Below are 72089 nucleotides of genomic sequence, written 5' to 3' on the forward strand. Positions count from 1 at the left end.
ATTGGATTCTTATGTAAAGTTAGATTAACCCCTCTATGGATAAACTTAAATTATTAGTTTGAAAAGAAATAATCTTCTTAATTTCAGCTGTAAATCCTATATTGAACTGAAGTTAGATTTTAGGAACTCTAATTTAAGCCAACGAACGATTTTTAAAATCACAAGTTTTAATTTTTTCCGTTACCATGACGACCTTTTCTTCCTTTTTTAATGTATCACACCAGTGCATTTTTTTCTATTTTATTCAGTGTTTGTTTAATATTTTACGCAGAGTTATTTTTAAGATTGTTACAAATTAAAAGCCTAGCCAAAGAATATAGAAAGACCTAGCTATCATTTATAAATAGCATATAGCTGAAACGAATTGTGATTCTTGATTTTGATGAAACTACTATATGTTTCCAGTTACATATCCAAATCAAATAATACATGTTTTTTTTTTTTTTACTGAAATTTGCAAAAATGTAATGTTTTTTTTTTTTAAAAAAAAAATCGCTTTTATTTTCAGAAGTTATGATTCGAAAAAATTTCTTTAAAAAAAATAGTGCGTGGAGTCCCTCCGCGCGGAAGAAGTTAAACTTCGCAACCTGCGACGTTAATTGTAGAAGAATCAGCAGTCGTAGAAGGATCACTAGTTCTATTCAACGACTCTTTTTCCTGCTCCGCTCGCTTCCGTGCTCTGTAATCACGGTAATATTGTGCATTTTTCCCTCGTGGACCTCTTGAACCAGTGGAAGTGCTTGTGGTTGCCTCATCGTCTCGCCCTGGAAAATGTATTTGTATTAATAATGTATGTGAATGCGTCATAATGTAATTTCAAAAGAGAAAACCTAACAATCAATTGATATTCACAAGAGACGTACCTTGACATAACCTTAAATCCGTCGCATTGTCCATGGGATTGTTTTCACTCATTTTTTACAATTGTTATCCACTAAATTTGAAAATAAAAAATACTACCCTATTATGTGTATCAAAACAAACTCAAAAAATATTTATAGAAAAACAATACTTTTATTATTTTTATGCTAGTGAGAACCAAAACAATATGGAAATGAATGAGGGAAAACTGGATCCTACCACGTGATTTCCCGGCCAATAAAAATGTAGCGTTAAACGTTTAACGCAACCTTGTTGGAAGTCGCATAAGAAGTATAATTTCAAAAATATTTTCTTGAAAATTAAATGCTTTTATTTATATTTATTTGCTTATTATGAAGACGGATAAAATTTTCTATTGTTGTGTTGTGATGTATATTAATTAAACACTCTTTAGTTCAAAAGTTGCCTCAAGCACTAGTTTATTTTCGCTTGTGCTTGGAACATTTAAATTATTGCTCTAGTTCAGCCTTGGCATAAATAAGCAAATTCTTTTTTTTTTCCGCTTTCAAAATGTCCTTCTGGTAACTTGATTTGAACTCTGAAAATTTTAGTAACATGTTTGAGTTTATCTGGCGATTGTGGGAATGGCTGATAGGCCTTTTTTGGCAAACTGAAATGGAAGTTTCCGTAGTTGGTTTGCACAAAGCTGGCAAGACAACGTATGTGAACCTAATCTCCAAAATCGACTGCACTAATACCATTCCAACTGTGGGATTCAACATGAGAAAGATAAGGTGTGGTAATACCTCAATCAAAGTTTGGGATCTTGGTGGAGAGAGGAGATTTCGTGGAATGTGGGAAAGATACTGCCGTGGTGTGAATGCAATACTCTTCATGGTGGATGCAGCTGATGGCGAAAAAATTTTCGAAGCCAGGCATGAACTACACGAATTACTGCGAAAGCCTCAGCTGACTTGCGTTCCTATTTTGATCTTGGGCAACAAAACCGATTTGCCTCATGCTTTCAGTCAGGCTGAGCTTATAGACCATCTTAATTTAAAAAGCATCGAAAATCGAGAAGTTTCTTGTTTCATGGTATCTTGTAAATATCGTGAAAATATCGATATTACATTACAGTGGTTAATTGCCCATTCTAAGCGACCCAAATAGTTCTTATTTTTACTAGTGAGTGAACTAAGTTCGTTAAGTTTTAAATAAATATATGAATAAAGTAAAGCTTATGTGATTTGATTATTAATGAATTTGTGTTAAATTTTATAGTTCTAACACCAAGGCTTTGTAATTTCACCTCACTAAACTAGAATAAACGATTTAAACAACAAAAAAAATTTTACTTTGTTAAACATAACATTGTGGTGTTAGGGCGACTTTGGTGATTTGTTTCCCTTTAAATACCTGTTTTTAGTAGTAGTACTTTAAATGTCTTTACAATCCATAAATTATGCAATTATAATTATCAGAAATAGAGCCGTGATGGCTCAGGGGATTGAGCGTTCGCCTTCCAATGAGGTGAGCCGGGTTCAAATCCCAGCAATGGCCGATCGATACGAATTCCGCATCCGGCTTGCACCGACCACGGTGATGACATAAAAATATCCTCATTGGTAGACGTATTATGGGTTAGAGTCCCCTTGCCGTAAGGCTAACCTTGGGAGGTTTTCGTTGTTTTCCTCTCCGTGTAACGCAAATGCGAGTTAGTTCCTCGAAAAAGTGCATCACGAAGGCAAAATTTCTCCCAATACTTGATCCAGAAGTTCCCTTGTCTTCTGGATTGGTTTCAAAATTATAAGGCTATGGAGTTGAACATTAGAATATTACTTTGCATTGATTTTAAAATATGTAAAACCAAGAATGGTCGAGGAAAGTAACACACTTAGTGACAGTTTTTTAAACTTTTATGATTCTTAAATATTTTCTTTATTTTAGTTTTTAGCCCGTTAGTTAATTTTTTTTTTTTTGTCGAAAAGTATAAGTAATTAGTTCTGCCTGTTGCGATCAAGAAAAGATGAAATTTATATTGTCATTTCGCACTTAATGAAATTTGAAGACTCTAGCTAGTCGAAAAATGGTCGAAATTTCCATTGCGAGTTTTGCCCCTTAAAAACGAACACGGGAGGGATTTAAATATAACGTAGTAAAAAGGATGACAATTTTAATAGCATTCCTTAATTTCGTGTGTATGAAAATCATCAATATCATTGACGCGACAGCTTCGGATGGTCCTTCTCCAGAATATTTCTCCATGCTGCTCTTTGTCGCCAGATCTTGCCTCTTCAATACCATGGTTGCTTGGAAATCCACGTTCATGAGATCCAGCTGTTGAATAATTTTTGGACGTCCTCTAGCTCTACTACCAATTGGTTTATAACTGAAAATTTGATGTGTTTAGCTAGTTGTGGCAAATGTGCCTTTCAAATCTGTTCAATCGTATTCCCTAATTTCGTGTTCGCGTGTATAAAAATAATGGGATAAAATTGAATTAATCGCGATTGCTCAAAATCAAGGTATTAATAAGGTTTGGTAATTTTTCATGCGAATATGAATACAAATGTACGCAATTCTGCAAAAAGAAGTTTTAAAAATCTTTTTTGGAGAATTATCTATTACCCCAACAGAGCAAACAACTGTTTTTTAAAATGTTAGTTGACCAAAGAAATCGGAAACTTTCTACTTAAAAGCAGATAATTGATTTTAAACTCAATAATTTATTGAAACGCTAGCAAAAATTAGTCCAGCATTGGATTACCTTTCGGAGAAGGACAGTAAAAAATCACTTTTCTCAGTATCTGTATTAAAACTGCACCAGTTACCTTTATACCAGTAGTATCTGTTTCCAAAATTAATTAAGCAGCATTGGTGTTAAAAAAAGTATGACGATTTTCGACTTCTCTCCTAAATGAATTAGTATCTTTTCTTCATTAACTTAGCTTTTTAGTATGAAGCTTACTTTTTTTTATTTCAATTAGTACCTGTTACCATCTCCAAAACGAATAAATACAATTTCTACAGTTTTGTTTTTTAATACGTAGCTTAATTTTTATTTCAATTAGTACTTATAACCAATATTAATTAAGCATCATTGGCGTCAGAGTTAGCATTGTGAGTTTTTATTTTTCTCTGAAATGAATTAGTACCAACCTTATTTTATTGTTTCAATTAGAAAATTTTACCATCATCATTAGCGTCGTAATAAGAACAGTTATTTTTCGCGCTCCTCATAAATTAATTAATATTTCTCCATTAATTTTGCTTTTTCGTACATTAATTTTTTAGTACCTATTACCAAAATTAATCAAGCAACTACGTCAGTAATGGTATGGCAACTTACGTAATTAAATTAATCTTTGTTATTAATCCCTTGATTTTGCTTATCAGTGCACATGTTAATTTTTTTTATTTCAAAAACCATTGATTTTAAATTATTTACTTTTATAGAAACGCCTTTTTAAAGCATAACTGTAAACAAAATAAATGCGTGGTTTCGTATAAGTTTAGATATACTAATTTAATGACGCAGACCGCCTTTGTCACCTCTTTCATGGTTATCATTCAGTTTGAAGACTCTCCGTGTAGTAAATGGTGACTGATACACGTTAAATTTGTCGAGTCACAAAGTCCTCCATGTTCCCATAACAAATCAATACCTCTGGGGGTACTGATCCAGGAGTTCCCTTGTCTTCTGGAATGGTTCAAATTTAAAGGCTACGGAGTTGAACATTAGTAGCCGTAAACCCAAACATTGGGTCGGCTGTTCAATGACGGTTATAAAATTAAAAAAAATAAGGAATGCGCAATAAATGCCTTTTTTTTTAAATGAGAGCTATAAGCTAACGAACAACACTGATGTCAACTTTAAAATATTTGGAAAAAAAAACAGAATCGTCTGCAGTTTCGTTTATATCAATTGCTAGCTCTAAACCAACGAAAACATTCCATTTTTCAAACATCCTTCCCAAACGATATAATTGGATGCCTGAACGTGACATCATCGTAAGTGTTTCGTGGCATTTGTCGGTTCAGAAGCTAATCAAGGTCGACACATACGAGTAACGTCGCCTACAGGTATCCAATTAAATCTAATTTAAATTTCATTGTTAGGGATAATAACTTTACTTCTCTTATTTTATAACGGTCGTTGAACAACCGACCTAATTTTTTGGGTTTACGACTACTAATGTTCAACTACGTAGCCTTGTAATTTTGAACCCAATCTAGAAGACAAGGGAACTCCTGGATCAAGTATTCGAAGAAATTTGCCTTCGTGGAGGGCTTTTTTGATGGTGCTAACTCGCATTTGCGATACATGAAGAGGAAGACCACGAGAACCTCCCACGATTAGCCTGATAGCAAGGAGACTCTAACCCATGATCGCTGAGGATATTTCACGTCAGCACTGTGGTCGGTGTAATCCGGATGCCGAATTCGGTTCACCTCGAGAATAAAATTGCCACTTGTCATCCACTGTTCAAATTTTAGGACGCTAACATGAACAGTTGAGTTATAAGAGAGTGATACATTTATTCATTTTATTATCATAGGTAATTTACTACTGATGAAGGGAAATATCGATACTACTTATATTTNCTGGCTTGCACCGACCACAGTGCTGACGTGAAATATCCACAGTGCTAGACGGATCATGGGTTAGAGTCCCCTTGCCGTCAGACTCACCTTAGGTGATTTTCTTGGACTTCCCCTCCGTGTAACGGAAATGTGGGTTAGTTCCATCAAAAAGTCGTCCACGAAGGCAAATTTTCCCCCCAATACTTGATTAAGGAGTTCTCTTGTCTACTAAATTGGGTTCAAAATTACAAGGCTACGGAGTTGAACATTAGTAGTCGTAAACCCAAACATTGGGTCGGCGGTTCAACGACGGTTATAAAATTAAAATAATAAGGAATGCGCAATAAATGTCTTTTACAGGTATCCAATTAAATCTGATTTAAATCACATTGTTAGGGATAATAGCTTCACTTCTCTTATTTTATAACGGTCTTTGAACAACCGACCCGATTTTTTGAGTTTACGACTACTAATGTTCAACTACGTATCCTTGTAATTTTGAACCCAATCTGGAAGACAAGGGAGCTCCTGGATGAAGTATTGGGAGGAATTTGCCTTCGCGGAGGGCTTTATAGATGGAACTAACCCGCATTTGCGCCACATGGAGAGGAAGACCACGAAAACCTTCCACGGTTAGCCTGATAGCAAGGGGACTCTAACCCATGATCGCTGAGGATATTTCAAGTCAGCTCTGTGGTCTGTGTAAGCCGGATGCGGAATTCGGTTCACCTCGAGAATAAAATTGCCACTTGTCATCCACTGTTCAAATTTTAGGACGCTAACATGAACAGTTGAGTTATAAGAGAGTGATACATTTATTCATTTTATTATCATAGGTAATTTACTACTGATGAAAGGAAATATCGATACTACAGATATTTTCAGTTGTCATCAGCATGAAATTATTAAAAAGTTAATCTTTTCAATCCTGTTTATAACGATTAGAAGATTAATATTATGAAAGTTAAAGCTTAAAGAGGTATGTCTACTTTTCTATCATTTTGCAAAATATTAAATCGATTTTATTTATAACAAATTTTACATTTAACCCTGTGGCCAGTCGTAACGTGGATTTTGAATGCTATAAAATAAGTATATTGAAGTTCATAAGGATTCAGTTTTATCAATGGTTTTAAATAATTATATTGGTGATAAAACATATAATAAACAAAAGGCAATTAATGTAACAGGCAGTTGCTTGGATGAAGTTACTGAGACTATATTTTTTTACTATGACCATTTTTTGATAAATGGAGTTTTTAAACCATAAGTAAATTAACCAAAATTATGGTAAAATTACTGATTTCGTTCGAAACCCTCTAGTATATGTAAAAAAAAAAAAGTAGCAGTTTTCAGAAGTGTCTGATTTTTAATCGGTTTCGAAAACGAACAGTCGTCATAATACTGAAAATGTTAAATGACTCGCGTTGTTATCAAGGACTGAAAAAAAATTTTTATTAATGGAAGTATGGGATAAACGGTAAACTTTAAGTAAGCAACAGATTCGCATTGATTATAGCAAAGTAGAATGTAAATGAAAAAGGGAAAAAAAAAAGAATAAATGAGGGAGTGATGATAAATTGTGTCAACAAAATTATCTAACTAATATGAAAATAAGAGTAGGTAAAGTCAAGTGTTTTGGAAGCGAATAGTACTTGGGTGAAATATTCGAATCAAATTCACTTATGTGAAATTCGAAATAAAAAACAAAAATCTTAAATATTGTAAAATCACAATTGCGAAAAAATTATTTTTTAAACATAAATTAATTTCAAATTTTTTAAGTAATAAAGAAAATCGTAAGCCTTGTCAAACAATGTTGTAAATGTGGCAAAAATTAACGTAAGATGTAATTTATTTTAACTTTTTCTAAAAAAAAAAAGCAAAGTTGAGAAAAAGAAATACTGTATACAATATAGGGTTATAATGTATGGGATAGTGATGGGGGGAATAACTTAAAAATATAATGGAATGTCAAATTGAGAAAAATAAACGGTTTTTTTTTCATCTTTATTATAAGGCTTTAAAAGAAGCTCGTGAAATTTGTATTGTGCATGGAGAGGTTGCCATAGCTTAAAAAAAACTGATTATAATTTGCAGGCTGTGTTTAAAAAATGGAAATTTTGACCTAAAGACGCATACACCTCGTTTTAGCCTTCCATAAGTTCCATCATATTTTGCAGTGGCCCCCATCCCCCCCAAGCTCTTGGGCTCATTCATCCCCCCCCCAAAAAAAAATTTGCTAACTTCCCCCTTCCATGTTAGCTTTTTTTATTTATGTACTTAAAAAAAAACAAATTCTCTCGTCTAAATTCCCCTCCCCCAAACTATCCGTTTTATTTAGTGTAAAAATCCCCCCCAAGCTTTAAGTGGGCGCATCGTGCGCCCACCTTCCCCCCTGATGGGGCCCTTGATAATCTGCACAAAAATTCCAGTCAAAAGACAAGGGAGCTGGCAAGTAAAATAAAATGCTCTTACACTTGAACCTTACAAAAAAAAATTAAATAAAAAGCGGGAACTTAGTTTTAGTTTCCAACTTAAGTAAATCCAATTAGTCCTCGGATGCCAACCCAAACAGTGGTCGGCAAACTCAGTTCCAAAATCTCGTTTGCCCGCGTTTAATTCAAAAAGAAGCTGCTGTCCATTTGAAAAAATACCACATGCGAATCAAGAGCCAGTTTGCCGACCATTGGTCTAAAAGTATAAATTTTTAATGAAAAAAATTATTACCAAGAGATAAATTTTAATATAACAGGATGGAATTCTCGATATTAACAACTTGGGATGATAAGCCAATCGATCATGAAGCGACTATTATAAAATTGCATTCTGAAGATGATGTTGTGATTATGGAAATAAAAGCTCCATTTTATGATGATCCACCACCAAATCCCAGGGGGACTGATAAATCCTTTAACAAATTGTGGGATTATGAAGGTAAACTATGTCTTTATTGCACTTAATATTTCCGGAGTTCAATGCTATAATTTTTTATCAATATACTTTTGTGTATTTCAAACATGACTATCGATTTGAAAAATCAATTAAGGAAAAACGAAAGGAACCAAATGCTACGTTCTGCTTAGGAAACTAGTATTTATCCTCAAAGCTTTTATAATTAGTTACAGTAGTGTTGCCAAGTGAAAGTCCTAAAAGTAAGTTTTAAAATAATCACTGTTTTTAACATAAAGCACACTCTGAAGGTCAGAATTAACAAACTGTTTGTCAATAATGAGACATATCGACGGAGAGTAAGCTTACCACTAACCTGAACCACTTAACGATCTCTATAGATTACAGTATTGCTGATACAGAGTAACTTGAACTGTTAGGCTTAACTCTTAACACCCCGAGGTTAGGCTTAACTCTTAGTTCGAACGATCTAACCCTTAACGATCGGTTAATTTTCAAGAAAACGGTAATAAAAGTGCCTATTTTTTGGCTTTTGTATTTGTATTACGTATGTGATTAGTGCTGACATCTAGTTTAAAATAAACTGACTATCTACAATTACCATAAAAATATCCTGGTGCTGCCATCTGGTGTGTAAAATGAGACATAATTTTTTTCCGGGCAAACGAAATGAATTAGTTTTCTTCTTATTGGCGCGTTACTACTGAACACTCCATCCCGTCAATATCACGGGAGGGAGAAATAGAGGGCGAAACTTCACCTCGTCATTTTCACGGTCTATTGGCGATCGAAATGGGCTGCAGGTGGCGTAGAGCAGAACTCTTTTCCTATGGCAACACTTCACATGCTTTCCCCATTAGCGTGTGGAAAATCATAGAGGAAAGAAGTACGTTAGGTTCTCTCTTGATTTTCATATAGATTGAAATCTTTTAACTTGAAAAACTATATGGAACTGAAAACTACATTAAACATAGTTCTAAAGAAAATTATATGGAAATTTTAAAAAATATTCTTATTAAATAAAAAGGAAAAATATTAAGAAAAGGGAAAATACCGTAGTACATTCCTATACAACTGAAAAGAGGAGGAGAGGGAAGGGAGAAGGGCTAAAGGCATGAAACCGGTCTCTCCCCAGATGGCGTATTCGAGTGTTGCGATCGCGAATGGTCGTGATCGCGCTCATAAAAAATATTTTAAAAATGCCGAATCGTTTTCATTTACTATAAAAACAATAACCGGTTTTTAGGTAATTCTTATTAAATTTCTGTATAATTTTACTACTGTTAAAAAACATTAAGATTCGCTCTTATTTATTGTTAGAAGTAAATTTTGTTCAATAGTTCTAGAATTCTCGGCAACCTACGCTTCTCTTCACCGGTTCTCAACCACAATGGGCTTAAAGCATTGAATCTGTTATTCAGATACCTAGTAGAGATCAATTCAAGCTTTTTCAGTGTTTACCTCATAACAGATATAGTTTGTCTAATGTAAGAACTCCCCTAGCTACTCGTCTGGGCCCGTGGTGGTGATCATGGTAACGAGGTAAAACTATTTCACATAGGGGTGTGAGATCACTGTTTAGGACAGGTTTTGGCTCGGGTCGGCGAGCTAAAGGGAATATTTTTCTTCGGTCTATTGTGTTAGTTCTAGAGTGAAGAGAAGCTACTCTCCCTGAAATACGCTATTCTTGTTTCCAAAGCAGCAGAGACGATCTCAGACTTAGTGTCGAGGGGAGTTCTTACCGTAGACAAACTATATACGCCAAGCAAATATTTACAATTGTGAATGCTCTGACATGCAGTTTAAAATATTGTTTTTTAGTCAGTAGCACCATCTGTTGACACTGATTTCCAAACTTTTGATGAAAAGAGGTTTCTGATTTCTTAAGCAGAACTCAGCTAACCATACATTTTTGTCTCTTTCTGATTGATTTTTCAAATTGTAAGGGCATATTTAGGATACGCAGTAATTTAAAATGCATGTTTTTCTTTTTGTATAGTCGTTGAAGCATTTTTTCTTGGAAAAGCTGAAAAATACCTTGAGCTAGAGTTTTCTCCGTAAGTTATTAAACTTCGACTAATATAGTATTAACTAGGGATATATATAGTCTTAATTTATTGATGCAATGTATAATAAGTATATTCTGATTTACTTATATCCATAAATTGTGATTCCTTACAGGCATGGATTTTATTTTGTATTGCTGCTCGCAGGGAGAAAAAATGCAATTAAAGTAAGATAGGCTCATATTCATTCAAATTTCATTTATTGGCTAGTTTCATTCAGCATTGTTGTAAAAAACTATTTGATCTTCTTAAACCCAGAGTCCAATATAGTTTATTTTTCTCTTAAAAGATAATATTGTCTTTACAGATAATATTATCTTAAAAGATAATATTGTAAAAAAGATAATATATGTCTTTACAAAGCGATTGTCTACGTAAAAATATCAATGGATTTACTAATTTTTCCAAAATAGAGGCAAAAATGACTAATTTTGCAGTCAATTGTGCAAAAAATTAACGACATTTTCAATAAATCAATTCGCGCTTTTCTTTTTCTCGCACAGTTTTAACTTAACCATATTTTTATTGGCGTAATTTCCTCTAATCTTTTAATCACATAGCTGTCATATTTAATTTGGAAAACTGATCCATGCCGCAATCGAGCTTAAAAAGATCGCTATTTTATTATTTTTAATTCGTAGCTATTTTTTTTTTTAAGTTTATAGTAATATTTATTTAAATGACATATTATTCATGCAGGGCCAGATATATTTTATCTCTACAGTGTAATTGAAAATGAGCTCTACTATTCTGTTATATTATCCCCATGTGAAGCAATATATGTGGGAAGAAATCAAATAGATAATTATTGATCAAAAATTTCTGTAATTCTTGAGGAGAAATAATTATTCAGAAAAGAAAATTAAAAAATATTATGAAATGCTCATTAGTTTTAGAATATGCCAATTTTTTATTTATTTAACGCATTACAGTTTATAACTCTTAATTTTATCTTCTTAAGTTTATAACTCTTTGTTTGAATCCAGTAGATTCTACTTTATTACCACTAAAAATATTCAACAATATACAAAAAAAAAAAATCGTAATAATTAAAAAAGTCAAAAAATTTTGAATCGAATTAATTAATTTTGTTGATTAATTTTAAAGCTCTAGTTTCAGGAGGTTAAATTAAAATTGTTAGAAGGTGAATACTAGTTAAACTGTTTGGTTATAAGTTAACTCTTATTTACGATTAAGATTTAATCTTTCCTGTAACTATATTGTCTTGTACTACATTGTTCACTCAAGATCCCTTAAAATGCCGAAAAAATTCACTAAATTCTACAGAAAGAATTATCTAAGCTTAGTAAGGATTATAGTAAGGATATAAGTAAGGATTATATGTTAAATTTAGAAATACATCATAAAAATTCTGCCCCCAGCTAACTTCGCTTACCAACCCCCATGATTGTTTTACTATCATTTTTGTTTTGTATCATAAATTGATACATATTACTTTAAAAGATCCAAAAAATATTTTTATTGTTTATTAACAAAAATTAGGCTTAACTGATTTTGAAACCTTTTTTTCTTTTGCTTTTAAACCATTACGATTTCATCCACAAACTTGATTTTTAAATTCGTTATAAATTATTGGCAGATATAAAAATTTGTTAAATGTTTTTCTACTACAGAAATAATTTAGCAATTGTGCAAAAATTTAATTTATAATTTTTTACCATTTTGTATTCATTACTAGACGGCTCATCGCCAATCCCCGTAATTGATTCTCATTCATCATTGTTTTATCCCCCTCCCCTTTAAACGTTAATATTTTCCACATTTTGTTTTCAAAATAATACAATTATTGTAACTTTTTGTAAGAACATTTTGTTAATATGTTAATCGTAACGAAATAGACGGTTTACTAGATTCGAAAAATAATCTAAATAGTACGGATTGTGTGATTCAAATAGAAAACGACTTTTATCCCTCTTTATGAATTTTTTTATTTTTATAATCAATGTTAAGATTTATATCTGGCAACAACAATCTCTCTTTCTTTCTTTTTTTGCTACATTTGATTGAGATCTATTGGAGCACGCCTATAAAATTAAAGATCTCGTCAGGAAAATATAAATTCTCAACAATATATATTAAATAGTTAATATTCACAATAAAAAAACAGAAAAAATTACGAAAAAGCACTAAAATTTGCAATAACATTCGAACGAATGACCTAAAAATCACACATTTTGAAACACAATTCGCGTTAAGCTCACAAATAAAAATGGATCTTTCAGGTTTAACTAAGTGGTTGCATTACAGCGGACTACAGATCGACCAAAACATTATTTTTTCCTACAAGTTTAACAGTTGATAATTCTCTAACTAATAATCGAATCTATAAGTTTTTTTTCCATCGAATTTCTTACACATTTTTTTACGCATCATCGCAAATTTGAACTTTTTAAATCTTATAGTTTTGGCTTTGTAAAACAAAATGCATCTTTAAAAAAAAAGTGCGAAAAAAATTCGTGAAAAAGGCCTTGCAGAGCGGCTCGTACGGTATTTTTTACGTCCAGTTTAACAGTTACTAATTCTCGAATTAACTATGGAATATTAATATTTTTTATTCTATCGTTCTTCGTACATTATTCTACAATTCTTCGTAATTTCAAAGTCATAGTCACTTCGCAACGAAGCAAAATGAAACATCAAGTTGAACATCCAAACAGCGGCGCCGGCCCTTACTATTACGATTAAAAACGGTGTAAAGTGTTTTGATTATTAAATTTAAGGTAATTCAAAAAGTGTATCGATTTGACTTTATTTTGAGTGAATCGCTCAATCGTTAATAAAGAAGTTGAAACTTATTTCTAGTAATCAACTTTCAACTCCTCTGTTTCTTCTCTCAATTAATCCAGTATTGTTGTTTATTACACTCCCCTTCCTATACTATGATTTATCAGATTGCGATGGCTTGTTGGTTAAATATTAATTTGCGACCCCAAATGCGTATAATTATATGCTCTCGTTTTTTATTGGGATTACAAAAATACTTATTAAGGGAGGTGTTTATGGAACAACTTGCATAAGAATATATAACCCTGTATCAGCCAATTAGTTAGGCATTAATGTTTTTAAGTGTTGGTAATTCAGCTTATTTTTTAGAAAAACTCCTCCTACTTGTTTTTTTGTAAACTCTTTTTCAACAACTGTACAAGCTGGCAGCTTACAGTTGTTGCAATTATGCTAACTGAGATACAAGTAATCTGCTACACAAGCAATTATGCTAAATGAGTGTACAACTGCTTTTGCAATCCTGACATGTCAAGTTTTTCCTATTCAAATTGTANTTTAGTTTTGATTCAATTTAATTGTTCATCTTATAGTTTCAAATTAGTTTCGTTAAGTTTGGCAAATGTACTGAAAATACGTTCGCTGCAGCTTGTTTTAAGTTAGCCAGAAAACCTCGCTATCTTCCTATCATTGCCGGAGCACGGTCAGTTGCTACAAAAATGATATTAGTCAAGGGTAGAGCTTTTAATTCAGTCAATGGCGTTAACAAATAACAATTCTTGGTAAAATTTTTATTCCTTTGCAAATCTTACATAAGCTAAAAGTAAAAGCTTCGTTTCCTGCATAAGTGAACTAATCAAGCTGTATACAAAATTCAGATATTTTTAAGTACTCACATAAAGAATTTTCTACGCACTGAGATATTTTGTCAATCCTTCTTCGTACATTATTATTACTCCGTGGAATTCTTTTTACAATGATAATAGATGCTTTGTGCAACCCGGTGAATATTTTCTCACTTACAGCTAGTAAAATAAGTTCTTCAATAGTGTGAGACTAATCATGTAATAATAATAAATTCAATAGTGTGGGACTAATCATGTAATACATAGAAACATGCGAAACTATGAGAAACATGCAATCCAGCTTCACCACGTTTAGATGTTGTCCCTAGTTGTTGCAGCGACGATGTTTTCTGATATTTTTCTTTGACTGTTTGAAAAATAGTTAAATCTTTATCTTTTTTGTCACTATGGATTTTTTATCAACTGTCCGTTAAGCTTGGAATGTTTCATTGCATCACTTGTTATAGTTCTATTACATAGAAGACACATAGGTCAAGTACTATTTCCTGGTGAGGAAATAAACAATATTCAACACTGTATTTTCGGCGTTTTTTCTTCGACTCATTCATACTGTTATCTCTTAAAAAGGGAACAAAAGATATAAGAAAATTTGTAAATCAACTGTTTAATTTGTAACAAACCACTGTTAATAATTATACGCACCCACCTTTATTTATAGTTTACTTAGGACGTAAAAATCGCTACTATTTTATTTATCTTCATTTCCATAATAATAAAAACTAATCACAATTTTATTATTTTATATTAAACCTCACGCGGACCCCCTGACGTTGTTCATGGACCCCTAAATCAGTTTTCATTTTTCACGGACCCCCTGACGGACCCTTGAGGGTCCATATGAACCACTTTGGGAAACACTGGTCTAAAAGTATAAATTTTTTATAAAAGAAAATTATTACCAAAAGGTAAATTTTAATACAACAGGATGGAATTCTCGATATTAACAACCTGGGATGATAAACCAATCGATCATGAAGCGACTATAATTAAATTGCATTCTGAAGATGATGTTGTGATTATGGAAATAAAAGCTCCATTTTATGATGATCCACCACCAAATCCCAGGGGGACTGATAAATCCTTTAACAAATTGTGGGATTATGAAGGTAAACCATAAGTCTTTATTGCACTTAATATTTCCGGAGTTCAATGCTATAATTTTTTATCAATGTATATATTTTTGCGTTTTCCAAACATGACTAGTGATTTGAAAAATCAATTAAAGAAAAACGAAAGAAACCAAATGCTACGTTCTGCTTAGGAAACTAGTGTTTATCTTCAAAGTTTTAACTATTAGTTACAGTAGTGTTGCCAACCAGTGAAAGTCTTAAAAGAAAGTTTTAAAAAAACCACTGTTTTTATCATAAAGCACAGTCTGGAGGGCAGAATTAAAAAACTGTCTGTCAATCATGAGACATGTCGACAGAGGCACTGGTAAGCTTACCACTGACCTGAACCATTTAAAGATCTTTATAGATTACAGGATTGCTGATACGGAATAACTTGTAACTGTAGAAGAAAAGTCCGCCGGATGCGCGCTAACTCCCGCGTAGGTTATGCTTAGCTCGTACTTTTAACATTAAGGTCTATGGTAGTGATTGCGTTCATAAAAAATTATTTTAAAAATACCGAAACGTTTTCATTACAGAAACAATAACCGGTTTTAAGCTAATTTTCATTAAATTTCTGTATAATTTTGCTACTGTTAAAAGAAATTAAGATTCGCTCTTATTTATTGTTCGATTTAAATTTTAGCTACTCTTCTTTAATCGTTTTCGTTAAAAGGACGCTATCGCGGGGGAAACTTTTCATCACAAAATAGTGTTTCACCTCCATAACTAATTAAAGTAAAGAAAAAGTGAGTTTAGACAGACCTAGAGTTAGCCACGAAGTTTCAGTTGCTGAAAAAAAGAATTCAATATATCAAAATGCAAACAAATTATTGGAAGAGAACTTCCCCGTTGCATAATCCTCAGTTATCCGCTCATAATCTATTTTTATTTAAAACTTCTTGGCCTACTCTAGGTTTGAATGAACTTACTTTTTCTATGCTTTAAATTAGTTATGGAGGTAAAGGCCCGGTGGCTGAGTGGTAGCTCTTCGCGCTCCTGTGCCACCGGTCATGGGCTCGATCCTCGGGCCGGGCAAGGTTTACTCAGCCTTTCATCCCTTCAGAGGGTTGATAAATGAGTACCAAGCATGCTTGGGAACTAAACACTGGAGGTTCTGCTTTCGGCTGACCACCTGACCGGAGCATCTGCTCCTACACCCCAGAGTCCAAGGTCAAGAAAACAGAGATGGGCACAGTAGGCCTTGGCCCTCTATGGGCTGTCGTGCCATTGAGTTTAGAGTTTATGGAGGTAAAGCGGAATTTGGGTGTAAAGTTTCTCCCGTGGAATTGCGTCCTCATAAGAATAAAAGGGATAAACAGTCGTTCAAAACAGCGATAGTTCTTGAATTCTGGGCAGCCTACGCTTCTTTTCGTCTGTTCTTCTCCAAAATGGGCTTAACATTGAATCTGCTATTTAGAGATACCTAGTAGAGATTAATGCAAGCTTTCCTAGTGTTTACCTCGTAAGACATATATGCCAAGCAAATATTTACAGTTGTGAATGCTGTGACATGTAGTTGAAAATATTGCTTTATAATAGCACCATCTGTTGAGAATGATTTCTAAACTTTTGGTAAAAAAGAAGTTTGTGATTTCTTAAGCAGAACTCAGCTAACCATACATTTTTGTCCTTTTCTAAATGATTTTTCAAATTAAGGGCATATTTAGAATACGCAGTAATTTAAAATGTTTGTATTTCTTTTTGTATAGTCGTTGAAGCATTTTTTCTTGGAAAGGCTGAAAAATACCTTGAAGTAGAGTTTTCTCCGTAAGTCATTAAAATTCGACTAATATAGTATTAACTAGGGATATATGTAGTGCTATCTGTTTAAATAATAGTATGTAAATATATATATGTGTGTGCGTTATATAAAAAGCTAATCTTTGTATGTTATTTCTTTATCTAAATTCTTCTTCTTAATTTATTATTCAAAAATGGAAGCTTTCTCACACTTAATTATTCACATCCAGTCTTTTAATCTATTTTTAGTTCAAGTATGGTTTAGTAAAATTCGTTTTAAAAGATCTCAATGCATCTTAATTTATTGATACAATGTATAATAAGAATATTCTGGTTTTCTTATATCCATAAATTATGATTCCTTACAGGCATGGATTTTATTTTATTTTGCTGCTCGCAGGGAGAAAAAATGCAATTAAAGTAAGATAGGCTCATATTCATTCAAATTTCATTTCATAGCTAGTTTCATTTAGTATTGTTGTAAAAAACTATTTAATCTTCTTAAACCCAATGCCCGATATAGTTTTTTTTAATCTCTTAAAAGATAATGTTCTGCTTATATGTCTTTACAAAGCGATTGTCTACGTAAAAATATTAATGGATTTACCCTTGGTGTTAGTTTATAATTACAATAAAAAAATTATAAGAAAAGTTACAAATGCAGTATATGCAATATTTTAGATAGTTTTCTTATGTATCTTATTACAGGGCTGCCAATGGCTAGTTTGCTATTAAAAAGGTGACTAGAATTGCTCTGTAGAATAGACCGCAGAGACTAATTTTGCCAAAATATAAGCAAAAACGACCATTTTGTAGTCAGTTGCGCAAAAATCAGCGATATTCTCAATTAATTCTTTTTAACTTAGCCGTATTTTTACTGGCCTAATTTCCACTAATCTTTTAATCACATAGCTGTCATATTTAATTTGGAAAACTGATCCATGCCGCAATCGAGCTTAAAAAGATCGCTATTTTATTATTTTTAATTCGTAGCTATTTTTTTTTTTAAGTTTATAGTAATATTTATTTAAATGACATATTATTCATGCAGGGCCAGATATATTTTATCTCTACAGTGTAATTGAAAATGAGCTCTACTATTCTGTTATATTATCCCCATGTGAAGCAATATATGTGGGAAGAAATCAAATAGATAATTATTGATCAAAAATTTCTGTAATTCTTGAGGAGAAATAATTATTCAGAAAAGAAAATTAAAAAATATTATGAAATGCTCATTAGTTTTAGAATATGCCAATTTTTTATTTATTTAACGCATTACAGTTTATAACTCTTAATTTTATCTTCTTAAGTTTATAACTCTTTATTTGAATCCAGTAGATTCTACTTTATTACCACTAAAAATATTCAACAATATACAACAAAAAAAAATCGTAATAATTAAATAAGTCAAAAAGTTATGAATCGAATTAATTAATTTTGTTGATTAATTTTAATGAATTAAATTTTCAAACGAAAAAAAAAATTACATTTACGAGTTAACTTTCTTAGCTACATGTTTCTATTTCTGAGTAAAAGTCGCATTTTCCTCCATTATTTAAAGCTCTAGTTTCAGGAGGTTAAATTAAAACTGTTAGAAGGTGAATACTAGTTAAACTGTTTGGTTATAAGTTAACTCTTATTTACGATTAAGATATAATCTTTCCTGTAACTATATTGTCTCAGTTTTTTTTTCACTTAAGATCCTTTAAAATGCCGAAGAAATTTACTACATTCTACAGAAAGAATTATCCAAGCTTAGTATGTTAAATTTAGAAATATATTACTACTATGTGATTCTGCCCCCAGCTAACTTGGCTTACCAACCCCCATGATTGCTCTACAATTATTTTTGTTTTGTATCATAAATTGATACATATTACATTATAAGATCCAAAAAATATTTTTATTGTTTATTAATATGAATTAGGCTTAACTGATTAAGTTTACCAATCTATAGGGATAAAATTGAAAGCTTTTTCTACTTTTTAACCATTGCGATTTCATCCACAAACTTCTTTTTTAAATTCGTTATAAATTATTGGCAGCTATAAAAATTTGTTAAATGTTTTTTTACTACAGAAATAATTTAGCAATTGTGCAAAAATTTAATTTCTAATTTTTAACCATTTTGTATTCATTACCAGACGGCTCTACTCGCCAATCCCCATATTTGAATCTCATTCATCATTGTTTTTATCCCCCCCTTTAAACGTCAATATTTTCCACATTTTGTTTTCAAAATAATACAATTATTGTAACTTTTTGTAAGACCATTTGGTTAATATGTTAATCGTAACGAAATAGACGGTTTACTAGATTTGAAAAATAATCATCTCTACTTTGAAAAAAAAATAGTAATCCAAATAGTACTGATTGTGTGATTCAAATAGAAAACGATTTTCATCCCTCTTTATGAATTTTTTTATTTTTAAAATCCATGTTAAGATTTATATCTGGCAACAACAATCTTTTTATCTCTTTCTTTTTTTGCTACATTTGATTGAGATCTATTGGAGCACGCCTATAAAATTAAAGATCTCGTCAGGAAAATATGAATTCTCAACAATAGATATTAAATAGTCAATATTTACAACAAAAAAGCTCTAACTTTTAACTACGTTGTTGCATTTCAGTGGACTACAGACCAACCAAAACATTATTTTTTTCCTCAAGTTTAACAGTTGATAATGCTCTAATTAATAATCGAATCTTAGTTTTTTCTTCCATCGAATTTCTTATACATTTGTTTACACATCTTCGCAATTTGAACTTTTTAAATCTTATAGTTATGGCTTTGCAAAACAAAATGTAACTTAAAAAGAAAGAAAAAAATTTGTGAAAAAGACACTTGCAGAGCTGCTTGTACGGTATTTTTTATGTCTAGTTCAACAGTTACTAATTCTCGAATTAACTATCGAATATTAATATTTTTTATTCTATCGTATTCCTCGTACATTATTCTACAATTCTTCGTAATTTCAAATTTCCAAGTCATAGTTATTTCGCAACGAAGCAAAATGAAACATTAAGTTGAACATCTATAACAGCGGCGCCGGCCCTTACTATTACGATTAAAAACGGTGCAAAGTGTTTTGATTATTAAATTTAAGGTAATTCAAAAAGTGTAGTTAATCGATTGGACTTTATTTTGAGTGAATGGCTCAATCGTTAAATGGTCAATAAAGAGGTTGAAACTTATTTCTAATAATCAACTTTCAACTCCTCTCTGTTTCATCTCTTAATTAATCCAGTATTGTTTAATACACTCTCCTTTTTGTACTATGATGTATCAGATTGCGATGGCTCGTTGGTTAAATATTAATTTGCGACCCCAAATGCGTATAATTATATGCTCTCGTTTTTCTATAAGGATTACAAAAATACTTATTAAGGGAGGAGTTTACGGAACAACTTGTATAAGAATATATAACCCTGTATCAGCCAATTAGTTAGGCATTAATAAGTGTTGGTAATTCAGCTTATTTTTTAGAAAAATTCTTCCTACTTGCTATTTTGTAAAGTCTTTTCCAACAACTGTACAAGCTGGCAGCTTACAGTTGTTGCAATTATGCTAAATGAGATACAAGCAATCTGCAACACAAGCAATTATGCTAAATGAGTGTACAACTGCTTTTGCAATCCTGACGTGTCAAGTTTTTCACATTCAAATTGTATTCACTATTTCAGGTTGGTTTGCCTATAGTTTATACTGCAAATATTGAAGGAAATAGTTGGACAGGCATAGCAAGAATACCAAAATCATATTTCCCTCCAAATGTCAAACTTTTCAATGCATACGCTATTCATGGTACTGGTAAGAATAGAACGTATGAGGCATTAAACCCCGTGCCAACTGGGCAGTTTCAAACTCCAGATTTGTATGTATACATATTTCATTTAGATATAATATAGTTCCTAAATAATTTTGTTAAAAAATAATCTTCACATCATGTTATTAAGTTTTAAAAAGATAATTTTCTTAAAACCAAGGAAAAAAGGTACAGTGAGCCAAACAATACATCTTGAGACTAGCCCTGGCTGACAGAATCATAAAAAATGGTACCTACTTTTAGGTTAGAGACACGCAAAAAGCGATTATTCAAATGGGCGGTATATCATTGATTGCGTGTATAATAACGTATTGAAATTTTATAAAAACTGTGTAGAAATCCCTTGTAATAACTCTTGAAAAAGTGATCAACAAGATTATTGGAATTTAGGAACGCATGGTTACGAATCGAATCCATCCAAAAGTTGAGTAGTTAAAAGAGCAATTTGTAATATCAGTGCTGTAACATAAAGGTTTTAAAAAGTATGGGAATTTTACAAATCACAAAGAAATCAGTAATTATAAATATCGAAAAGCGATGGAATCGTCGAGTCTATCAAAAAGTGATTACTCAATGGAGAGATTCAAATATTCGCGTGTCGTGTTATGAAAATAAAAATATAAGGATTTTAAAACTCGTGGAAATTCGTAGGATAAATTACCAGAAAAATGCTCGAAAATGAACTTGGATTTACGATGGAATCTGCTCAAATCGAGCGTATTTTAATCTCTTATATTAGGTCTGTAACATAGTCGCCACTTTTAGCGAATAGGGTTTGATATTTTGGTAGCCATGTACTATATAATGCTAACTAGTTTGCCACTGACAACTGCTAAACTAGAGCTCTAGAAAACGAAGAGATATTACTTTAGTTAAAATGACTTTTTGTAGATTAGCATTTAGTTTTAAACATTACATTAGAAAAGAATCTATACAGCATGTTTTAGGTTAAAAAATATTTCTTTTTTATTATAACCCATATAAAAATTTACGATGAGTCCCCCCCCCCAAAAAAAAAAGATATTACATGGAATAACTTTAGTTATGATGATTAGATTTTCATATTCTTAGTATTTCATGGATTCCATTACCAAAAGGATAATCTTATTCGAAAATAATTTTTGTTAATTATTTAATTTAATAACAGTAGATAAACTTTTGAACTCTAAGGTGTTTTTTAGCTATTCAATTTAAACTGAAAAAATTTGAACAAAATCAGCCCAACAGTTGAGTTATGAAGTTTTTAATGAAGTTTCATTATGAAATTTGCATTTCTCAAGAACTATGTAATTGATTTTATTAAGAAATACTTAACGATTTAAAATTTTCCTAACAACTATTAAACAAAATAACGATTAAAAATTACTTTTTCATACGCCTTTTTTTTTTTGTGGATAAACGAGCTTTATAATTGCAAGAAAAAGAATTTGGTTCGTTTAAGTTTGTCAAGATATGGAAAAATATGCAAAAGACATTATTAATTCACATTAAGGAAATTTAACTTGCGACTACTCTCCTATTAATTTGAGAAAATACTTAAAAGATTGCAGCCATCTCCCATTTATTTAAAATCAAGAATTTGAGCCTGGCAAGAAAACTAAGTTTGAAACTTGTCAGCACAAATTAATTAGCATATACACCTTGAACTATTGAGATCGGGCATTTGATACATGAAAATCCCATTAATTAGGAAAAGTTATTGAGGGTATTTTTTTTCCGCCTACAATATAATATGCAAGTTTAGCGTTCCGCTATTATGTCATTAATTTCATCATTTTTTTACAGTCATAGATTGGAATACTTCCGTTACATTCAGTTTGAAACAATTTTGGACTTTGGAGATAGGCTTTCGGATGTATGGAAAGCAGCTCTTGAGGAAAAAGGTATTTAAGTAGCAATAGGATGGGAATTTTGTTTAGTTGGCAATGTCTTTGAAGAATGTGAGAGAAGAAAAAACAATTCATTTTGAATATTATTGATAAAGTTCAAATTAAAAAAAGCTTTCAGCCTTATTCTAGGCTTATGTTTTTAAGGCTAAATTACAAGTTTTTAAAAAAATTTCTTTTTTTTTTTTTAATTTTCAAAGGAAAGAAAAATTTAGAAAAGAAATGGTTTTAATATCAATTTAACCCTCAACTTAATATTTTAATGATTCACCAGACAATGACTTTTATAAGCAGAGGCGTATATAACACTTCAGCATAGTTCAAAAAAATAAATAACTCTGGTTTATAATTAAATTTTTTTTTAATTCACTTTATAAATAATTCCTCTAAATTGAACACTGAATACGACTTTGGAAAGATGGTGTGCTATTTTTTTTGTACTACACATTAAGATAAATTTCATTTCAATGTGATAAGTGAATGCAAGGTTTCAATTGAGAACCTTTTCTAAATTTAACCTTTTCATGGCAATCACAATTTTTGCTATCTTAAATTACAATTCAATTAATGATCATAAATACCTGAATATACCTTTACCAAAAGTCTGAGATAGGGCCTGAGAATTTTGGGTAGGGATGCATCTAAGTACAGTAGACAAAAAAAAAGAAAAAAGGATCACCCTAAATAATATTTGACCTAATGATCACATCTTTACATTCCAGGTCTCAATCTTAATGGTTCAAAGGGTTAACCTCAAATATGCTAATTAATTAGTGCAGACGATATTTTAAATTACAATATCAGAAACAAAAATGTTCTTTCTTCGAATAATTTTTTGGGGAACTTCTAATGTAAATTTTACTTTCTGCGCATTTCGCCATTTCTCGAGAACTTTTTAAGAAAAATTTTTTTACGCAATTATTGAATTTGGATTCGTTTATCCTAAGATAATTCCATGCAAAAAATAACTTATAGTAAATATTTATTATTTTATTTAATAATAGCTGAGAAAATTGAATTGTAAGGTATAAAATTTTTTACATCATTTTAAAGAATGTAATTTTGTATGGCAAAATAAAAAAAATTGAGAGAAATCTGTCGAATAGAAAAAAATTTAAAATTTTAATTCTCTGTTCCAGAGAAATCAAATTTTAAAATTACGACTTTTTAAAATTTCATTTCTCAGGAACAATTTGATCAATTTCTTTTGAGTTTTGCCATGCAAAATTACATTTGTTAAAATTTCAAAAATTGTATATCTTAGAATTAAAAAATTTTTCTACTATTGAATAAAACAATAAATATTTACTAAAAGTAATTATTTATTTTTTTTGCATGGAATTATCTTTAGATAAACAAAATTTATAATTACGTGCAAAAATTTTTCCCTTTCACTTAAAAAGTTCTCAAGATATGCTGAAATACGCAAAAAGTAAAATTAGCATTAAGGACTCAAACCTCTTGATCGCTCTCCTGACTTAACTTGTAACACATTTGAGTTTAACCCTTTGAATCATTAAGATTGAGTCCAAGAAAATGGAGAAAAGTTAATCTGGACTGTTTTTTTTGTTCTTTGTGCACTGTACATACATGTTACATACAATACATACATTATATAGCCATAAAACTGGAAAAGTGCATACACAGGAGAAAAAGAGATCATATTTTGCAGGATGTCATTTTAAATTAGCATAAAATGGAACGGTGTCATGGCTTGAATTTTCTTGTAAGGCAGTGTTATTTTTATAGTATAGCAGAGATGGTTTATTAGTTATTTTAACATTATACTCATTTTTTAACTGTTGTACTTGTTTTGGTTCGAATGCATTAAATTAAGAGAAATACACACATTTTGTAATGATTAAGACAAAATAAGCAGTGAATATAAATTTCACTTTATTACAACATTTCTTCCTTGGCCAGGATTTCTTTCAAACTCTGCAAAAAAATAATAAACAAATAAAACACATATACAAAATCGGTATATAAAATAATAAAGACCTAACATTTAAGCACTTCCTAGAAAGATTTAATAGAAGGAAAAGCTTTTTATCAGAAAATATCTAATAAAAAAATATATTATGTAGTTTGAACTAAAAATAGGAATTAATGTTTCATAATGTTGGCGAGTTTTTAAATATGGACAAAGCTTGAAATGCTTGTTCATGAAAATAGACATGTCTCAAAATGTGCCTAGGAAAATGGACACAGCTACTAAGGAAAATTTATATAGCATTTGAATCTGTTTTCCAAATTTCTCTTATGAGTATTGTTTTTTTTTAAAAGAATAAACTAATGAATTCAAATAAATTCTAAATGTATCTATTTGCATAAATCTTTTTTTAAAAAAAGGCGACAGTCAAATCGACCCTGAAGTCTAATTATGCTTGGTGATTAAATAAATAACGAAAAGCAAGCATATACAAAAGTCAAAATGTGTCGAGTGCTCAAAAATAGGTGCCTATTTTGAAGACTTGCCAAAACGCGAACAAGGAAAAACAAAAGAAATTTGAAACAGAAAATATAAAGTTGCAAATGCAAAATAATAAAGATGAAAAACTGATTTAGAAAACTCGCAGCAGCCAAGGGTAAAATTGAAAGCGTTAAGTAGCAAACGAAAAATGGAAAATAAATAAAGTTAAAAGCCAAAATTAGAAAAACAAGAGAGACAAATCCGGGCAGTATAAATTTTCACAAGCTAAAGAGAGGTGGTTGAAAACTCACATCGTTAACAAAGGAATTAGCATTAATATGGAGGAAATGAGATCTCAGGATATCAAGATGAGCTGTAACAGGGTTTGAAACAATTTGTCATTAAAAGAATTGTTTTTCACTAATTTCATTTTGTCTTTTGTTTTAAATCTATTGTTTTTCTCACTTATGCCTGGCAAGTTTTGAGAATGAGCATCGATTTTTTAGCTCTCAAAATATGTCTACTTTTTCTGAAGTAAATGAAATTTTATATGTTATAATCACACATTTTATAATACTACTACTAATAATAATAACCTTTTAACAACTTGAACTACATCTTCATCATTTAAAACATGATCTTTTCCAACTTTCTGAGGATTATACTTTACAGATGAACCCCAAACTAAAGCACTGTAAAATAAATAAAAATTGTTATAGTTTTTTAAAAAATGACACATTTAAACATAAGATTTTTGAACTTATTTTACAGAAGAGCACTAATAGCTACCATTTGTAACAATAAAATACTAATTCAGTATTAAAAAAATATCAAATGTATTTCACATTCTACAATGAATTAAAATATATTTGAGCAAAAGATAATTTATTATAAATAATCTAATTATGTAACGTAATGCAAATTTGATTAAAACTTTAACAATGCTGTAAAATTTATGAGAAAAATAGAAAATTTGGAAAAACATTAAAGATATTCATGATAAAATTTCTACACAAAATTGGATAAGTAGATAACATCAACCCTTTGCTTATGGTGTACCATTACATGTGGCCCACATGTTGCACCAACCCTAAGCAAAAGGTTAACAAGCAAATCAAAAATCATGAACATAAAATTTCAAAAATTAATGATTTTGAAACTGAGCTTCATATGCTAAAAATTTGTTTTTTGATTTATTAAGGATGCACCAAAACAATTTTGAAAAACAATGAATATTCAAATTTCAACACAAATTTGAGAAACTTTGTAAAAAAGACTATATTTTTTAAAGAAAATATAAAAACTGCAAAATGTCTTTAGTAATGACAAAACAAAGATAATGCTTTATTTTTAAATTTAAGTGGATAGGACAGAAAAAATTTAAATTCTATGAAAGGAGAGTTTATTAAATAATTTAAATAATGAAAAAATTGTCTTCCTCTTCATTAAAAATAACAGTTATTTAAGTACTATCAATATACACACCTAAACCAATTTTTTTCTGTGTTTCATCATTCCATTGCAAGTAATCACTACATTTTTAAAACATTAGTAGAATACTGGTCCAGTAAATATAGTTTCTAACTATATAAATTCAAAAAAATTTTTCTTTTGTTTAAAAATTATTTACTCTAATATCTAATTGTACAAATTACTTTTTGACTATAAATTTGTAATACGCACAAAAGGTTTTCTAATTAAATTTGAAATATAGAAATAGGGTTGTCTTTTTATATTTCAAATTAACATTTCTTGTAGCATTGGTTTTACAATTGAACAATTTTGCTCTGGACATGTAACAAGCAAGGGAGATTTTCTATTTTCTCTCCACAAGAAAAAATTCCTACTTGTTGATGAATTAAAAAAAAAAAAATGTTTTAAAAGCAGAAAAAAATGAACAATATCAAGAGGAAAACTGCATATCAGCAAATCCCTGACTACAAAGAGAAAGCGTCATGCAAATAATTTATACCCACTATTTAAATTCTTTCATAATTGTGCGATGAAGCTTATTACAGAAGGCTTCAACAGTACATCTATCATGTGTTAGAATGACAGGCGATTCATAATCAGGTAACTGTCCTTTAGGTTTAGTGTATCTAGAAAATAAATATAGCTTTAAGCAAGAGGGAAACAAAAAATAATAAGATAAAAAATATGTTAATATCAATTTTACAATTCTAACAGAAATACACAATAATCGAAAGAAATACAGAAGGTATTAAGATAGGCAATAAAACCTAAAAATGAAGTTTCTTAAACATGTAACAATAAATCTTGTTTTGGGATAAAAAAGTCAATGACACATAAATATAATTAACAACATATATATTAACACAAACATAAATCAATTGTTTTCTGTTGCTCATACATACACCGCAGCTTAACAATCTTAGAAATATTGTGCTTCGAAATTGTATGTATAGATATATATATGCTATTTGGATCTTCTTGAACTTAAAACTATGATAAACTTATAGTTAAAGAACAAAAAAAGAATCGGAAAGGATTAAGGTTAGGAAAAGTTAAATTAAAAAAGTAAATTTGCAGGACAAAAAATAATTCTTCAACCGAGAACAAAAAATGGAGAAATTGTTAAGTTTCCCACTTTGTTAACTGCCCACTCTTATAGATTTTAATTTTTATTGGTTAACTTTAGATCAAAAGAAGAATATAAGAACAAAGAAGAATATAATATAAGAAACTTAACCTTTCACACGTCTGTGGATGTTAAGCTTTTTATAGTTATAATAAGTGACAATAATAATAATAAAAAAATTGATAATAACTTTAATAATTCATTATAGAATCCCTTAACAAGACAAACAAAAATTTTATGATTTGGCTGAACTGATATTAGTTTTGATGTACAATTAAAAATATTAAAAAAAAAAAGGATGAAGTAATTGTTTGGCATTTAGTTAGGTATTTTTTTTTCTAACAGAACCTTAATAGTTGATAAAAATAATAGATGTATTAAACATATTATGGTAGCTTTTATTTTAATAAGAAATCAATAAACGAACACATTTGTAAATAGTTAGTAATCGAGGTGTTTTTACTTAAATACAATTAACATTCCGGCAAGTGTATAAAAAATATTATATGTTTATAATTTTATGTTTCCAGATTGCAACAAAAGTAAAATTTGACTGATATCCAATTTATTACAGAAAGGAAAATTATTTCACTCACAAATTAAGATTAATGCTCAACAGCCATAAATGTGTTCATTATTTTCTTTTGAGAATTTTTATTATTTCTCCCCCTTTTTCTGATTTGTCAATTCCTATTAATATAAAAATCAACAAATTACATTTGAATAAATTAAGTCTTTTTTCTTCACACCACAAAGCAATCAGCCCTGAAGAGATTATTTAATATTAAAATCAGATTTAATTAACAGGCTGTTAAAATTTACAGGATCACTCACTATTGGAAAATCGTCTTACATTCTAATTAGCTTTAGGTATTCCCAAGTTTTCTCCAATAGGTCATCAAAATTCCATTTATGATGAGCTGATAATGGAACTGTATGGGGTATTTGATAAATTATGTCCAATTCCTATATGAAAGAAAAAGAATAAAAGATCAAAATGATTAAAATTTTAAATGTAAATATACTAAAAAACCACTAGTAAAACAATAATGGATTGTAATTCAAATTCAACAATTATTTCACAATTTATTTCAGATGTCTATTGATATTACACTAAGGGTTTCCACTCAATTTTAGAAGCAAAATTTCCTCACTTTCCCATGCTTTCCAGGATAACTTCAAAAAATTTTTAGATTATATTTTGACTAGGCACTGCAATATTTCATTAGAAATATTTTTTTTAATAAAATACACAATTAAACTTTTTAATAGAAAATTTATTAAATGATACATATTGTAAAATATTAAATTTCATGAAATGAAGCTTTGATAAGTAGATTTCATAATACATAAATTATTGATAGAAGCAATGATTTGCATGAAAACCAAAAAAGTTTTAATAAAGCATAGTTTATTCGAGTTAGATTTGTCATATAGTTACAGGGTTCCCACTCTATGAGATTGAAATTCCAGGACTTTTCAAGGACCTCAACAAAATTTTCAAGGACCTTAATCTAAGACCAATTTTAAAAATTATTCTCTTCTATTTTACTAGAAGCAACAATGCTTGTTGTGGCAATAATTAATTTCAAATATAATACCTAAATGCTTTGCCTATATAGAGAGAAGAGAGTATATGTATTATGGACTAAAATTTATATTTTTTTAAAAACAACCCTACTGGTTTTACATATTAATTCACAAAATCATTTTCAGCACAATCTATAACTAATGGTAATGAGGTGTTAATGGTGAAATCCTTTAATCCTGTGTATTTCCATGTGAAGGCTGCATGAAAGACAGAGNTAAAAAAAAGAATATACAGTCAGTTAACCAGTCAAGATATCTCACAGGAATTTTTTTAAAAGCATTTTTTTTTAATAAAGAGGGCATTTTTAATTTTAAAAAAAGTGTCATTAATCCTGCCTATTTAATTAATGTTTAATCCCGCACCTTATGCAATGAAATTTAAATTAATCAATTAAAAGAATAAAGTAATTAGTTCAATAAGTTAAAAACTTGATAATTGAGGACTGTAAATAAAGTAATGGCAAATTGCTCCTGGAATATATATATATTTTTTAATGAACATACAAGCAAAACTACTTTATACTTCTTCAGTGTATTTAATGACTAGCAAAGTTTTGCACCTTTCTCATGATATTAGCACACAATTTGCACAATTTGCTATTGGCGATGGCCGGGGAAACATCCTTGAGAATGATTCCAAGACATGCCATTGCAATTTTGCTTTGGTAGCTGGACGAATTGCGTGCGAAGTTGAACACTTTCCACAATAATATCTCTTTGAAAGGTTTAAATATTTTACATGTTTAGAAATAAATGGAAATATGTGATAAAGTTATTAAATAAGAAAATATGCGGTTGCATGTTATATATGAGTTTAAACTAAAATCTATTTTGTTAAAATGTTAGTATTTTTGTGTTGTATGAAATGTTTTTTTTTTTCAGCATAAAACATTTTTAATTTGTTGCATAAACTTTAGAAAAAGAAATGGACAAAATATCAAGAATTTTTAAATGGAAATTAAAAAATTATGAAAACAAGAACAAATAAAAACTAAATGAATAACATATTTTGAACGAAATAAAAATGAAAAAGTATAGTTTTACCATGGTTTGAAGATTAATTCCACCTTTGTCTTTTTTTCTTAAAACCATTTGAGGCAGCTCTTTATTTAGCCTGATACCAAAACCTTCTAATTCATGTTCAATAAGTTTTTTGTGAAGTAATGGTTTCAAGACATCCAATACGATAAAGATTAAACTGCAAGTACGTGCCACTGAAATAAATAGAACAAAACTATTAGTTGAAAGAATAATAAACAATATTAAAGACTGAAAAACAGAAATAATAATAGCCAGGATACAAATAAAGAGCATTAATTTGAAGCACAAAAATAACAATCACTACTTTTAAATATTTTAGAAATTCTGAGGGGGAAAAAAGCAAACATAATTCAAAAAAGATTTATAAACAAATTTTTTAAGACATCCTATACATCAGGTGTTCTGAAAATGACCAAGGAATTTAAAAATCAATAAAAGAAAAACAGAAAGAGATAAAAAGACACATTTTGCTAATTTCTACTTAAATAAACCAGAGTCCAGATTAAAGTTTGTCAACAGATGTCACTGCTAATTAAGAAAAACTATTAAAATTTTTTTTAAAATAACCATAATTTGCAGCAACCATAAGATATAATAAGATGGTAGAGGATAAGAGGATAAAATTAACAGACCTTGGTACAAAAATTTTAATTATTATGATGATTTGATATGCGAAAAAAAAAAATAACATAGCTAGCAACACTTTTGTAGAAATTTACAACTAGATTTGAAATTTTGTAACAGTAAATCATCTGATTTCTCAACAGAACGTAGAAAACTGTGCATTTTTTTTTCTTTTCTTAAATCGTCTTTTCAAACCATTAGTAATTTTAGGAGTAGGCAATATGATTTTACTTTTTAAACTTAAATTCCCAAATTAACTTTAAAATGGAATTTTACTCTTCAAAAAGGTTCTCACCAGTTATACAGCCTACTTTATTACTAAGAAAAATGCATACTCTTAGCTCATACTCTCATACTAAACTACAAATTCTTTAGTTTCTTAAGAATAACCAACATGCAATTTATTATTCCCCACATTGGATTATACAGTATTGGTAGGATAGCCAGCTTGTAGTCAGAAGCCAGATTTGTTTTATTTTTCCAACAGCTACGCCAATGTATTTATGTGCTATTTTACTACACCTAGTGGCTGAACTTAAAACCCCCCAAAAAATATGAATCAACAAGAACTGATAAGGAAGAGAGAAAATTTATCCATTTCTCTTCTTTCAATGGAACAAGGAATAAAGAGTCAACGCTGATAGCAAAATTTGGTTGAATGTGCTGGCTGGCTGACAGAAGCATCAGCGACAACTAACCTGGCCATATACTAGTCTTTATTCAGTAAATCTAGAGAGCATTGATTCAAGAAATCACAGAATAAGATAATTCATAAACTTTCTCCCTGGTTATAGAAGTAATATCTGTCACGTAAGAAAGATATGGAATATCAAAAAGTATTAGCGATGATGAGTTTATTTATACTTCAAAAGTATTTATGGTAAACTGGCACTCATAAATATTAAAAATAAAACATAATTTTCAATATTTTCATTATGTCAATGTGTATACGTTCCCTTGAAACTTATTTGATAGATAACACTGTTTAATTTGAAAACCACTATAACAGAATAAGCTTAGACCGTCCTATTTCTCGCATTGTTTGAGCAGCAATCCTAACTGGAGTTGCCACTGGCAATTAATTTAGTGATCGGTCAAAAAGGCTATCCTCAAATTGCACTGATATAAAATAACATATGCATGGAGGTTATCAAAGCTTACTCAGTAAATAACAGCCTAATCAGTGACACATAAGCAATGCAATCTATTAAAAACTAGATTTATTAATAAGTAAGAAATCAAATATTATGAACTTAAAAATATAACGAATTATGACATTTCAGTTAGAATAAAACAGATGTTTAAAATTAAATATCCTTAAACATATAATTAGATAATTATTGCTTATGTGCAATAAGTAACAATAATTGGTTAAAAACTTTCAAACAGTTTCCACAGATTAAGAAAATTTCTGTCAGTAAATCTCACATATCTTCTCCAAAATCTACAACAACTATAAAGATCTTACCAGCTATTACTTGTCTTCCTCTACCTTTACCATCTTTTGCACCTTCAATAATTCCGGGGAGATCCAAAAGTTGCATCTTTGCCCCTTTATACTTAATGACACCAGGCACCGTAGTCAATGTTGTAAACTCATAAGCTGCAACTTCAGAAAAGACACCAGCTAAGGTATTCATAAGCGTTGATTTGCCAACAGAAGGAAATCCTACAAATAGAAACATTAGTTAGCTTGATCTAAGGTTTTGCCATTTTTATTTGAATTCTATTAAACATAAATATATTACCAAGTAGAAAAGTCTTAAAAATGATAAAGAACCGCAGAAAGAGCTATCATCTAATAACATAAAGTCACAATAAAGTAGTTGCATACTAAGTGTGTCAAAACACTCAAATTCATATCATGTAATAACAGAGTAGCAAGAAAATCCACATTAAAAAAACAAACAATAAAATAATATAAAAGTGTTAAATTTTTAACACTTATTTCGAAAAGAAAAAAAAAAGCTTTAAGCCCAAAATAGGGACTAATGTGTTGGATGTTATGATGCAAAATTAAGTCTTTTTAAGGCACACTTGAACTTTTTTGAATACTCTATATAAATCCCGCAATAAAAATATGTAATAAAGTTCCACTTACCAACAAATCCTATTCTAGCGTCACCAGTTTTAGCAACATCGAAACCTTCCCCTGGACCTCCTCCGCCACCTTTTGGAGTCATCAATTCTCTTTTTAATTTAGCAAGACGAGCTTTTAATAATCCCAAATGACCCATGGTTGCTTTATTACGCTGAGTTCTGGCCATCTAGTAAAGTTAGAAATAGGATTGATTGAATTAATATATTTTTCATTTAAATAGTTTACGAGTAAAAGTAAAAATATTGATTGTCAACATTATAAATAATACAAAATTATCTGTAATTATATTGCACATTAAATTTGAATTTTCCTAATACAAGAACGCAAACATACTTGTAGAAGACTTACTATTATTTTAAATAAATGATGAAACTTTTCATAAATGATAATTTTAACGCATGAAAGGTAAAAATTTATAAAGAAATTCTAAAAAATCTTTTTGCAAACATTAACAGACGGGGAAAAAAAAATGTATTGGTGGAATTGAGAGAACTATTGTTACTCCATGTTCTGTTACCCCCCCCCCCTCCTAAGGAAAAGTTCGAAACCTGTGATAAGAATGTGCAAGAAGAAAAAAATTCACATCAATCATCACATTATTCTAACTTATCATCGTTTGTCTAACAAATAAAGTAGGGCATTAAAAAAAAGATTCCTTTCATAAATCTTAAAAATAAGCATAACGGGCATTAAAATTGTGACTAAATTAAGTAACTTTGAGATGAAAACTATCAAAATTTTAAATAACTTCAATCAACAGACATTTATATGTTTCGTTTATATGACACGCTAAAATTCCATAACCTTTTAACATTGCAAAATGATTACTTCAAAACTTAGTGTCCGAAAATATTAAACCTATTACTAAATTAATGAAGTATAGAACTGTAATATAATCTCCTTATCTTAAGTCTCAAAGGTAATGCAAATTTTTCTAATTCATCATGGCTTAACACATTTAATGAAACTTAACGTTTACAGACACAAAATAATTAAAAACACAAACCTCAGCCTCAATCGCCGTGATTTTATCGACCACTGAAGCCATTATTAAAGGAAACTGTCAAATTTCGCTTGATGAATTTAAAAAGTTAAAAGTTTACAACACATCAACAACAATCAAAAGGCATGTAATTTCAACCAGCGAGTAAGCCAGCAACTGAATAACAATTGGTTTTGAACTGCCTATTTTTGTATGATCAGGGTTCCTCTTGAACATTACACTATCAATTAAAATGATAGATGGCGCTTCACCTAAAGTTGTGCATTCAACAGGGGAATGAGGTGTTTTTAAGATGTGTTCTCATCATTTCAAATATAATAATTATTTTATAAAATAAGTTTGACGCTGATAAAAAAAAAGACTTTTTTGTGAAAAGTGTAGTTAAAATGTTTTGATAATGTAAATTTTTCATTGTTAAGATCTTATTATGTAATTTATGATAATCTGAACTAAGAAATTCTCAAAATTATTGAATATTATAGCTTTAAATGATCTTTATGTTTTACTGAGTTAAGTTCTTTATTGTAATTTCCCATGTTATTTTTATTCTTTGAAAATCGTTAAAGAAGCTAATATAGCTTTTTATTTTCTGTCCTGTGATTAAGAATTCTTAAAAGAGAGAAAAGCTTTTTTTCAGCTGAAGTCGAAAATTTCGCTTTTATCTAGATTTTTTTAAAAATATTTTAATTAATATATTTCCTGGTGGCACCCCAGGAAAAAATATCTCTAGAAACACTTCTGTTATTAATTTTCCTTGCACAGAATGATAATGATGCCATAGACTTATTTTTTCTCTTTCAGAATTTTGTTCAATTACAGAGACATTTTCTAATTAAAAAAAAAAAAACAAAAGTTGCATCATCTGAAATAAGTGTAAGACTAATTTTTTTTTACTGGACATTAGCTTAAAAGCATGTAAAGTATTTATGATACACATTTTCATACCACTGGTTGAATAACGAGAATTTTTTTTTTTTAAATTTAGTTACGCAGCATAATTACCCTTTCGTAACTTATTTTTGTACGAAGTATGTCTACATCTTTTCAAAAATTAAAACACTTAAAACAAAAACCACATGACTGGTAGTGGAAGATTTATTTCATGCCTAAGCCTAAGATTATTATTATTATTTTTTTGTTTTCAGTATTTATTGCCAATGCTTTAATTTACATCTTGATGAAATTCAAAATGCTTAAATAATTTTAATTTTTCTCCATTAATGAAGACAAATAATCATAATAATTCTATATATGTATATCTTTTTTAAAAGTTATAATTTTGAGATTTCATGATTGATTTAACTTATTTTAAACCAGACACTCTTGCTTGTCATCCTTCAAACTTTAAGTTTTATAGTTGTGTTTTTCTAACACTTTTGTGTTTGCCTTCATGTATGTGTTTTCTATTTATCATAATATATAAACTCAATTGTGTAGTCCCTGACTTGGACAAAGAGATCTGGTTTATTTCTGGTTTTTATTCTGTATTTTATTGCATTGTATTGTATTGAATTAATAAATGTGTTTGTGTTTCATTCATAACCAATAATAATAATCAAGAATTGAATAACTCTTTTGCTTCTAAGAATTCGCACACACTATTCTGAAATGTCAATTTATTATTAATTAATTCAGAATTGTTCACTAAACAAAGATAAATAAATTTAGAATAATAACAGTGACAAGAACTGCTGAAAAATGTTTTTCTTTAAAGTACCACAAAAACATTTAATGATAGAAAAAACAATAGTTTTGAGTTAATACAATATTTTATTTTTCAGGACAAGACACATTAAAATGAAACTACATGACAAATGTGCAACACAAATAAATAAGCTATACAAATTTATAACTGAAAATAATGAGCGTATAAAATATATAAATTCTGCCATTAAAAATAAAAAAGAAAGATTTAGTCGTTAACAGGCAAACAGTTGATTAGCCTTGAATGAACAAGAGTTTGAAATTTTAATCTAAAAATAACTATCAAGCTTCAATGGATGTTTTGAAGGATGAACAAATCTCAGAATATTGTTTAAACAATTGGTTTTAAGAAATCAGAATGCTACATACATTCAAAACCACTTCGTTTAAAAAGACGAAAAAATATCAAATTAATTAAAAATTATAATTCATCAAACAGGAATTATATGATTTTAGAAATTATGAATCAGATTAAAATAGAACCCTAACAAATAAGTAACTCAAATGATAATAACATTCATAAATCAATAAAAACAATTTAAGTTTTAAATATAACAAACATGATTTATTTTTTTATTTAAAAAAACTTATTTAATTTTATTTAAGAAAATCTCTTAGAAAATTTGAGGAAACTTAATACAACATAGAAGTCACTGTTTTGTTAAAAGATGAGATATTTCTGCAGTTTGTTTCATGTGAAGAGAAAATAACTATAACTACATATATATATAATAACAAGAAAATGACTATCACAAGAAATAAACTACAGTGAACTCTCTCTATAACAATAATAATTTGTGGGCTTGGTGAATTTGCATATCAATTAATGTTACCTTCTCCTAAATATTGCAATATTCTCTAAGGCAGTGTTTCCCAAAGTGTGGTACGCGTACCTCCTGGGGTACGGGAACAGTTTAGAGAGGGTATGCGTTCTTATGTGAAATATCTTGCAACCAACGAAAATTTCAAAAATTTTTATTTAAAAGCAAAGCTAGCCGTGAAACTTTACGATTACGTATTTTTCTATTGGCTATCTTTTGCAGAGTTAACAGTTAACAATTAGTGGTGTCAACAGCCAGTTGTGATTTCTAACTTTTGTGCAAGTTTTAAAAAGTAAAAAATACATTCATTTTTTTATTAGTGGTACACAGCGTTACGAAAAATTTAGAAAGGGTACACAAAAGTCATAAGTTTGGGAAACACTGCTCTAAGACAATAAACCCCTGTAAAACAATTCTTAAAAAAAAAAAATTAAATACTATTTTTTCTTTTTATTATGATCTTTTCGTTTTTGAACACTGAAAAAATTCTTATTTATCATCTTTCACCATTTCTCCCATCTTTTCTAACTCTCTGTTGATTTTGTACAAATATCTTTTCTATTATATAAGAAAGGCTATTTTTCAGATTTCAATATAACCCCGTCCTTTAAGAATGGAGACTACCCAGACCACTTACTTTCTAGAAATTGCTTTCCTTATCCACTAGAAGCAGTGCTGGATTGCCCATTAGGTCAGACTAGGCTATGGCCTGAGGCCCCCAATGATTAGGGGTGAATGAATACTCCTTAAAATTCTTATGATTATTTTTTATGATTATTATGATTATTTTTTAGTCCTAATTTAACAAAATAAAGTAAAATTTAACTTATTATTATTTATGTTAATTTTAAGTATGCTTTCTTAAATGAAAAGATATATAAATACTTTTATATTTGAATAAATACAAAATATACGAGAAAAAAAATTTAATCTAATGGCCCCAAAAATTTTAATAGCCTAGGGCTCCGCGCACACTTAATCCGGCACTGACTAGAAGTCACAACAGTAACATTTCTATCTGAATTCAAACTTTTCATGCTAAAAAATGATTAAGAGTCAGGAATGACCATGCACAAAACAATACTAAAACAAGCAATTTCTGGCGTTAGGGTAGAAAGTTGGATGATTCAATGAAAACTTTTTATCTTTTTTAAGACTTCAGTGTGTTTGATTGTTGCAACAAGGGGGGGGGTTGCTACACTACTTTTGTCCCGGTGTAAAATGATAAATTTAAATTAAACATGAATTCACATTTCTTTCCTCAAAGTAGGTAATTAAAAGTTTTTTTTTCTAAAAAAAGATTAATTAGATTAAAATGAAAATATCATTCCAAATACTTAAATGAAATGAAAAATACATATCTTAAAAATCATAAAGTCAGCAATAATAATAAATTTTACATAATTACATTTAACAAACCAATAAAGAAAAATTCATATGACAGGCAAAAATGCAAGGAACTTTGATTGTAAATAGTCTAGGAAACCTGATTTAATTTTGATTCTGTACTTAAATGGATATTTTTGAAGTCAGAACAAACCTGAGAATGATCCTTTAACATATGAGTTTGATAATCAGAAAATTCATTGCACTCAAAATTACAAGTTTTGCAGGGATACATCTTCCTTCCAGCATGTTTCTTCGTTTTCAAAATATGTTTTCGCAAATTTTCTTGATTGTTGCACACATATGAACAATACGGACAACTATAAGGTTTCAAACCTGTATGAGTTCTTTTATGCCTTAGCAAGGAATTACTCACAGCAAATGAAAGATCACAGTAAGGGCAGTTGAATGGTTTTTCACCAGTATGATATCTTTTGTGTTTAGTCATACCATGAAATGTTTTGCACACATAACCACAAGTTTCACACAAATATGTTTTTTCTGTGTCACTAGCTTTAACTGAGTCATTTTTCTTATGAAGTTTCAAATGATTTTTAAACAAAACTGTATTTTTATATTCTGTTTCACACTTAAAACAGAAATGCACTTTTACTTTTGGCTTAAATTTTTTTGCATTTACAGATTTCTTCTTTGTGTTTAAATAACTAAATTTCTTAAGAAAACCATTCTTCACGGAATCTACTGAAACAATTTCTTGATTTTCTATAGTTTTATCAGAACAGTTTATGAACAAGTTATCAACACTTTTCGTTAGTTTCTTTTGTCTACACAGAGATTTAAACAGTTTAAAATGCGAATTTAATAAGCCTCGTTTAATACCGTAAGCACAGTGGATAACTACCCCCAATTTAGTAGACATGACTAAGTCAGTATTATTGATCGAATTGTTATTGTTGTTTGAAGCTGAGAGGATGCAAGCTTTGACTAGAGCAAGACAGTGGCAACAATGAATATTTCTTTTCTTTTCCATCACTATTATTGGATGTATAAACTCTTCTGAAGATAGATGATTTTTAGAAAAATGATTTATCATATCATCACTAGAAGAAAACTCATCTCTACAAGGTAAACATATTAAGGGATTTTTAAGTTTTGCCCCTTTTTGACAGTGGATTTTATTTTTTAAATGTTCAAGAAAAGCAATTCTATCATTTGAATAAAAAGAACATAGGTTGCATGTAAATAAAACATTTTTAATGAAATGAAGTTCATTTCTAAAAACTTCTTTTAACCACTTCTCTTCATTCGATTCTTTATACTCACACAAAAGTAAATGGTTCAAAAAAGTTGATATAAAATCAGATTTGAAATTACATAAAGAACAAACCAATTGATTTTTATCAGGAGTACAACATTCAATATTAGAACTCGTAGAATTAGCTTGGCGCTCTGAAACTCGCTGTTTGAAAGACAAAACAATGGCTGAGGAAGGAGTTGCAGCTTGTTTATCGGTTTCAGAGCTATTATCTGTCCCACATGTCAAAGTGCTGGATGGAATAATACCAATTTCACAGTTAGATTTAGAGTTAGATACATCATTGATGTCACATAATACATTCTCGTCGATTGAAAATGCATTATTTGAAGTTTTAAATACAGATTCTAACTTATCAGATGATAATAACAATCTATCTATATTCATACAAGAGGTATCGGAAATTATTGTTTCAGGTAAAATCTCCTTATCATACGTAAATGTAGCATCTAAATCATTATCTAAAGAGGTAAAACCAAGTTTGGAACAAAAATTATCACTAACATTGCTTAATGCTCTTTGATTTGTACTTCCTGTGTTAGCAATGCTTTGTAAATTTAAGGAAAGGAAGAAATCATCAGCAGAGAGTTTGTAAATTTCTGATGTAGTAAAGGAAGGTTCTTGCAATTCTTTAACACTTGAATCAACAGATGTTAAAATATCTGAGCCCTGAGACAGAAGAGGAGATGATACTGGTTGATTGATCTTAAAGCATCCTTGTTGCCGATGTGAAACGTAATTATTGAGGCCTATGATTGTTTGACCACATCGCAAACATAAATGATTGTCATCACCTTGCTCCATTAGATCTAAATAAGAAAAAAAAATTTCATAAAATCAAAAATAAAAATATGCAGCGTTTACAGGCATTAAAATGAATGATAAATTACAATTCTAGTTCTTCTATGTAGGCAGATCAAAAAATATTTCTTTACATTTGAGCAGAGGAATATTGTGGTCACTTAAAATTTTAAAACATCTTGTACCAAACAAATGTGATATTTCTAACAGTGTAAACAGCTTCAGCCAAAGAAATTTTTTTATATAAACATTTAACTTTTTCACAAAATAAAACACATGGGAATGCAAACAACATATGAATTCAAGGAAAGCAGCAAATAACTTAAGAGTTTAAAAATTAATCATAACACAAATGCAAAGCTTAATCGGAACTACTGGGTGACTTTGAAATGAAACAGATAAATTTTTGAATGTGTATGTCCTGGGTAAATTAAAAAGCAAGCTGTTTACTAATATTGCTAGCATTTTGCAATTCACCAGGCTAACTAAGAAAATCTTCAGTAATTTTTAATGATCATAATATTTTTATGCTCATTCTATGCCATTAGGAAATGCTTTAAGAATTATTCAGCCAGATAGAATTTTTTTAGGCTTAATGCAAAGAGTCTTTAACAAAGCTTTTTACAATAAGCATTCACTACTTTGGTTTTTATTGTCAACTGCCTAAAATAATTTAGGCAAATTAAGCAACGAATAAATTTTCTAATTAGATTAAGGTATAAAGGCTCAGTGCAATAAATCTAAAAACTGTCAGGCTGATTAAAAAATACTGAGGATTTTCCGATTGGACTGGTGCATTGCAAAATAATTGCTGTCGCTTGCAAAGAGTTGATCGTTATTTAATTAGTGTCTGACATATATATCAATATGACATATATTCAATCTTTTTATACACAAATTCTAATGAAAAGATGAACAGTATTGAGGTTGGTAATACAAACAATATTCACAATTTTTTTCTTTTGCACAATCAAGTCATTCCCCATAAACGTTATCATTTTGTGAACCGCTATGACTTAATTCATTCTGACTAGTTGAGTCAGTCATAGAATGTAATAAAAGAGACTGGAAGTATTTACCTCCATGGTTGCAATTTTTTAAAATTCTATTCAATAAAGATTGAGTTATCTTTTAAAAATTTCAAGTTAATGGGAGAACAAATTGATTAATCCAGAATATATAACATTAAAAATAAAAGAACAAGGCCTCATAAAAAATTTAATCACTGCATTTTTCATTCATACCAAATTGGACCATATAATTTCATTTGTAAATATGAATAAACCCTATCAGCAAAATAACTTGGGCCCTCATTTTGCCAATATTCATGAGTCTTGGCTCAATAAGGGTTTAACGGGCTGTTATATAGAGTTGTCCGATTCACCATATATTTTACAGTCACTTTACAACCAATATTAGCCCTATATAAAATTAACAGTATAACCTGATATTTTATGTTTATTATTCAGCCAATATAGGTCCTCTATTGATCTTATATAAGACTAATATTGAAAAATCTAGACATCCCAATTTTGGTCCCTCAGTGCATGTTCATATAGGATACATATTCAGCCAATTTTGAGCTCAACTGGGACCAAGGTAAAATTGTTGCTTGGGAAGAAAAAACTAAAATGTCATAAGTATGTAGTTACTTTGGGTATAATATATAGAGAGATATTTACAAGTGGTTCTATACTATATTTGCTATTGACCCACTACGTCATAATGAATTACACTCAATTTAAATTTACTTTAATGTATACTACTATTCTTAACAGACTTCACATTTTAAGTTTTCTCTCTTGTGGTAGATTTCCTTTTATTCCTTGTGTACCACTTCCGTTTTTTTTTTTTTTTTTTTTTTAAATTTTTTCTGAACAAAAAATGACAAAGTTGCAACCGTCTTGATGCAAGATGACCCCTTGAATAATTATCACACAAAAAAAGTTAAAGAAATATTCTTATATTGGCATCTGTTTATGTCAACTGAATAAAGTTATCTTTAAAACTCTCAATAAATATAAACAAAAATAAATAAAAGCGTGCTCAAAGGGAACAACATATCATTTTGGAGATAAGGAATACTTAATAACAACAAAAACACTACAGCGCACAATAATAAAAAATATTTAAGAAAACAACAAAACACAAACACAATTTTATTTTGTATAACTTCTATTAATCAAAATAAATCAACTGAGGAATGTCATAAATTAATAAATAGATATAAATTTTTTTATATTTCATTTCTCGCACGTGTAGTTTAGAAAGATTTCAATATCTAGATCAGCATCAAAAATGCTGTCAAGTTTCAGAGACAATCAAACAGTGGCAAATAATATTTACAGATGGGGAAAACTTGAAAGGTATTAGCTGTTTATTAGCTTATAACGGGATCTGCTTTAAATTTATTGTATAGACATGAACTGGGCAGTAGCACTTTGGCAACAGGTATATTCTTAAAAATGCAATACTTTGCTTACTCACAAACAAATTATCTTCTAACAAACAAAAACAACATATGAAAAACTAAAATGTTTATAGCGATATTTTAAGTAACACCAAAATTAGGCAACATATAAATGATACATAATAAACATTATTTTTGAAACTACAAGAGAATATAATTAAATCAATACCACTTTTTTAAAAGCTCAGGTTTAACGAACAGACGTGTTTTTAGTTTCTTTTTTTCATAAGAAATTTGCGAAAAGCAACCACAAAATGATCATGGTAGAAGGTAATTTCAGTAATAAAATGAACTAATATACAGAATTTGAAAAGCATTTTCTCGCATTTCCCCCAAAAGATGTTAGAAAATCAATAATGACTTATGCTTTTCAGTCTTCGATGCACAAACAACTTTGGCTGCGCGAAATTGATCAATTGATAATTCACGAATAAAGCCAAACTACTTCTCTTGCAGTTACACGCAAAATAATACTTACGCTTTAATTGCACCTACCAGTTACCACTTTTTCAGAAATTGTTACATAATCGTCCCGTCAACGAGCAACGCTTCTGCTCTAACTGGTTGGTAACGTTTTTTCAGAAGATTGCAATATGAGGGACATTCACACTGGATGAAAAAAATATCATGTATGCGAAGTTGAAAAATTAAATTACAACATAATTAGCGAGTTTTTTTTGGGGGGGAATACATCTCGTCCGTAAAATTCTCTGTCGCATCTCCGAATTCGTATACGTGAACTTTCAACATCCAATGTCCCGTAGACTTTGCTTAGCTTAATTAGATAAGTAACTTTTGATCTGAATAAAATATTCATAATACTTGTGTGTGTACCACTGATGTAGAATGTTTATACCTTTGAGAAAGTAACCGACTTAAATACTTTGGGATAATTGTGACTAAATGAAATTAAAGTTGACATTGATCACCGATTGGTAAATAAATGCTACTCTGGTTGATGTTGTTGTTGTTGTTGTTCATTTATTACGTTGCACTAGAGCTGTACAATGGGCTATTGGCGACGGTCTGGGAAACATCCCTGAGGATGATCCGAAGACATGCCATCGCAATTTTGATCCTCTGCAGAGGGGATGGCACCCCCGCTTCGGTAGCCCGACGACCTGCACGCGAAGTCGAGCACTTTACGGTAGAACAGTTTAACGAGGGTCCATACCGCACACCCTCGGTCCCTACGCAGGCTGATCCTAATGGTCACCCACCCGCACACTGACAGTAGCCAGTGATGCTTGACTTCGGTGATCTGCTGGGAACCATGTCTTAACGATCAGTCCACTGCGGGACGCTACTCTGGTTGAAGAAACTAATTAATAAGATCACGATTCATTAGCAACAGAACAAAAATTAGTATGTATAAAACACTAATCCGATCAGTAGTCCTCTACATCAGCGAAAGTTGGGCATCAAGTAAACCTAGCCAATCCAAAACAGGCAAATAATTTTTTAATTAAAAATTCTATGTAAAATTTTGGGAGCTTTAATAAAAATAACATCAAGAGAATTTACTAAAATCATGAAATATATAATCGATGCAACAACCAGACATAATCATCAAATCGAACCGAATAAGGTATCTCGGTAACTTATTTTGATCAGAGGCTTACTACCCCACAAAGATATTAACTTTCAATGAGCCACAAGACCTTTACTCAGTGGCTTGATGGCATTGAAAAACTTAAAAACATTGCAAATAACTAATTTGAAAAAACAGGCATCTAACAGACTTCGTTGGAAGAAACTCGTTGGAACGACTGATGCCTGTTCTGGGCTGTAGTACCAAGAAATAATTACGTATATATTTTGAATGATAAGTTTTTAATACAATAAAAGAAGAAAATATCTTATTGTAAATTTCTTTCGCTATAAGTAATTAATAAATCTATACAAAATATATATATAAAATTTATAATAAATTAAAATTTTTATGTTTATGTATACTTTATTGTGATACTTTTATGTATTTCTTTTATGTAGAAAATTAAATTTTTTGAACCAGTCGTTAAAAAACTAAATTTTATTGTTTAGTTTGATTATTTCGCTAAAAATTATATAAAATTTATTTTCACTTTTGTGTTGTATTTTCTCTCCTCTAAAACACGCCTAATAATGCGTAGAAAATAAGAAACGAAAGAGTATTAGACCACTTAGATCATGAGCTCTAAATCGGGAAGAAATTTCTCACTTTCAAAGAAAGATTAAGGCCAGTTATATACGTTAAACAGAAACTGAATAATAGCATTCAAACAAATCTGGGATCATAACGGACGGCACACTGCAACAGAACTTTGGCACTCTCAGAGCTACAGCTATAAATTTAAAGTGAAGGTAAAGATGTGTGTGGACACTTGCTTGTGCACCTTGAGAGATTTTTAAACTTCTGCTAAGAATTTCTTATAGAGATCTTTGAATTTTAAAATTTTTCCATGAGATGAATGGTGGACCATTCTTGTTATTTTAATTGCTAAAAATGACTATTTTTTTATATAATTTTATTTAGAATGGTGATATGTAATGCTTTAATTGCTTAATAATTACTATAACGGGATTGAATTTTTATATTGAATACTTAATTTTTTATCTACTTTTTAAGAATCTCACACCGTCTAACACAGAAAGTATTCAGCTTGTCCCTCTTTACCATCCTGTCTCTCGCCTTGTGCTTTGTATCCTTTAATCCAGTTAATCGTATCATCTATAAAAGTTTTCGCTAATATGTCTCTGCCGTGTCATTCTGGGTCAACTTCTTTACTTTTTGCCTTTAGGATCTTAAATGAGAGAAACATATGCATATGATATAGTCTCTCAACGTTTATTCAAGGAATAACCAATTTCTTCAAGAAATAGCCATCTACATATTTCCTCCTGAATAATTGGCACTTTGGCTCTTTCCAGTAGGTTTTCATTTCTGATTTTATATGGAGGAAATATCTTAACGATAGTTGTCAAACACATCAAACAGTTGTGGCCATGCTTCCATTTTTAAGGGCTCTATCTTTTTATGGCCATGATAGGAATGTCATGTAATTTTGGCTCCGGAGAAATGACGTGGGCAGTAGTTTGAACCAGTACCTCAATTTCCAAACTTCCACACTGTAACCAACGAGAGGACTGTAAGCTTCTAACTCTTGTGGATCTTACTGCGTACAGACTCTGGTTCTTAAGTCGGCTGCCAGGATCCTCAGCTTTCCATCAGAGGAGAGAGGACGATGTAACAGACTGCACTATTTCAGCGTTCGTTTTTTTCTAATATCTATTATGAAACTCTGGTTTATCAATGTCGGGTTTTTTCAGATAAGGTGATAGAGCGTTCACCTCCCAATGAGGGAATCATGTTCGAATCCCAGCTAGGGCTGGTTGATACGAATTTTGCTCCCAGCTCGCACTCAGTGGTAGACGGATCATTGGGTTAGAATCCTCTTGCCGTCGGGCTACCCGAGGAAGGTTTTCTTGGTTTTCCACTCCATGTTACACGAATGAGAGTTTATTCCATCTTTAAGTCATCCACGAAGGCTATTTTGTTCCAATACTTGATCCAGAAGTTCTCTGGTTTTCTNACATCGATATAGTATATCAGTTCCGTTTTGTCCCTTTTTTCACGTCATTTTTTTTTTCCGTAATGAATATTATTTATACTTTCTCGGAAAAGATTCTAACGACGATGCTCATTACGGAACTCACTGTGTATTGGTAGATGCTGATTCTGCTTTCTCATAAAATGTTTCTCTTCCTTGTAATGTGTATTTTAACGGAGTTTTAATTTTATTAGAAACGATTCCAACGAGGATGATCATTGCGTAATACATTGTTTAGTGATTGATACTGATTCCGCTTTTTACCACCGTATTTGATTGAAAACGATTCCAACGACGATGCTCATTTCGGAACGCACTGTATAGGGATTAATCCTGATTCCGTTTCTTACTGCTGTTTGCCATAATATGTTTTCCTTTCCAGTAAAGAGTGCTTTTTTTAATTTTATTGGAAAAGATTCCGACGAGGATGCTCAATACGGAATACACTATATAGTGATTGATATTGATTCGGACACTGTTTTCGTAAAATGTTTTTCTTTCCCACTATGAACATTGTTTTTTATTTTCACGGAAATGATTTCAACGAGGATGCTCATTTCGGAACACACTGTATAGTGATTGATACGAATTTGAATTTTTTTTTCATCACTGTTTCCCGTGATATGTTTTTCTTTCTCGTAACGTGCATCGTTTTTTTTTTATTTTATTAGAAACGATTCCATCAAGGAAGCTCATTACGGAAAGCACTGTATAGTGATTGATCCTGATTCCGTTTTCACCACTGTTTTCGTAAAATGTTTTTCTTTCCCGTAATAAACATTGTTTTTTAGTTTTCATTTTAACGGAAACGATTCCAACGAGGATACTCATTTCGGAACACACTGTATAGTGATTGATACGAATGCCAATTTTTTTTATCACTCGTTCCCGTGATATGTTTTTCTTTCACGTAGTGTGTATTTTTTATTTTAATAGAAACGATTCCAACAAGGATATTCATTACGGAACTCACTGTATAGTGATTGATTCTGATTCCGTTTTTACCACTGTTTTCGTAAAATGTTTTTCTTTCCCGTAATGAACATTGTTTTTTATTTTCGATTTTAACGGAAATGATTCCAACGAGGATGCTCATTTCTGAACACACTGTATAGTGATTGATACGAATTCCAATTTTTTTATCACTGTTTCCGTAAAATGTTTTTCTTTCCCATATTGTGTATTGTTTTTATTTTATTGAAAACGATTCCAACGAGGATGCTCATTTCGGAACACACTGTATAGTGATTAATATTGATTCCGTTTTTTACCACTGTCTCCGTAAAATGTTTTTTTTTTCTCGTAATGTGAAATCGTTTTTTTGTTCTTAAAATTTTATTAGAAACGATTCCAACGAGGATGCTCATTTCGGAACACACTGTATAGTGATTGATATTGATTCCGTTTTCACCACTGTTTTCGCAAAATGTTTTTCTTTCCCGTAATGAACATTGTTTTTTATTTTCTATTTTAACGGAAATGATTCCAACGAGGATGCTCATTTCTGAACACACTGTATAGTGATAGATACGAATTCCAATTTTTTTTATCACTGTTTCCGTAAAATGTTTTTCTTTCCCGTATTGTGTATTGTTTTTATTTTATTGAAAACGATTCCAATGAGGATGCTCATTTCGGAACACACTGTATAGTGATTGATATTGATTCCGTTTTTTACCATTGTTTCCGTAAAATGTTTTTCTTTCCCATAATGAACATTGTTTTTAATTTTAACGGAAATGATTCCAACGAGGATGTTCATTTCTGAACACACTGCATAGTGATTGATACGAATTCCAATTTTTTTTAAATCACTGTTTCCTGTGTTATGTTTTTCTTTCTCGTAATGTTTATTGTTTTTTATTTCATTTTATTAAAAACGATACCAACAAGGAAGCTCATTACGGAACGCACAGTATAGTGATTGATCCTGATTCCGTTTTTTACTGCTGTTTGCCATAATATGTTTTTCTTTCCAGTAAAGAGAATTTTTGAAATTTTATTGGAAATGATTCCAACAAGGATTGGAATGATTCCAACAATACGGAACACACTATATAATGATTGCTATCGATTCGGATTTTTACCACTGTTTCCACAAAATGTTTTTCTTTCCCATAATGAGCATTGTTTTTTATTTTTTATTTTAACGGAAATGATTCCAACTAGGATGCTCATTTCGGGACACACGGTATAATGACTGATACGAATTCTAATTTTTTTTTTATCACTGTTTCCCGTGATATATTTTTGTTGCCCGGGAAATGAATAGTGTTTTTTTATTTTACAGGAAATGATTCCAACGAGGATGTTTATTACGAAACACACTGTATAGTGATTGATACCGATTCCGCCTTTTGCCACTGTTTTCCTGTAATGTGTTTTTCTTTCCCGTAATGAGTATTGTTTTTCTATTTAATCGGGAAAGATTAACGAGGTCGCTTTTTACGGAACACACTGCATATTGATAGATACAGATTTCGTTTTTTTTTTATATTGACATAAATTTCAATTATCTTATAATTTGATGTATATGGATAATGACTGTTTGAATCACAAAACATCAGTTTTCCCTTTTCCGAGGCTAACGAATGCTTAACATTCAAGGATTCAAAGAAGAAAATAATTTACACAGCGGGCAAAATTGTACAATTAAGCGTTTTATTTGATACGATTAAATGCTTTTTAAGTTAAGGAAGCTCGACTGACTGGCATTTTATTAGCTCACGTGTTACTAGATAAACATAACTATTCTTCTGTTTTTAACTTAAAACCACCTCATACATCTCTTTAAGATAATTGAGCTTAGAAGATACTTTTATCTTTTTGTATGTTCAAAGCAAAATGTTACTCTATGTATTTTCGTGCTCCTCGAATTTGTGATCTTTACTGTACAAACCAATAAAGAAAGAGAATTGTATACTTATTCGTTTTTGCTCATTCCTAAGTGCTTACTTTTTAAGTTGATAAAGGTAAGTGAAATACTAATTTTTGCCTCTTCATTTATGCATATTTATAAAAAATATCAAACTATTTTCTTTATTTATGAATAAATAAAAAAGTCAAATTTTACTGAAATATTTATTAAAAACGTCATATTTTTTTTCGTTATGTTACCAACTATATATATATATATATATATATAGTTCATAAAATATAATTTTCGACATCATGGCAATATCTAGAATACAGTATTAGAAGAGAAATTGTTTCTTTTACTGTATCGTTCCAGAAATAGTAAAGTGGACAAAAAATCATATTTTAATGCCTGGCATGGTTGCTCTCAGGTGACCGAGTTTCAAAGTTTGGATGAAACTATTATTTATTTGTATCCGAACAAAATTTTCTGTAAAAACAATTTGACTAATATGTAGTAGAAAAAATTTTTCTACCAGACATGTTGAAGAAGAGATAAAATTAATGAGAAAATTTCCAGTTTTACTCATGTGTTTAATCTTATCTCTTACCCTTTTAATCATCAATTAATAATGTCTGAATATTTCTTAATTTCTTAGTTACATCAATGATACACATTTTTGCGTTCAACTTGTGTTTCAGCATTCACAGAACAATCAAGAAGAAAAATAAGCAATTTTTAGTCACGTAACAGCACACTATATGACCGCCATCTTGAAATCTGTTTAGACGTTAATAGGTCTTTCTTAAAGAATTANACATGTGTATATATATGTGTGTGTGTGTGTGTGTGTGTGTATTATGATTTATGATATTAACGTTTCGGGGAGAGATCGGGTAAAGGGGTGAGACGGTGTACCTCGATTGTGTCTAAATTAGTTCGATTTTCTAGCGAACAAACTGAATTGTACTTTATTGGTATAGAACAAGAATCTAACGTATTCCGGTATTGTTGATTAATTCACGGCGTCAGTGTAAATAAGTTTGTTTTGCTACGTCAACTCTGGAATGTTCTGGAATGTTTTAAACTAGCCTTAGTGAATGGTTATTACAGTTATAAAAATTATTTATTTAGTCCAGCTTATTATACATTTAATAAAGATTTATTCCATATCAAAGAATAAGGATTTAGTCTGATGTGTCGTTTAACCGTGTTGTTTTGAGACTCTGGACGAACCATGGATTGAAAGAAAATATTATAATGCTGCCATCTGTCGAAGAGTTAGATAGTTACGCATTCGCTGACATTCGAAAGTTTGGACTGTATTCGAAAGTTTGGATCCCTAAATGTTTAATTTTAATTTATGAGATTGTGCGTATCTCGCCTCGCATTATCTCGAGAAATTTTTTAAGGAATCGAAATGTTTTTAAACACAATTATAAATTTCGTTTTTTCAAAATAAAGAATAAAAAAAATTTAATACGAGTAATTGTTTAGCATCTTTTTCTTAATTTATTTAAAAATCGAAAGAATTTTAAATTGTGAAGTATACAAATTCTTGAATTAAGGAATTTAATTTTAAATGACAAACTTTAAAATTTAAGCGCAATAAGTCATTCGAATAGTTTCTGAATTAAAAATTTTTAAAAAAAGCGCATAATCAAAACTGTAATTTTACAGGAATTAATAAATAGTGTAATCTTCCCGCTGGTTTTACAATTCGAATAGATTTTACGTAAGCGTCAATAAAATCATTGACTGGTCTGTAAAAGGGTTAAAAATAAGGGTGTATTCCTTGATTAAAATTATTTTTTTAAGCATTTTTTTAAATGTTTTATTATTTCTTGAAGTTTTCATCTTGTTGCTATTATTTTACAATCAAATACTTCTATTATTTCTGTTAGCAATATAAGATGCATAATAATTGTAAAGAAATTGAAAATTAACAAAAGCGGTAAGCCTTGGTAAATTTATATCAACCTATTCTTATTTTTATATTATTTTTCTTATTTTTAACATAGAAGAACGAGTTTATAAAATGCAAATTTCAAGAGATAAATAAATTTACTACATACTTCTCTTTGTAACAAAGGATATGTGGTCATGGTTTAAAACAAAAAGCGAGAAATAAAAATCGTTAAATAAGACGTTGTCTTTATATTTTATTTTATTTAATAACCATCCTTGAATAACCGACCCAATTTCTTGGGTTTACGACTACTAATCAAAGCTTAACCCCGTCCCGCTCCCGTGAGGGGGCATCCGGAGAATACTGTAGACCATAGGTTCCCAAAGTGGTCCAGGTGGACCCCCAGGGGTCCATAGGAGACCACACGGGGGTCCATGTATACGTGAAAAGAAAACAGGGGTTCACCAGTTGTAAGTGGGGGTCCACGAAAAATTTTCTGGTTTTCATAATAAAGAAGAAAAATTTTGGCTTGGATTTACCTATCAGCGTAGGCAGATAGCATCATTCACTAAGTATGTACTCAAAAATATTCGAGACTCAGTTCAAACACAGAATTGAATAGAACAATGGATAATAGTACAAGTGTAAACCACATGTCGAGACTTGCAAAGTGCCGCCTGTGCGTTTGCTCGCATTTAAATACCCTGCATGATGACTTCAAAAATAGATTTGAAGATATTCTGACGATGGAAATACCACCATGGATCATAACCCCATTTGATGAAACGGAAGAGGCGAATGTGGTATTACAAGAGGAGCTACTTGAGCTCAGCACCAACGAGGAACTGAANTTGTAAAGAAATTGAAAATTAACAAAAGCGGTAAGCCTTGGTAAATTTATATCAACCTATTCTTATTTTTATATTATTTTTCTTATTTTTAACATAGAAGAACGAGTTTATAAAATGCAAATTTCAAGAGATAAATAAATTTACTACATACTTCTCTTTGTAACAAAGGATATGTGGTCATTGTTTAAAACAAAAAGTGAGAAATAAAAATCGTCAAATAAGACGTTGTCATTATATTTAATTTAATTTAATAACGATCGTTGAGAAACCGACTCAATTTCTTGGGTTTGCGACTACTAATCGAAGCTTAACCCCGTCCCGCCCCCGTCAGGGGGCATCCGGAGAATACTGTAGACTCTAAGTGCACGCACGTGACCTCTCAGTAAAAAAAGAGGATTCAAAAAGGTACTCTTGGTGGTGATTCATAGCGACACCAGAAGGCCTCAAAGAATTTAGTGAAATCTTAAAATTAACAATTGTAGTTACTCAGAAAATAGAATTTAGGAGTTTGAGTGTTCAAACATAATAGGCAAGGCATCAAAAAAAAAAGTAACAAACAAATTATGATGATGAAAAGTACCAGAATTTGTCCAAAGCCCATGAAAACAAATACAATTTCAAAAAGAAGATTTACTTTATGACTACTAATGCTCAACTCCGTAGCCTTGTAATTTTGAATCCAATCCAGAAGACAAGGGAACACCTGGATCAAGTATAGAGAGAAAATTGCCTTCGTGGAAGACTTTTTGACGGAGCTAAACCGCATTTGAGTTCATCTCCCAAGGTTAGCCTGACAGCAAATGGACTTTAGCCCATGATTCGTCTACCACTGAGGATATTTTACGTCAGCACTGTGGTCGGTGCAAGCTGGATGCTGAATTCGTATCTACCAGTCATCACTGGGATTCGAACCCGGTTCACTTCATTGGAAAGCGAACGCTCTATCCCCTGAGCCATCGCGACTCTAGTGGAATATTTCTATTTTATTTTATAACCGTCGTTAAACAGCCGTACAAATTGGAATTTCGAAATAAATAAACAAAATTTTAGTCTTAAGTACACAAATAAAAATGGTCAGTCCGTCAAATTTCAAACCTCTGGTTGCAGAACGGCCCACCTGATAATTTTTTTACTACAAGTTCATTAGTTTAAGATTACCAAATTAATTATCAATTGTCAATTTTTTTTTATTTCCACGTACTCTCTAAAAGATTTTCTGAATATATGTGTATTTCAAAGTTTCTATGTCTTATATTTTTTACGCTACGAACAAAATGTAATGGTAATTTGAACACACAATACAAATTTTCAACGTAGGATGAAATAAACTTATTAAATTTCTGAATATAGGAACATCGAAATTTCTTTTAAAAGGAGTGGTTATGTAACTAATGATTGGGTTTTATTCATTTCTGGCATTGAATCCGGTATGTATATATATATATATTATTTATTTTGATTCATATTCCTCTTTACATGTATATCTTTTTCAACGTGTCTTACGAATACAATCATTTCCAAAACGAGGGAATGAAATTATTTGGGGTAATTACAAAAACATTCAAATACAAAGACTTTTACTCTAGCGACAATATTAACCCCAACAACTCTGAAATAAAATAATTCGTGTTTATGTTGGGATTAATTTTTATTGGTCAGCGTACTGTAAGTGTTTTGAAAGGAAATCTATAGACTGTCGGTTTTAATAATTCAAACAAAGAATCTTTTCTTCCTAACGAAGTTGAATTTAGCTTAATATGGTTCCAATAAGTCGGAATCTGAATATTTAATTATACGATGAATTTAAATGGTAGTCATACTTACCTGAGTAATTTAAAAATGAATTTATAGTGAATATGAATATAGAAAATGAATTTATAGTGAATATGAATATAGAAAATGTATTTTTAAAAATGAATTTTATGGAAAATGAATTCTTAAAAATGCATTCTTAAAAATGCATTTTATTAGTAAGTTACGAAAGCATATTAATGCTAAAATCAAAATGTAATCTTAAGAAAAATTATTCGGTAATTATCAACTATTATTTTATGTTTGATTCGACAGTTTTATTTGAATAAATACAACAATACTATTGAGGTAGGTGTTTGTATTTTATTTACGTTGCTCTAGAGCAGTGTTCCCAAATTTATGATTTTTGTGTACCCTTTCTAAATTTTTCGTAACGCTGTGCACCACTAATAAAAAAAAAAATGAATGTATTTTTTACCATAAAAATATTGCACAGAAGTTAAAAATCACAACTGGCTGTTGACGCCACTAATTATTAACTGTTAACTCTACAAAAAATAGCAAATAGAAAAATACGTAATCGTAAATTTTCATAGCTCGCTTTGTTTTTAAGTAAAATTTTTTGAAATTTTCGTTTGTTGCAAGATTTTTGCATAATAACGCTTATCCCCTCTAAACTGTTNTATTAACGATGAACTCTACAAAAAATAGCCAATAGAAAAATACATAATCGTAAATTTTCATAGCTCGCTTTGTTTTTAAGTAAAATTTTTTGAAATTTTCGTTTGTTGCAAGATTTTTGCATAATAACGCTTATCCCCTCTAAACTGTTCCCGTACCCCTGGGGGTACGCGTACCACACTTTGGGAAACACTTCTCTAGAGCTGCATAACGGAGTATTGGCGATGGTCTGGGAAACATCAGTGAGTATGATACGAAGAGATGCCACCACAATTTTGATAATTTGCACAGGGGATCGCTCCTCTGCTGTGGTAACTCGATGACCTCAGCGCGAAGTCGAGCACTTTACGGTAGAACTGTTTATCGAGGACCAAATGAATAATATAGGTTATCACACACACATGCATGTTTTCTATATTTCCCATTCGCCGGCCAGGTGGCCGAGCGGTTAGCGCGCCTGACTGCGAAGCCAATGGCTCCGGGTTCGAATCCCTCTCTGCGCATGGATTTTTCTCTGTCTTGTGTTGTCCTCTGTTGTGTGTGATGTGTGAATGTGGCCCACCCTATGTACGGATTTGTGGCGTGGGCAATGTTACTCGCCTCCGTGACTTTGGTTCACAGGTGCCCACNTTTTCTCTCTCTTGTGTTGTCCTCTGTTGTGTGTGATATGTGAATGTGGCCCACCCTGTGAACGGATTTGTGGCGTGGGCAATGTTACTCGCCTCCGTGACTTTGGTTCACAGGTGCCCACTGGGTAATGCGAAATGAGTAACACCTCTGGCATCTTCTAAGGCGACATGAATAAAGTTCAGTGCTCAGTGTCTGCCATTCGGAAAAGAAAAAACATTTCCCTTTCGCCGATCTACATTGAATTCCTCTTTTTTACGCTTCATTTGAAATCGGTGTAAAATAAAAGATTTTCGCGGAAATAATCGAATGCGATTAAGACTGCTAAAAAATGTATATTTAAGTAAATATTTTTTTGAGGATTGAATGACTGTGGACGTTTTGAATACTTATTTTTTTTCTTTCTTGGTTTCGCTAATCACGGTTGTGCGTTGTTCCAATTCATGCCATTTTACGGTGCCTGGTTTCATACAGTATTACTTAAAGAGATGTGTGTATTATCTGCGATCCAAACGGCTGCTCGCTCAAAAGCGAAAAACGTCCAAATGGAAGCTAAAAACTTAAATGTTATTGTTAGGGTAGCGGACAAAATTATACTGATTTGCTTTATCTAGTTATTGAGTGTCATTTAATTACCTGATTTAATTCCTTGTCTATCAGGCCGAACGATAAATTTGCTTTGAGTAATTTCATAAGAAAACAATGAGTAATGTAATGGTAGATAACTCATTGTTTAAAAGTACATTAGTTAGTGTTCAATAACATAGTTTTCAAAATGAATATTTTTTTGAAGTTAAACAAGTGAGTTCGGTGATCTTAGATGCACGATCGTAAAATGTAAAATGCAAAAAAAAAAAGAAAAAGAAAAAGAAAAACGAAACACCTTAATAACTGTGATCTAAGCGCCACCTACTAAAATGCAATCTTAATAGCTCGATAGCCCTAACTGAAACATGTAAAACGTTTTGTGAAGACGACATTAAAATAACAAAGACAAAAGCGTACTTTCTCTGAATAAACTTGCCTCCCCCCCCCGACGTTTTGGGGTTTTTGCTTAAAGAAGTATCTTTAAATTTTAATTTCTCAAGAACGATTCGACTCATTTTCTTCAAATTTTGGATTATGGTAATTCAAAATACGCAGATTTCAATTCTGAAAAATTTGTATGATTTAAAATGTAAAGTTTTTTAGACTAAATATTTTTCGACTGATCAAAATGTTTTCGAATTACATAAATAAAATAATGAAAAAATTATAAACAAGTGCTAAAATTATTTTTACATAGAATTATCATTCGATAAAACGAATTTCAAAATTGGGAGCAAAATTTGTTAGATTTTCTTAAATAATTTTACAGATATTTTCTGTGTAAAGAAGGCAATGCACAGAAAGTGAAATTATCATTAAAGGGGTCCAAATTATCGATCATTCTCCTGGCTAAATTATGGGGATAATTTGTAGGTTGAGAGTATAGTGGAGTTGTTCCAGTTTTCTGATGGAAGAATAATTATCGTAGTAGTGATAATGTTGTATTGTACGGATGCGGGTTGTGAAGAGACATTATTTCAAATTATTTATTTAGAAATTTTTTTATTTATTTATTTATTATTATTATTATTATTTTTTTTTTTTTTTGCAATTTGCATCCATGGCTATAAAAAAATCGCAAAATAAAAGTCTGCTTCCTTTATAGGGATGAATTATTATTTTTAAAATAAAGAAGAATTTTTGTAAAGTCAATTATCCCCTCTGCAGAGGATCAAAATTGTGAACCTCTCGAACCATCAAGAGGATGCTATACTATGGCGAAAAACTTTTCATTTCAAATTCTTTTTCACCTCTGTTTGTATTTTAATACTGAAAGTTAAGAGAAAAGCGCGTTCTGGTAAATTTAATGTAATAATAATGTTTCAAATACCAAAAAGTGTTTTCTAAATGTCAAAATGAAAACAAATCATTGAAGGATCACTTTCCCAGGTATAATCCTGAGTTATCTCCTGCCGTAATTTGCTTCCATTTTGGTAATTTGAATATAAATAATTAAATAAAGTAGTATTTGTTGTTGTTGTTACTTGTGACACTTGCCAATACCAGCAAGCCTGCTTGAAATCAAATGAATTTTTAAGGCAGAGAGGGTGCGTTTTTCGTTTTTTTCATTGTCTCCACCTTTGGACAAGAATGCAGATTCAGCCAGAAACACGTCACAGCTCGTTTTACAGGGAAGACCCATTCATTCATCTATAGATCGTAATTTTGACCTGAACGATCAATATCCAATTCAGTACCCCCAGAGGCATCGATTTGTTATGGGAGCTTGGAGGACTATCCAACTCCGACAGATTTAACACGCACTAGTCACCATTTAACACACGAGGATTCTTCGACCAGCTGGATTCAATTTTACGTTTTCCCGAACACCGACTTAGCGTCTTACCAACCAGGGAGTTAAATCTTAACACCGATAATTGATAAAGCTTACACCAATCAGCCGCTTGTTGATGAAGAAGGTCGTGCTTTTGCGGAGCTCCGTAAATTTGACGAATATTTATTGTATATTTGAACTATTTAACTAAATTCTTATGTGAAACTATGGTAGGGCACTTTTTAAACATTATATTTATTTCTTTATTTCTTTTTAAGCGCTATGGTAGGGCACTATTGGACCATTTAAGGTTTAAAAGTGAATAATTGTGCAATTTTAAGATAAGGACAATATGGTGGTTTGTTTACATGAAGTGCACTGGTTATATTTGAGTTCGCGACGGATTGAATTGACAAACTCGTCATAGTCACTTTAATACCAAGTAAGTTTCAGTTCTTCTCTGATAGATTAAGAATATTGATTGTGGACGATTATTTTGCGAAGTAATTTCAATTTTCTTGCCAGATTGATATGACAAACTACTCATATTTGACAAGCTACACATGTATGTTTTTAGTTGTATAATAAAGACATTTATGTTCTCATAAGATTCACATAAATTTATCAATTGTATAATTTTTTTAAAAATATTTAACTTCTCGGTTTTGTTCTTATTCTAATTAATATTCTGTGTGTCCTGTGTGCATGTTTTGATTAACAAAATAATTTTATTATTAAAAAAAATATTGAATTAATGTAACCTAAATTTATAATTCTTGCTTTATATTATATCGTAAAAGTAACTTTACTGATTCTTATGTGTATTATATCGTAGCGTAATTGAAAATTTTAGTTTTACTGAATAACAAACATAGGGCAGCTAATTTACCACAAAGGTGGTTATTTTTTTGTAAAAGAGCATTCTGTGTGTTTCACTATACCAGGAACTATCTTAAGTTTTGATGTAGTGGAATACTTAGGGAAACACCATTTTGGTGCAAAGCAATTGTCATTTGGTGTTCAGCTACGCGAAAATTGCCTGTATGTAAAAACGTGTATACTCTAGATTTATGTTGTACAAAAATTATTGGTTGCCAAAAAGAGTGAATAAGAGTTGCCAAAGAAGAGTTGCAGGGCTAAAGAGAGAATAGTCTCTGGAATAGTCTCTAATCTCTGGAATGCTTGTGGATCATTCACTTTGTATAATTTTTACATGCTCTTCAGATGCCTGTATGGCGAAAGGTCATTCACCATGTGGGCATTGGAAAAAACAACAACCTTTTTTAGGGGTTTGTAATTCTTTTGGAATAAGTGGTACTGGGCAGAGTGCATGGGATTGGAAAAACGATGGAAAACATCTTCAGACAGCTTAAAGAGAATTGGTCTCTAATTTATGATCCACTCATCACCCATAATCTATGACTGCTGATTATTTCATGCCAATATTGTGACTTTTACTCCAGAGGTATTGATTTGTTATGGGAACATGGAGGACTTTGTGACCCGACAGATTTAACGTGCATCAGTTACCATTTACTACACGGGGAGTCTTCGGCCGGCTGGATTCGAACCCCCGTTCTCCCGAACATGAGTCCAGTACCCTATCAACCAGGCTATCCAGGCTTAAAGTATTGCATTGCATATTTTGAAACGAGTGATCCCAGTGTAAACTAATTGCAAAATGTATCAAACTTTCATACACTCTTTTAATTGTATATAAACGCTCAATTTGGTGTTAACTTGAAAAAGAAGGTTGCTTCTCTCAACTCTTAGGGGTATTTGACATTAAATTCCGAGGGACATTACACCACAAAACCCCTAACACAGCTGTGTGCTTACGTAATATATCAAACGTGCCTTAATTTACAAATGTATTCACAATTCATAAATACATCATTTATAAAGAAAATCTTCTCGTGTTCACTTTATCGTTTTGATGAATTGGTCAAACTTTTAATGTTTTTGCTTATCAAAAAAAAAAAAAAAAAAAAAAAAAAAAAAAAAAAAAAAAAAAAAATCTGAATAAAAATGAATAAGAATTAAAACGTTGAATAAAAGCTTAAAGTCTGAATAAAAATTTTCATTTGGTCGAAATTTTATTCAAACCTTTTATTGAAACAGATATTTATTTCTTTTCGAATTTGATTTTTCCTGAAACAATTCGTGAAACACGAGCTTGACTTGTGTGACGGAAAAAGCATTGTAGAGACTTAAATTCGAAAAAGGGCTCTGATCAAACAAAATGGAAAATTATAGTTTTATTTATTGATTTATATCATGCGCTTCATTTTTGATAAGTGATAGGGAATAGCACGCATAAGGAAACTTTTTTTTTTGCATCATAATATTGAGGCTGTGTTTCTAAAGTTCTGTCATCGAATGAAATAGCGCTTTTTAGAAAATAATATGCTAGTGTGTTATGCTAGTGTGTTATGACTAGTGTGTTAAATTTTGCCTATCTTCTATGATACTCAAGAGAATTGATCAAAATTTGGATATAAAAAAAAGTCACGTTACGTAAAAAAAAAAAAATGTTTGTGATCTGATTTTTAAATATTTAAAAAGTTACTTCAAAGCTGCTTTATTTGGATTTGTAAAAATAAGCAAAAGAGGAGACTTATTTATTGATTTTGATAATTTTCATCTATGTGGGAAAAATCACGCCAAACTGGCGGTTTTTAAAAAAAATTTAAAAAATTTTTTTAAAAAACTTTTTCTAAGGAAAAGTTTTTTTTAAAAGAAACTTCTTAAATTTTAAAAAAAAGTTTAATTACATTTAAAATATTTTATTTGTTTATATTAGTTATTTGTCCGTTCTTAAGCCCAGATTATTCTTTATTTCAAGATGGTATGCATAACTTGAAATTATCGCTTTGTCTCAAGTGTTCCTTTGTTTCCTTGGCGGAAAAGATTCGAAAAAAAAAAACACTGTTAATAATTTTTATCTATGTGGAAAAATCTTCCAAAATAAATGATTTTCAAAAATATTATAATAAGCTCTTGAACACTTGAGCTAAAGCCTAAATGATTCCTTACGGGNACTTGAAATTATCGCTTTGTCTCAAGTGTTACTTTGCTTCCTTGGCGGAAAAGATTCGAAAAAAAAAAAAAAAACACTGTTAATAATTTTTATCTATGTGGAAAAATCTTCCAAAATAAATGATTTTCAAAAATATTATAATAAGCTCTTGAACACTTGAGCTAAAGCCTAAATGATTCCTTACGGGAAGATGATATGTTGGTGACTTGCAAACTTGGAAAGATTTGAATCGTAACATTTTCTAAGTTGATAATTATTTGTACTCAGCAGAGCTTCAAATTTAGTATTTTATTCTTGCGTTTGTATATTTTTACATGTATTTGAATGGCAACAAGGGCATTTTAATGACGTCAGAGAACATGTCAGTTTCAAGGTAAAATTCACATTCTTGCTGTACTTATTTTCATACACAACCCTAAATTTATAGAAGAGATGCTTTCAGTTTTTGACATTTTTCAAATTTCTGAAAAATTACTTCGGCTGTTATTCGTAACTTTATAGGTGTTTAAGTCATGCGATTTCTCATGACTATCAAGAGAGTTTAAACCTTACAAATGTTTGAGAAATCGGTAATAAATTAGGAACGAAAACAATTATTTTTGAAATCCCTATACCAGAAAATATAGTAAACACTTGTAACTTGTATTGTTTATTTTGAATGCTATTTACAATAATTGCTTGAAAGTTTGTAAGCTTTGCTTAGATATTTATGGAGATATGGATATTTTTTATAAAAAAAAAAGTAATCTTTTTTGTCTTATGTTTTTTTTTAAATTTTTTTTTGCTGTAACTTTAAAAATATTCAATCCAATTAAACCAAAATTTTTGGAGCAATTTTGATTAATTTCAAATTCAATAATTTCAAATTCATTAATTTCAAATTTTTTAGTTTCAAATTTATTATCTTAAAATTCGAAAATATTCTATAAGAGTTGCGCAAAATATGAGCATTTAAAGTAGTCCCCTAATACTGCGCATGCGTATAAAAAGAAAAGAAATTTTTTTTTCTTCATTATTCTGTGGTGAATTGTATTTGGTAGCTAACGAAATTAGTCCGATTTGTAAATTTTGAAAATTTAAAAAAAGTTTCCAGCAATTTGCTAAGTAGTTTTTATACTTTTTAAATGAAAGTTCAAATTATAGGGGGTTGTCAACAAATTTAATTTTTTGTAAGACAAAATTTAATAACAAATGATAATACCATACAAAATCGTCAGCACATCATACGTGATGGTATAAGGCAAGAAAACGTGTGAAGGAAAACATACTTTTATGGGATACGATCTGCCAAAATGTTGGGGTTATTTTTAATAAATCTTGTTTAATAATACAAAATAACATTTGTGAAAATTCCTTATCATTCAGGTTTTTCTTTAAAAACGTAAAAAAACTACTTCGAAAATTTATAAAAGCTTCTAAAATTTTCAAGAAATTCAAATCGGATTTGTTTTTATAAATTGCGAATTATAATTCACTGCAAAACTATAATTTTTTTTCTTTTTTAAATTTTTACCAGTATGAAAGAACTACTTTTAAATGCTCCTATCTTATTCAATGTTGAAGGGTTCTTTTTCTTCGAATTTTAAAATATTAATTTTGCTGTTGTGAAAGATTTGTCTAAAAATTTTGTTTTATTTCATTAAACATTTGAAAATTTAAGGAAAAAAATACGAACGGCAAAAAAATAAATAAATAAATAATTAGTTTTTTTTATTATAAAAAATGTCTGTGTCCCCATTAGCATTTAAAATAAGTTAACGAAATGAAATGCTATTATCACAAGTAACAACCTAAATAATCGATGATACAAACCACAATTGTTGCTATATTTTCTGGCGCAGAATGCTTATAAATAGTTTTCGTCGTAATTTATTACATCCAAAAGCTTTAAAATTCATCGATAATTATGAAAAATTGAATGATCTAAGCATCTTTAAAGTTATAAAGGAATTGTACAATAATGTTAAAAGCTAAATGTGTCTCTGCCACTATTGTAGGTTAGTGCCATTTTGTATCCAGGAATATTTGATAAAATTAACACTATTCTAATACATATTCATCATTCATGTGGCCCATAAATCATCACTATATCTTTTATCGAGCCGTTTCAATAGCGTGAGGTAAAGCACAAGTTTATAAGAAATCATAATATTTTTGTGCTATCAACAAGCCATATCAAAAATTATATAAATTTGTTTTTTTGTCTGGAACTTGGATTTACAAGAGTTAACATTATACATAACAGCATAACTAACTCTTCGCTACTTCTCTTTGTATGTCTGGGAAGTTACAGTTTGAAGCTATAGTTTCTTCCATGGATTTTTTAATATCCACTCAAGTAAATAATACTAAATGTCTTCACTTCTCTCCTAGGTAGGGAATGGTAGGAAGCAGATGATAATACATTTCAGACAATGTCATACGTTGAAGTCAAGTGTTTTTTGTCTTAAGTGTTATTTTCAAAAGAGCAGACAAGACTCTCTATAAATATAAACCAATACGGTCTTTATTAACTTGTATATTCATATAAAAATAAACTAAACCAAAGCATCGTTTCGAAAAAAATTCTGTAGCTTTCAGAGCAAAACTGATCTCAATCCTCACCCTCGAGTGAGTTAAAATCAAGTAGTAATTGTATAAATGCAGCAAAAAATTTGGTCTCGTCTCCAGTGCTATTTACCCCTTTTAAAAAGTGCGTAGTTAAGGGTTATTATTAAGTTGTACACATATTTTACCTTAATGACAAGGGTTAAAAAAATTTAAAGTGAACATGAAGTAAATGTTACATGGTAATCACGGTACTTACCAAGAACAGCAAAGTGCAACTTCATTCAGAACAATATAAACTGCAAAGCATGTAGTCTAAAAGTGTTGCTGCTCCTAAAAATTTTAATCTAAAAAAACGAAATATATTAATACTATTTAACCATGTGGATGACTGATAAACTGTGGGAGAGAATATTATATCATATTTGGTACAAAATTACAATCTGATTTTACATTTTTTGTTATTAATGTTTTTTAATACAATAATATTAGTTGTCAGTGAAAAATTGAATTTAGTTTTAAGCTCCTTAAAATGAAATTAATTGAAAACACTGCATATACAGTATATGAACATTAAACACATTTAGTCTATTAAATTGCTAATCTAGATCAAGAAATTTAGATCTAGTTAAAGTGTAAATTTTAGAAATTAATGCTTTAAAAAAAATCGGAAAATAAATTTTACATTAAGAGCATGACGTAAGTTCCGCGCACTATTTGCACATTCTGAAACAAAAGTAAAAACCTCGCTCAAAAAACTTTAACAGAAAAAAATGTCGACATCAATTTACACTATCTAAAAAAATTAAAACAATATTTATAGTTTTAAAAACTATTGTAAATTAATACTAATTAGAATCATAAACTCGTAACTGTATTTAATTTTCGTTTCGTTGAGGAAGTTGCATTCGAATTGTTGCATTTTGTTTTTAAATCTTTAAATAATTTTAAAGATATCACTTGTATGAAAGCGATTGAAATTAAATTATTTTGTTAAATTATAAATAACAATTTTTTAAAAAGTAAAAAAATTGTTTTAAAATTACATATAAATGGTAAACATTTTTAAGCAATTATTTAATTAGTTACACATTTTTGGGTTTTATTTCTAAAAGAATATTGCATTCTAAAGTTCTTAAAAATTGTTGAAAGGCAAGCTCTTCGTTCACCTCAAATTCTCCATTACGCTAAATATAAGTTAGATATATGAAACTTTTTAAATTATTTATTCTTATAGATTGTGAACAGTTTTCCGTTTTCAAGATATTACTCATTAATGTCAAGGTAACAATTTTTTAATCTTTTTTATTTGAATAATAAAAACTACAAAGTTTTTAAATGAATCACTGAAAGTGATTTTGTTAATGACACTTCCGCGCAATAAAATCCTGCCAACTGGCGTATTAAAAGGTTTCACTTTCAAGGTGTTTTACGAAATTCTTTGACTGAGGAAAATATAAAAGCCACATTTTAACTGGTTTAAATGGTTAAATGTCTCGAGAAATATACATCGGATCGAAAGTGAATCAAGACACATTCAATATTTTTTTAAAATCTATTCAATAATATTAAACTCAATCTTTCACCTCCACCTTCTGGGGGTGGGAGGAAGAGCAACTTTTAAATTTTGAATGTGGACTCCCATTTTTTATTACAGTTTCGGATTCTCCAGAAAAAGTTACCCTATTCCAGGCGTAAGTTTATGCATTTCGCTTCACAGATGGCGCTGTAACCCGGAAAATTTGAATAGGGTACAAACTGTTTAAAATGGTGGAATCTCGAGACCCATCAGATTAATGACAAAAATTTAATAAAACTAAAAATATTCAGATATTTTTTCCAAAAAATAATTCTAAAAATTTAAATGTTTTATCTTTTTATCTTCATAAGAATATGAGTATTTTTTTCAAAACATTTCCATAAATATTTTTCCACTTTCAAACTTTTCTACACCTTGTATACACCATTTTAATGTGAAAAATTCTAGGTTTTAAAGCTAGCAAATAACATTAATGTTTAAATAATTATTAAACTTTTTTTAAATATCGTCAATTTAAGGAGATTTTTTCACCTAGGTGAAAATTATTAAAATCAATGAACAATTCGAAATTTTTTTAAATTCTTTTTCACAAAACTATTTGGGACCGATTGATATATTAACATATTGACATTTTAAGTCATTTTCATAATGGATGGTGTCTTTGGGTTAGAAAAACTCTACCTAACAGTCATGAACAACTGTTAAAGAACTTATAACAATTATAAAAATAGCACCTAAAATGAAAAAACATGATTTAATTGACGACAGAGTCTTAAAAAAATAAAGAGATCCGACTTTAAACATTTGATGTTATATAATTGACTTAATCATTTTTTTTAAATTATCCAATTTGTATCTATGATTATATGACGCATCTATGATGTGATTTGTGGCACTTATAAATTAAAGAAACTTAAAATTGATGAAATATTTCAAATATCAGCTTAACTTTTAACTATTTCATCTTACTTAGTATTAAATAGTACACATCTTGCTTTCTGTGTATGGTTAAATATTCAAACTTCTTCGACAAGAGTCTCAAAAAATTATGAATTTTAAATTTTGACTTATGAGTTATTTGGAATAGATGTATAGGTAATGAAAATAAAAATTTAAAAATAAAAAATTGTATATTGGGTTAATAACTAAGCTCCTGCTGTACTTTTTCAAAGTTTAAAGTGTTGGAGCATTGCCGTGCTGCAGCTCCCTTGTAGTTTCAAGTGAAAATCGAATTTAATTGTTTTTGGAACTAAATAAAATTTTTTATTTTATTTACAAATGTTTATTCTTATTTAAAGATTTCCCATTTTTAGAAATTTTTTTTTTGGAGTACTAAATTTATTTTCTTTTGCACATTTTTCGTTTATTTAAGTCAGATAATTAGAAAATTTTTGAAAGGCTATATAAATATTTGAAAATAATTTCACACAGTATATTTTCCTAAATTTATATTTCTTTAACAATTACTTAGGAAAAAATTATGTTTCAATTCGTCTAAAAATTAGATAAATAGTTTAGTTTTTTTTAAAAAAAAAAAAAACAATTTATTTGCTAAACAAGATTCTCAGTTTTTTTAAACAGTGTCGCTATTTTTTTCACAACAGTTTAATTTTTATTAGATGTAACATATAATATAATTTTTTAACGAGTAGTCTTAGCAGTAAAGAGTTTTTTTGATTAGCATATTACGTTTAAGTCATGTATTATTGTACTAGTGATAAAGATTTTTTCCTTGTGACTAAGATATAAATTGCTAAATAATTTTTACAAATATTTCCTATAATTCAGTTTAGATCTTAACGTTTCTTTAAAAGTTTACATTACTAGTAGGACGGAGCGGAATTCACGCCTAATAGATCGCATTCCTGTATAATACGTTCCGTGTACTTTCTTTTTCCTGCCGAACATCTCCTTAATCCTTCATCGAGTTACATCGATAGATGGCGCCATGAGTACGCAAACGAAGATGCGAAAGAGAAGAGACGAACTCCTCCCAAGATGCAACTGGCGAGCGGCTGTCTATCTTTCTGACGTCACGAGAGCTACTCGCAGTTTACTGAATGGAAGGTCAGCAGCGGGAAGCGCACCGTGATCTGCTCGCTTTTGGAACGCTTTTTAGCGTAAACAGGCGCCCGCCCCTTTCTGGAGTTTGTACCGACACAGCAGCATGCCTAGAAGGAAGCAAGATCGCCCAAAACGCATGAAATGTAAGTGAAAAATTTCAACCCCTCTGCGTTAAAAGTATGCGGCGCGCAAGGCTTAGTTGAGACGCTCGATTGTCAAATCGGGGCTCCCTTTCCCCGTCAATACCTGACAGCTATCCTTCGCCCTTCCGTCAAACATCAAAACCTTAGCTACCGTTTTCGCTCTTTCCCTGCGCACAACACTCGAAACGGGTGGATCGGGGGGACAGATATTTGTTTTGTTTTTATTCTTTTGACTCCCCCATGGAAAGTATCGTCTGAAAAAAAATGTTTTTCGGACAGGGGTGGATGTGGAAACATTTTGTGCAACTCCGAGGGGGACTGAAACATTGTTTAAATAAATAAAAATGGAAGAAAAGTTATGTTGGCTCCCGTTAGCTACGTGTGTGGTCGCTTGTTGGTGTTTATATGCTTGTGTTTTGACGAAAATCGGTAAATATATGATAAATGTTAATAAATGAAATAATAAAAAAAAATATTTGAATTAAAATCTATACTTTTAAAAGTTATTTTACTATTTTTTTCGTATTGTGTGTTGGATTTGAAATGTAAACAAACTGTGATGCTCTATTTTTAATGTTTTTTAATAAATGATTGGGTAATAAAAACTATATATTATTTTAAATATAGTTTTTTAAAAATATATTTATTATTTATAATAAATATATTATTTTAAAAGTATTTTAAACATGAAAAAACAGATAAGTTCTACAACTTTTTTTTGTAAATACTCAAATATTTTAAGTGTAGATATATTAAAAATTCATTAATTAAAAAAAAAAAAAGTGTTTAGAAGACTATTTTAAAAACATCATTCTGTAAACTAAGATTACTTTAATATAATGGAATGCTATTTCTTTAATTTATTTAAAAATTTATGAACATAATAATCATTTTAAATGAATTTTAATCATTTTAAACTGTTTTAAAATATATAGTCAAATGTCGAAATACAATTACAATTGAGGAAAATGTCATACTGTTTGTAAAGATTATTAATTAAAAAAATTTAATTTCAAATTTTGTAAAAATTAAAAATCTATTTCAGAAACTAAATTCTACATTTGCAAAAAATGTGATTGATTAGAGTATCGTTGAAAGTATTTTTAAAAAATTAATATGCAAACATAAAAATAATATGTGCTTTAAACGTAAAGAATGTTAATTTAAACATTGCAATATGCTATAAAAAGTAAATGAAATTACAGCAAGCATGTTTCAGTTAATATCGAAAAAAATTCAAATGATTATAAATGTCATACTAATTAAGTTTCTTAAAGCAAGTTATGATAAATAATCCCTTAAAAAGACGAAAATATCTAAAAAAATACTAATAAATATTAAAATAATTATAATATATAATAATTAGTTCAAAATTAAACTAAATTCACAACTTTAAAATATTTTAGTTAAAAAATATTATTTACTAAGTTACTTATATTGCATTTTTTTAAATAATTATTATCTGTTTTCTTCATTATAAAATCTTGGATTTTTTTAAAAAAAATTCAAAACCATTTTAAAAATTAAAAGCCAACATTTACAATACATTATAAAGTATATTATTCTGATATTTTTAATTATTATCATTATTTCATTATTGTAAAATAAATAAATATTAGAAAAAAAGCTAATATAAAGTTGCCTGTTATTTTAAAAGTGTGTTAAAAAAATCTAAATATCATTAGCTAGAAATTGTCAGGAATTTGCATTTGATTTATTTTAATATAATTTAAATGGTGCTTTAATGCTTAAATTGTGTTCAGTAAGAGCTTATTTGAGCTTGTAATTGAAAGATAAATGTATCCAATTGAAATATTAATTTATCCCAACAGTTTGAAATTCATTTTAAAGCATATTATTATTTTTAAATGTATTATTGTTAAATAAGTAACAGTTAAATATTATGATTAATTTATCTGCAATTCTAAAAAAGTATACTAAAAAAAAAATCGAAAAATAATTATTCTAAAATTTGCTATAATTTTTCTTCTTCTAATTCCATTTAATTGGTGATTTAAAATGACTAAATTGTGTTCAATAAAATTATCTAAGTGTGTCATTAAAAGACTAATTTATCGTTTTGAGCTCCCATTGTTTAATAGATAAATTTATGATCGCCAAACAATTACTTGAAACAAATAGTGAATCAATTTTATTCATCAAAGATTTAAATGGCTTTTTAAGTTTTTTAAAAGATACCTCCTTTTACTTAATATCTAAATCAAGATAGTATTTGTCTGAGATGTTTTTTTTTCTTTCTATTTGCAGAAAATTATTTTCCCGCTAAGAGCTATTTAGTTATGTTTCTTAGGTTAATTATTTGTTTATTTTTCATGTTTTTTAAAAATTATTTTTATGATTTTTATTTTCATACTTATTTTTTATTTTGGTTTTAGCTGTTTAGAATTTTTAAAATTGACCCCATTTTAATTATTAATATTATTATTTAATTTTTTTATCATAGGGATACTTATGCCTTGTTGGGAAAACATTTTAAATAGATAGGAATAAATAAATAAAAGGAAAAATACTCGCTGGTTATTAAAGTGGATATTTAGTTTATGATAATATATAAATAAAAATGTATCTTGATATAAAATTTTATTAATTGAAATATATTTGTTAAATAAATATTTATCTTACATCAAATAATCAGGATAACAATTATCGAGTAATAAGGATAAAAATTTTATATTAACTTTCTTGTAAGTTAACTTTCTTAATTATTGGGAACTGTGCTAAATAATTCTCTAACTACTTTATTTCTAGAAAAAAGTTGAAAATGAAGTAATTAATATGTAATAGCCAATAAACCTATATTTTGCTATAGTAATGATTTATTATCTGAGAGTAATGAATAATTTTCTGAGAGTAATGATTTATTATCTGAGAGTAACGAATAATTTATTATCTGAGAGTAATATGCACTTTAATAACTATTTGTTACAGTAAGCAATAACTATAAATGTTTTCTTTTATAAATTTTAATTTTTGAATCTAGCAATGACTAAATATTTTCATTAGATTTTTTTTAATTTGTTATTAATAATATTTAAAACATTTCTTTGGTTTTTCAGTTAACAAGAGTAATTAAAAAGTACAGTTCGTTTTGATGTATGACTAATGTACATAATTTATTCCTAAAATTGTTTCTTAACAAAATGAAGCAAAAGACTAATATAGGAACGTATATTAATTTTTCTCACTAATTTTAATAGCGCAATAACAAATTCAGATCTCGTTCCAGTTCTTTTCCAATATTTGTTTCATAGCCGTGGTGGCTCAGGGAATAAAGCACTCGCCTCTTAATGAGGTGACCCGGGTTCAAATCATTTCGAATTCCGCACCTGGCTCGCACTGATCACATTGCTGATGTAAAATATCCTCAGTGGTAGACGGATCCTGGGGTTAAGAGTCTGACCGTGGGAATTTTTCGTGGTTTTACTCACCATGTAAATGCAGGTTGGTTCCATCAACAAAGTCCTCCAGGTAGACAAGCTTTTCCCTATACTTGATCCAGGAATTCCCTTGTTTTTTGGATTGGGTTCAAAATTACAAGGCTACGGAGTTGAACATTGGTAGTCGCAAACTTAAAATTTAGGCGACTGTTCAACGATGGGTATAAAATAAAATAAAATTAAAAATATTTGTTTCAATTGTAGCTTTTACAAAATTTTAACTTGCCTACTTAAAGATTATTATGTTGAAATATAAGTCGTTTTTTTCTTCTTTACATTTACAGTTTTTGTATTGTTATTATTATGTCATATCGGTATTATATGCAAAATTTTTTAATACGTATCAAACCAACAATTTTTAGTTAAATATTCTTCAAGATGTGTGTATTTAGCTTTGTTTTTGGCGATCATGCTTGTTACAAATTTTGTTACATTTATAGATTGTAGGAATTCTTTTATTACTGATCTTTCTTGGATTAGTATAACTTAGTAACTGTTTATATACTGCCCACTAAATAATAAAATAAACCAGTAAATTTTTTTACCATCCGTAGAGCTAAAACTCATCATTTCTCGGTAGTCTTAATGGTATAAGTTCGCAATTTGTATGTTGAGGTGATTACTAAAGTTTTCAAAAAATGTCACCAATTTGGTGTCACAGTGCAATTAAATGCCCGTCAGATGTGTGTTAAGAATTACATGTTTGAAATGAATTGAACTTTATGATACAGCTATGTTACGAACATGAAAGTAATAAACACTCGATATAAATTTAATTTTTTTAAAATAAATTAAAGCTTTTGAAATGCTCTTGACTGTTTTAGAAATTATGAACTACAACTGCAAATTCTTCTATTGACATTAAAAATCGAAATATTTATTAAATTAAAATTTATAATTCTTTAATTCTTATTTATTTAACTCTAAAACTTCCATTAAATATGTTTTTGAACAATTGCAAAATGCTATATTTTGCTTTTATAGGGATATAATTTTTAAAAAAAAAAACGTGTTAAATTATGAACTTAGTAAAAATTTCACTAATAATAATAATAATTTAAAATTTAATTATTTTCTTTTTATAATTTATATTTTGGTTTTTTTCTAGTAAGTGGTCAGAAAGATTTTTCTATAGAATTTATGTGAATATGATTATGAAAATATAAGTGAGAAATTCATTTTCAAAGAGGAGAATTAACTTTTTAAAAGTACATTCTACTCTAAAGTGTTTTTTTTTCTTTTTTCCTTTTTCTTTTTTGTATTGATAATTAAAAATATCAAGAGGCGTGAGCATAAAGTAATAATTTTAGAAATATTTTTTTATATATGTGAACATTTAGCTAGTTTTTAAAAATAAAATTAGTTTTTAGAATTATTGTTTTATGAAGAAAAGAAAAAGACACTCATCAAACAATAATAATAATAAGTATAATAATATATTTTATCTTTACAGAACTAGAGTCCCTTATGTTTCTATATTTGTTCTGATCCCTTGATTATTCTTTATTTCATAATATTTATTAATTATTAAAAACATTACTAACTTAATTTAAAAGTTTTACAATCTTTAGTGGACAACTTTCACTTCAAGCAAAATATTTCATAATAGGTTAATGTGAAAGAAAAATTTCAAAACCTAGAAAGTAAATTTAATAAGAATGGTTTTGATATTTTTACGTATTCATTTTTTCAAGATAGTTTGGAAAAAAAATTGAATTTATGCATTTCTTTTTTTAAAATTAAATTTGTGTATTTTCCATTAATATTTTGAAAGTTTTAATTCTCTTTTTAAAATGTGAAATTTTTTTTTTAATTTAGTAAGAAAAGCATACACATTTTTTTTCCTAAATCAAAATTGAAAAATTTTAATTTAAAAAAAGTCAAATTTTCTTATTCTTTTTATGAAATCCTAATCACGGAATAGGGGGTAGTGATTTTACCAAGCAATAAAAATTAATAAAAAAGCTTCTTATTTTCATAAAATGAGTTTGGTTCTTTTAATTTCAATATAATGAATTCAAGACATTTATAAACTATTTAAGACATTTCTTCTTGGTATAAATGTTTGATTTACTTGACAATAAGACTAAATCATGTGATTCAGGAAGTTCATTTGAGATCGAATAGGCCTCCATAGATTTTGCGCACTGATGGAGTCTCATAAATTTATTATGTTTATTTTATGAATAAATACATTTTCCAAGGAGAAATTAAATCATTTTATGTATAAAAGTATTAGTTTTATTTACATTCATTATAAAAGGAGAATTCGCAA

General features: G+C 29.7%; 5 protein-coding genes and 1 pseudogene across 7 annotated transcripts in view; 4 read left to right on the top strand and 2 right to left on the bottom strand.

Moving 5' to 3' along the window:
* Positions 1–527: 527 nt before the first annotated feature.
* LOC107441729 (ADP-ribosylation factor-like protein 8B pseudogene) lies at positions 528–2174 on the top strand (annotated as a pseudogene).
* A 5988-nt stretch (positions 2175–8162) lies between these two features.
* On the top strand, positions 8163–13900 carry LOC107441707 (UPF0462 protein C4orf33-like). Its single transcript, XM_071179693.1, has 4 exons — positions 8163–8343; positions 10319–10376; positions 10501–10552; positions 13721–13900. The coding sequence occupies exons 1-4, from the start codon at positions 8163–8165 to the stop codon at positions 13898–13900; spliced, it is 471 nt and encodes a 156-aa protein (XP_071035794.1).
* A 606-nt stretch (positions 13901–14506) lies between these two features.
* Positions 14507–22619, top strand: LOC107437828 (UPF0462 protein C4orf33-like). The gene is made up of 5 exons (XM_016049953.3): positions 14507–15099; positions 16815–16872; positions 17214–17265; positions 20536–20726; positions 22464–22619. Exons 1-5 carry the CDS (start codon positions 14919–14921, stop codon positions 22567–22569), a joined length of 588 nt encoding a protein of 195 aa, XP_015905439.2. The 5' UTR covers positions 14507–14918; the 3' UTR covers positions 22570–22619.
* A 1819-nt stretch (positions 22620–24438) lies between these two features.
* LOC107441810 (GTP-binding protein 128up) lies at positions 24439–34082 on the bottom strand. Its single transcript, XM_071179696.1, has 9 exons — positions 33939–34082; positions 32933–33098; positions 32300–32500; positions 30171–30380; positions 29279–29364; positions 28430–28542; positions 26954–27076; positions 25574–25669; positions 24439–24502 (listed from the first exon to the last, which is right to left on the bottom strand). The coding sequence occupies exons 1-9, from the start codon at positions 33978–33980 to the stop codon at positions 24496–24498; spliced, it is 1044 nt and encodes a 347-aa protein (XP_071035797.1). The 5' UTR covers positions 33981–34082; the 3' UTR covers positions 24439–24495.
* Positions 34083–35534: 1452 nt separating this feature from the next.
* LOC107441798 (zinc finger protein Xfin) lies at positions 35535–43011 on the bottom strand. Of its 3 annotated transcripts, none has more exons than XM_016055179.3 (2): positions 42889–43011; positions 35535–39931 (listed from the first exon to the last, which is right to left on the bottom strand). In XM_016055179.3, exon 2 carries the CDS (start codon positions 39924–39926, stop codon positions 37938–37940), a length of 1989 nt encoding a protein of 662 aa, XP_015910665.2. In that variant the 5' UTR covers positions 39927–39931; positions 42889–43011; the 3' UTR covers positions 35535–37937. The 3 variants fall into 3 exon arrangements, with proteins under 3 accessions (XP_015910665.2, XP_042903688.1, XP_015910661.2); XM_043047754.2 differs by having other exon boundaries at positions 42872–42995; XM_016055175.3 differs by lacking the exon at positions 42889–43011 and adding an exon at positions 42563–42832.
* Positions 43012–66166: 23155 nt separating this feature from the next.
* The window catches only part of LOC107441771 (protein tiptop), a 390616-nt gene continuing 384693 nt past the window's right edge, over positions 66167–72089 (top strand). Inside the window, exon 1 of the mRNA XM_016055156.3 lies at positions 66167–66356. Coding sequence (XP_015910642.1) covers positions 66317–66356 — 40 coding nt within the window. The 5' untranslated portion in view covers positions 66167–66316. The remainder of the gene's footprint in view (positions 66357–72089) is intronic.

The sequence above is a fragment of the Parasteatoda tepidariorum genome, chromosome 4 (assembly GCF_043381705.1).
Source record: "Parasteatoda tepidariorum isolate YZ-2023 chromosome 4, CAS_Ptep_4.0, whole genome shotgun sequence".
NCBI classification, from domain to species: domain Eukaryota; kingdom Metazoa; phylum Arthropoda; class Arachnida; order Araneae; family Theridiidae; genus Parasteatoda; species Parasteatoda tepidariorum.

Bases quoted from the DNA above. Each gene is read 5' to 3' on its own strand.
- LOC107441810 (XM_071179696.1), bottom strand. From the start codon at position 33,980: ATGGCTTCAGTGGTCGATAAAATCACGGCGATTGAGGCTGAG. The intron at 33,099-33,938 runs GTTTGTGTTTTT...TAACTTTACTAG, and splicing joins TCACGGCGATTGAGGCTGAG to ATGGCCAGAACTCAGCGTAA. The intron at 30,381-32,299 runs GTAAGATCTTTA...TATTTATTTCAG, and splicing joins AGGAAGACAAGTAATAGCTG to TGGCACGTACTTGCAGTTTA.
- LOC107441707 (XM_071179693.1), top strand. From the start codon at position 8,163: ATGGAATTCTCGATATTAACAACTTGGGATGATAAGCCAATCGATCAT. The intron at 10,377-10,500 runs GTAAGTTATTAA...GATTCCTTACAG, and splicing joins CTTGAGCTAGAGTTTTCTCC to GCATGGATTTTATTTTGTAT. The intron at 10,553-13,720 runs GTAAGATAGGCT...TTCATCTTATAG, and splicing joins GGAGAAAAAATGCAATTAAA to TTTCAAATTAGTTTCGTTAA.
- LOC107441798 (XM_016055179.3), bottom strand. From the start codon at position 39,926: ATGGAGCAAGGTGATGACAATCATTTATGTTTGCGATGTGGTCAAACA.
- LOC107437828 (XM_016049953.3), top strand. From the start codon at position 14,919: ATGGAATTCTCGATATTAACAACCTGGGATGATAAACCAATCGATCAT. The intron at 16,873-17,213 runs GTAAGTCATTAA...GATTCCTTACAG, and splicing joins CTTGAAGTAGAGTTTTCTCC to GCATGGATTTTATTTTATTT. The intron at 17,266-20,535 runs GTAAGATAGGCT...TCACTATTTCAG, and splicing joins GGAGAAAAAATGCAATTAAA to GTTGGTTTGCCTATAGTTTA.